The following is a 70,795-nucleotide window of genomic DNA, read 5'->3' as shown; positions in this document are numbered from 1 at the left end:
TTATTTTAAAAAAAAACTGCACGGAAAACGAGGCGGCGGCGAACCTCGAAAAGCGCGCAACTCCGGCGGGCGGCGGCGGCGGCTGGAGGCGGCGGCTAGGGTTTCGGCGGCGGGGTGGGCTGGCTCTCTCGGCCCGGGCCTCGGGCGCTATTTAAAGGCGCCCCGGGCGGAGGTTTCCCGGCCGGGTACGGCCCGGAGTCGGTTCGCGTTTTTTTTTATAAATCCGCTCGGAAGAAAAATAAAAAGAAATACTAAACGGACTCCAAAAATCACGAATAAATTTTGCCGGGTTCCTAAAATCAAGCCCGATAAAGTGAACATTTATCTGGGCCCAAACTACAACTTTGAAAAAGGCGCATTTTTCCTAAATTCAAATAAAAATACCGAAAAACTCCGAAATAAAACTTATTTGATTTTTTATTAAATCCTCAATATTTCTATATTTTGGGAAAGTCATTTTATTACCTCTCTCATATTTTTGTAATAGAAATAATTGATGATAAAATAAATAAAATCAAATGATCCTGTTTACATAATTTGAGAAAACTCAAATACGTAAATAACGAAATCCCCAACTCTCTCCGTGGGTCCTTGAGTTTCTTAGGATTTTCTAGGATCAAAACCAAAAGCAAAATAAAATATGATATGCATGATGACCTAATGTATAACATTCCAAATTGAAAATTTGGGATGTTACTAACCTACCCACCTTAAGATGAATCTCGCCCTCAAGATTCGGGTTGGCTAGAAAATAGGTGAGGGTGGTCTTTGAGCAAATCTTCCTCTCGCTCCCAGGTGGCTTCATCCTCCGTGTGGTGGCTCCACTGAACTTTGCAAAACTTGATAACCTTGCTGCGAGTAACTCGGCTGGCAAACTCGAGGATCTTGACTGGTTTCTCCTCATAGGTCAAATTGTTATCCAACTGAATTGCTTCTAATGGTACTGTGTCTCTCAAAGGTATGTCAGTCATCTCCGCGTGACACTTGTTCAACTGAGAAACGTGAAACACATCATGCACTCCGGCCAATCCTTCTGGCAAATCCAACTTGTAGGCCACTTCTCCCATACGCTCCAAAACTCGATATGGTCCTACAAATCGTGGCGCTAACTTCCCCTTAACTCCAAAGCGCTTAATCCCTCGAAGTGGGGATACTCGAAGATAAGCTCTATCTCCAACTTCGTAAACTGTCTTCTTGCATTTAGAATCTGTGTAGCTCTTCTGTCTGGACTGGGCTACCTTGAGCCTATCGCGAATCAACTTCACCTTCTGTTCAGACTCTTTAATCAGATCTGGTCCAAACAACTGGCGGTCTCCAACTTCGTCCCATGACAACGGTGTCCTGCACCTCCTTCCGTACAAAGCTTCAAAAGGTGCCATCTCCAAACTGGTCTGATAGCTATTATTGTAAGAAAACTCTACATATGGCAAATTATCGTCCCAACTAGATCCATAATCTAGCGCACAAGCTCTCAGCATATCCTCCAAAATCTGATTGTCTCTCTCAGTCTGTCCATCTGTCTGCGGGTGAGAAGCTGTACTAAACTCTAGCCTAGTACCCAAAGTCTCATGCAACTGCTTCCAGAACTTTGAGGTAAACTGGGTTCCTCTATCTGATACAATACTCCTCGGAACTCCATGTAGACAAACGATCCTGGTCATGTATATCTTTGCCAACTTAACACTGGTGTAAGTGGTCTTTACTGGGATGAAATGTGCTACCTTCGTCAATCGATCAACTACAACCCAAATCGAGTCATAGCCGGAACGAGTCCTTGGAAATCCCGTGATAAAATCCATACCTAGCTTATCCCACTTCCATTCGGGTATCGGCAATGGTTGCAACAATCCTGCTGGCTTCTGATGCTCTGCCTTTACTCTCTGACATACATCACAAACTGCTACATACTCCGCAATATCCTTCTTCATTCCGGTCCACCAGAAAATATCCTTCAAATCCAAATACATCTTGGTATTTCCTGGGTGAATCGAATACGGTGAGTCATGTGCCTCTTGCAGAATCAACTTTCTGATCTCCAGGTCATTGGGCACGTAAACACGGTCTTCAAACCATAGGTTGTCGTGCTCATCCTCACGAAATCCTTTAGCTTTTCCTTTGCTCAGTTTCTCCTTTATAGCGGCAATCCCTTTGTCAATTTTCTGAGCTTCTCTGATTCTATCCATCAAAGTTGACTGAATCTCTAGTGCTGCTACATAGCCTCTCGGAACTATTTCCACACATAGTTCATGAAGATTTTCTGCTACTCCTTGGGTATTTCTCCCGCCATTAACGTATTGACATGGCTCTTGCGGCTTAATGCATCAGCTACTACATTAGCCTTTCCGGGATGATAATGCAATTTCATATCATAATCCTTGATAAGCTCCAACCATCTCCTTTGTCTGAGATTCAACTCCTTCTGCGTGAAAATGTACTTCAAACTCTTATGATCCGTGTACACCTCACAATGATTCCCAATGAGGAAATGTCTCCATGTCTTCAATGCATGCACTACGGCTGCTAACTCCAAATCATGCGTAGCATAATTCAATTCATGGGGCTTCAGTTGTCGTGAAGCATACGAAATAACTCTTCCTTCCTGCATAAGCACAGCTCCAAGTCCTCGACGTGAAGCGTCGCAATACACCTCATAATCCTTGGTTTGATCTGGCAAAATCAGCACTGGTGAGGTAACCAAACGTTTCTTCAACTCCTGGAAACTAGCCTCACACTCCTCAGTCCATTTGAACTTAGTATCCTTCTTCAACAACTCCGTCATAGGCTTTGTGATCTTTGAGAAATTCTCAATAAATCTCCAGTAGTATCCTGCGAGTCCAAGAAAACTCCGGATCTCTCCAACTGTGGTTGGTGCTTCCCACTTGGTCATGGTTTCAACTTTAGTGGGATCTACTGCTATACCTTCTCCAGATATAACATGTCCGAGGAATCCTACTTCCTTCAACCAAAATTCACATTTGCTGAATTTGGCATATAACTGATGTTCTCTGAGCTTTCCAAGTACCAAACGCAAATGCTCCTTATGTTCCTCTTCATCCTTCGAATAAACCAAGATATCATCAATGAACACTACGACGAACTTATCCAAAAACTCCATAAACACTTTGTTCATCATGTTCATAAAATAGGCAGGCGCGTTAGTCAGACCAAATGACATAACGGTATACTCATACAGTCCATATCTTGTGGTGAATGTTGTCTTAGGTATATCCTGTTCTCGAATCTTCAACTGGTGGTATCCTGATCGCAAATCGATCTTGGAAAACACTTTAGCTCCTTGCAACCGATCAAACAGATCATTGATCATTGGTAGTGGGTACTTGTTCTTGATCGTTACTTCATTCAATCCTCGATAATCAACAACCATCCTTAACGATCCATCCTTATTCTCCACTAGAAGTACTGGTGATCCCCAAGGCGAAGAACTTGGGCGAATATATCCCTTATCCAGTAACTCCTTAATCTGCTTCTTAATTTCCACCAAATCTTTTGCTGGCATCCTATATGGTCTCTTCGATATTGGCCCAGTGCCTGGCAAAAGCTCAATCAAAAACTCAATGTCTCTATTCGGTGGCATGCCCGGCAACTCTTCGGGAAATACATCGGGAAAATCCTTTACCACTGGTACTTCCTCCTGCACAACTCCTGATAAGGAATTTACTTGTGTCCGGTTTGGCGCATGCCGGGATACATACTTGATCCTTCTTCCTTCTAGCGTTGTGAGCAAAATTGTCTTACTGGCGCAATCGATGTTTCCTCCATACATCGACAACCAATCCATACCAAGTATCACATCCAGACCTTGGGATTCCAAAATAATTAAATCCGTTGGGAAAACATGCCTTCCTATACTTAATGGCACTTGAAAACATCCTTGTCTGGCCATGTACTCCGCTCCTGGTGAGCTTACTAGCATAGGTGTTTTAAGAATCCTAGTGGGCAGGCTATACTTTTCCACAAATCCCCTTGATATGTATGAATGCGATGCACCAGTATCAAAAAGAATGAGTGCAGTAAATGACTTAACCAAAAACTTACCTATTACTGCATCGGGCTGAGCTTCAACCTCCTCCACATTAACGTGGTTCACCTGTCCCCTGTTGAAAGGGTTCGGCTTCTTTCCAGAACTTCCATTGCCGTTTTGTCCTTCAGGACAGTCATTTGCATAAAGTCCTGACTTCGAACACTTATAGCAAGTGACGTGGCTCAAATCCTTCTTGGCTGGGGTTGATGGGGTGCTGCGGTTCTGTCCATTACTTCCTCCATTCCCATTACCATTCTTGGTGCCATTGTGATTGTGCGAGCTACCTACTCCATGGGTATGCTGAAAATGTCCTCCTGGCCTAGGGGTAAAACGAGGCTTCTGCTGAGCTCCTGAATTATACTTTCCTTGTCCATACTTCCTCTTGCGGTTCTCAATTTGATGCTGCTTCCCTTCAATCATAAGAGCACGATCTACCAACTCCTGGTAGTTGTTGAAGGTGGCTACCATCAACTGCATGCTCAATTCATCATTCAGTCCTTCCAGGAATTTCTCCTGCTTAGCTGCATCCGTAGCAACGTCATCCGGGGCATAACGTGCTAGCTTACTAAACTCCTCCACATACTGGCCAACTGTCCGTCCTCCTTGGCGCAAGTTACGAAACTCACGCTTCTTCATGGCCATTGCTCCTGCTGAAACATGGGCGGTACGAAAAGCCTGCTGAAACTGGTCCCATGTGACAGTGTCGACTGGGAAGGTGGCTGTGAAATTTTCCCACCTAGATGTTGCGTGTCCTTCTAACTGATGTGCGGCAAACTTCACCTTCTCCACATCTGTGCATCCTGTTGTGGTCAACTCTCTAGCTATCTTGTGGAGCCAATCATCTGCTACTATCGGCTCGGTGCTACTGGAAAACACCGGCGGATTCAGCCTAAGAAAACGGGCTAAGTGGTCAACAGGTGGTGGTGGTGGTGGGTTGTTGTTGTTGTTCCCTTGATTCGGATTCTGAACTAGCAACTGCATCAAGGTGTTCTGCTGCTGGATCAACTGGGTGAGCTCCGGCGGAAAGGCAAATCCGGGGTCACGTCTCGGAGGCATCTGAGGGTTTAGAAAAGATGAGATATAAGAATAGAGGGGGTCTAAAGGGAAAACACTACCCATATGCACATGAGGCAAAAACACACAATTCACTTCAATCAAACAAACAAGGCATACAATCGATCTAGCTATCGCAAAAGTGCTCGGACTACTATATTTACATGGTGGACTACTACTACTGATGAGGTGGTCTACTAGAAATATTCTACGGTTGTAGACTCCATGATATCCGCTCCTGCTTCATCAACATAGTCATCGTCGCTACTATCTACTTCCGAGTCGGTGCCGTCAATGATGATGTAGTCCTCCGGGCAAATCTCCTTGGGTTCTTCGTCTTCATCTATTGGTGTTGGGCCTCCCATAAATATTCCAATCTTCATAGTTAGGTCGGCATTCTTATCCACCAATACTACAATTTCTTCTTCATAACCTTCGCGTTTAGTCTTGAGTTCTTCCTCTAGTTCCTCGATTCTAGTCTTAGTCTTCTTCAGATCTATCATGTCGGCGCACATCTGATTCTCCTGTCGTCGAATGTGCTGATTTAACTCCTGGATAAAAGCTGCAATTGATCTATCTTTCCTGGTGCTGATCATCTCCCAGTGTTCATCTCGGCGCCCACAAATCTGGTAGATAGTATCCTTGAGATCCTTGCGGTAGACTTCTCCAATGCGTCCCATGGCGATGTGAGCTGCCATGCTCTTTCCTAGACTCCAAGTTGGTGCATCAAAAGAAAACTCTATGGGCTCAGTAACTGGCATGAACGTCCTTCCTGGAACTTGAACTTGAATCATCCAGCGCTCTTCTTCAGGTAAAGTGGCGTTGTAGGTTCCCATGAAGCTTGGTATTCGTATGTTCAGGTATCTAGTGACTTCCTTCAAGTGGCGTCCAAAGGGTGTATCTTCATCCGGTTGGGTGAACTTGTTCCTTGCATCCGCCATCCTAAAGAGTAGAAAAGATGAGGAGTCAGAAGAGAAGAGAGTGAAAAGTGATCTAGGTCTTTAGCTTAGGGGTCGTGTCCTACAGTCAGCGTGTGCTCTGATACCATCTCTGTAGCGACCAGACCTCAAACAGTCTGATCTCTGTGCTCCGGTGTCATCCCTGGATCAGTAATGCTGACACCACACAGTACTCGGAGGATTTATAGCAGAGTAGCAATCACACACTTATTACATCGAGTGTCTCAAAAGGGAACTTATTACAATAAATATGGCTTAAGGCCATCTAGTAACGATAACAGCGGAAGGCTTGGAAGATAAGTGAGTCCATTAACTCCAACGGCATCACTGAGTATAGAACCACGACCTAAAACTCCTTAATCGTCGTCTGAAAAGTCTGCAACATTAACGTTGCAGCCCGAAACGGGTCAGCGCATGGAATATGCTGGCAAGGTAACACATAGAGAATAATGGAATGCAACAACTATACTATATGCATATTTGGCTGGTGGAAAGCTCTATGGTTACAGTTTTTGCGTAAAGCCAATTTTTCCCTACTTCAAAGGAATAGAATTAATTAATATCATGGTGGTTGTGAAACATTGAGAATGGTTGACAGCATCCTCAATCCCAATTAAATAACATCATTAAAACCCATCAAAAATTAATTTAGAGTAACATGTTGAGATTCACATGATAATCCAGGTACTAGATACTCAAGATGTCCATAACCGGGGACACGGCTAACCATGATTAGTTTGTTACACTCTGCAGAGGTTTGCGCACTTTTCCCCATAAGACTCGATCGCCTCCGTTGGATTTCTCGCACTACATGGTGTTTGAGAAACGGATGACCGAGACACAGTCTTTCAGAAGCGCTAGCACCTTACATGTGGGTAAACCGGTACACCTACTTTCCCCTACATCTGCTAGTCTACCCATAAGAGTTCGCACAACTTAGTCAACTATGCCAGAGCCCATATTGGCTTGTGGCTGCACACGGAAGTTTCTAGTATGAATAATCTCATGATCCCTTTGGGCCTGGGTGGCGGTCCAAAAGAAACAGGCAAGTCCTGGTAACCCCAGGTGCCTCAATCCACCCAGATGTGTGTTAGGTTGCCACCTTAAATAAACCCTTTAATTAACAATCTCACATCTGTCATGGATATCACTCATCCAATCCACGTCTACTGGCATAGCATGGCATAACGAGCAAACGTAGAAGTAACTCCCAAAGGTTTGATAATAAACAGGTAATAGGTACTACCTCATCTACTTCCCATCCCACAGTTTAATTAGATCCTAACCATGCAATGTGTGAGGATTGATCTAATGCAATAAAACTGGGTTGTAGAAAAAGTATGATCAAAGTGTTACTTGCCTTGCTGATGATCCGCGAAACCTAGATATTCGAAGTAACAGGCGGCGCACTCCGGGTATTCTATCGCAGACAAACAACAAGCATACAATAAGTACTCATCTAATGCACAGGTAAAACTCAAATAGAAGATCTAACCAGAAAGTTCAACTTAAGAACCCTGGTTGGCAAAAAGAATCAAATCGAACGAAGCAAAATAAATCAAACGGCGAAAGAAAACAACTTCGTTCTAGTAATCTGGATCTAGGGCAAATTTTACAGTAGCAAAAACTTGTTTAAGTTGATTATTCGGAAAGAGGGTTTCGAGACGAAACTCCAGGCGCTTGAATCGCCTGATTCCGATAAACGAGCGAAAAGTTATACTAAAACGAAAATCAGATCAGAAATCGCGATCAGAAAATAACCGCGGAAAATCCAACGAAAAAGAAAAACGACGAACAGAATTATTTTTAAAAAAAACTGCACGGAAAACGAGGCGGCGGCGAACCTTGAAAAGCGCGCAACTCCGGCGGGCAGCGGCGGCGGCTGGAGGCGGCGGCTAGGGTTTCGGCGGCGGGGTGGGCTGGCTCTCTCGGCCCGGGCCTCGGGCGCTATTTAAAGGCGCCCCGGGCGGAGGTTTCCCGGCCGGGTACGGCCCGGAGTCGGTTCGCGTTTTTTTTTATAAATCCGCTCGGAAGAAAAATAAAAAGAAATACTAAACGGACTCCAAAAATCACGAAATAAATTTTGCCTGGTTTCTAAAATCAAGCCCGATAAAGTGAACATTTATCTGGTCCCAAACTACAACTTTGAAAAACACGCATTTTTCCTAAATTCAAATAAAAATATCGAAAAACTCCGAAATAAAACTTATTTGATTTTTTTATTAAATCCTCAATATTTATATATTTTGGGAAAGTCAATTTATTCCCTCTCTCATATTTTTGTAATAGAAATAATTGATGATAAAATAAATAAAATCAAATGATCCTGTTTACATAATTTGAGAAAACTCAAATACGTAAATAACGAAATCCCCAACTCTCTCCGTGGGTCCTTGAGTTGCTTAGGATTTTCTAGGATCAAAACCAAAAGCAAAATAAAATATGATATGCATGATGACCTAATGTATAACATTCCAAATTGAAAAATTTGGGATGTTACAGACTTTTCAATAAATCAATATGTTATGGACCGAGGAGAGTGCCTAAGTCAAGAGAGATCAAGTGCGTGTGAAGGAGAATGAGTAAGTGTGCAAAAAGAGTATGTGTGTGAAAGAGAAAGTGACAACAACCGATAAATTAGAGAGAGTGTGTGTTTTTTCGTTTCTTAGGCGAACATCTCACGCATGCATCTCCGAGATAGAAAAGCGAGGCGAGGAGATACACGAAGATAGCTAGTGTGTGATTGTTTGCAACGGAGAGAGACACCCCTATAGCACATGTCCAATAGAGGTCTGGCAACCAAGGAACAAAGGTCGAGAGGGACACATGGAGAACATGGATGCATGGGGAGGGCGAGAGGGTGTGTTTGTGATAGAGAGATCCCCTCGAGATCGTGAGGGGACTATATGGGTGGGAGATCAAGGGAGGTGTGTGCGCGATAGAAAGATGCCCCGAGAGAAATCGAGATAGACCATGCATATATTTGTGATGGAGACTAAGATTAGCTAGTCATATACATATAGGGGGGACTGCGTGTGCCTACAATTGAGTGAGAGACCATCATACTTGGCTAGCTAGGCATGAGATTGTGTGTGAGTGCGTGTGAGATGGAGAGAGAACAAGGGAGAGAGATGGATTTTTAGATGGGCCTATCGAGTGCGAGTGAGATATGCATGTGTATGTGTGACCCAGGTAGATGGAGAGTTTGAGAGAGAGAGGGGAGAGCTCCGAGACGACAGAGTGGTGCATGAGAGAGTTACGGGCAACGAGCCAAGGAATTTGTGTGTGTACGATGAGTGCACCCAAGATATCTAGCTTGGACTAGAGAATCATACATAGTGTGCGAGAGAGACCTATAGGTGGAGTATATATGCATGCGAACTAGCAAGACCCTCCACACACACACAAAGAGAGAGAGAGAGAGAGAGAGATGGAGAGAAAGCGAGAGGGACCAACAAGGTTTGTGTGTTGGACGCGTGCGACAGAATTGAAGATTGTCGGCAAGAGAGAGAGAGTGAGAGAGAGAGCAGGAGTCCGGGAGAGGGGGAGGTCGCATTTTATGCATCAAAGACTGATATAAACCATGTTTCGATATAAACTTGCATTCAAATATTTAAATTAGAGAACATGTTGTCTGCAATCCACACATGAACGGATATATGCGTATATCAAACAAGTTCATTAATTTGACTTTCAACATGTTCATGGAGTACTATAATATTGTATAACATGCTACTCGATTGAGGTGTTCAATTTTGGATTTAGTTCACTATTTTGACCTGGTGAACGAGCTATTTCATTGAATCAAGATATTTCATTTTGGGTTTGATTCCCGTTTTTGAGTGGGTCAACTATTTGTCATATAGCAAATCGCTAGCAACGAGCATGTAAAAACACATTACTCCCGAGCATCATCTCTCCATCTAAAAAAGAAGTGGCAAGCTAATATTTCAAAATTTGATTCGAATCGACTTGGTAAGGTACACGTGGATGCTCGTTCTCCCAAATTTTGAACGAACCATTAAACATCCTGTGCTCGGTGGAATTCGCCCGAGCAAATAAATGGGAGACGCGAAATTACCGTCCTATGTGGGACACACATCAATTGGCCCATTGTACATCGAGGGTAGGTTCGTAACTTCATCCAAGCGCGCCTTCTCCTCGGCCGAAATGACATGTGCTGAATAATTCATAAACCATGGTCAGCAAAACACGCTCTCCTCGCCCGAAATAGCTCGCGTCCACTATTTCAAAACATGCTCTCTTTGCCCGAAATCGCTCGCGCCCACTATATTTCAAAACACGCCCTCCTCGCCCGAAATCGCTCGTGCCCACTATTTGGGGAGAAGCAATGTTACTCTACTATCCCCGACCCTCAGTACACAGACCCAAGCCGAGAAGCCTAAAGGCAGGGGTAGAACTGTAACTCCTCCTCACATTTCAGACAAATGCGTCTGTAAAACATGGTTCCACTCCCCTCCCAATCCCCCCATTCATACCTCGTGGGCACCAAATCACCTTCTCCCCGGAAGCTCCCTTCTCCCGAGCTGCGAAACCTCAACCCCTCCTTCCTGGCGCCCCCACCGCACCAATTTCACAGCCGCCCTCCTCTCTAATGCCGGAGACGCTGTCCACTTGCCGTCGTGCACTAGGCCGTGTGCCTCTTACTCCGTGCTGCTGGAGCTGCCTCGACGACGGCCGCGTGAACCGTACCGGAGCCGATTCACCCCCGTCGTTGTTCATGGCGCCGGAGCGGCTCCTACTTTGGATCCGTCCAGAGTCCCGGCATTGTTTCCCCGTAGCCGTCGACCGTCGTGACATCGCTGTTTCCCAGCCACCGGTCGCCACCGCAACCACGCCGGCCTCACCGACTCGGCAGCTAGACCTGCCTACTTCACCATGCCGCCAGATAGGTCGCACCCTCATCTCAAATCACTTTATTTAGGCGTCAGTTGTCTGAATTTTTATTCTGGGCCAATTGATTCCCAATGGGAAGCAGCACCCCTCGAGGCGGCGGAGCTCCTAGGCTGTCGGTTGGCCGGTGTCTAACGTAAGGATGCGGGGCCGCAAGTTCACCGCAGAAACAACGCTTAGATGGCTATCTTAGAGTTGCGTGGGTTGAAGGTACTGCCGCCGCCGGATCTGGATGACGGGGAGTCTTTGTGGATTGGCCCGGGGGCGGCGCAACCACGGCAGTGCGGTGGGGCGGGGAGCGGGGTTTTGGGTGGGGCCACGGACGGCGGAGGCAGACTTCTCTGCCATTGATCGCTGGCTCTTCGGGGAAGATTCCTAACAGTGTCAGCCGGGAGGCACAAGACGACCATCAAGCCATCCGGCGTAGATTGGACAGTACCAAAATAAAATAAAATCATGTGACCCCAATTTATTCTTCAGCCAACAGACGTGTGACCACTCTCGTACCTTGCTGTTGATCTCTTAGTGGATTTCTTCAGATCAAAGAGATGTGTCGTTCTTAACATTATGCGTTATCTGCATCTTCAGCCACACCGTCTTCCGACTCACTGCAGCTGCTCCAACAAGGGAAGCATACACCAGAAGGGAGCTATAGTCCCCACTCAACAGTTCCCTACATCGAATGCGCGTGCCCGACATGGACAGCCACAACAACTGCAGGGCCATCGACAAGTCAGCACATGATGCTCACTCCTATGGATGGCGGCCAGATAGGTTGTACCCTCATCTTACTTGTGTGCAACATTTATGGCTTTGTTATTCATCTAAGCATGGAAAATAGATTATCACATTTCACTGTATATTCATGCTGATCTCTTACGGGTCTTGTTCAGGAGTTAACGATATTCCATAGTTCAGCTAAGATACTTGTTCTTTAGGTAACGTTGTTCCATAGTCATCATCCATCAGCCAATGCTATCCCACAGGCTGGTGATTATAGTATTATACCACTTCTAGTATTACCTATGTTGTTCTTTAATACTTTTGTGTGCCATCTAGTTAATCTCGAGTACAAACGATACATATTCGGTAGCTTTCATCTGTGTTCTTCCTTTAGTTTTTGAGACCTGTTGCTGCTAGTTAACCCCAGTCCTACTATTTATGTCGTCTCCTATAGGCACTCATTACATAAATCTAACTACTAGTTGTCTTCCATGCATGTCAGATATAATTGCACACACTGATATATCCACAAGAACCTCACGGAGCAATGTAAAGGCCAATAAACTTGATGTCAATGATACCCAATATGATGGAACATGTAAAGGCAGTTCTTCAGAAGACTTACAGAAAGATGTTGAATCCTCTTCACCCCCACAAGGTCCTTGCTCTAACTTGGCCCATGATATGGGTACAACATGCATATAATGTCCTGGAGTGTATTTACTCTATTGCAATGCCATGTGCTTAGAATGCTAATCATGCATGTAAATATGTCATGCCTTCCTGTTTTTCAGTACCTATTCCATTCATGATAACATGTTTTCAAATTCAAGTACTATCATTCTACTCTATCGCAATGCCATCTGCTTAATTTGGACATCATGCTTCTGAATATCTTATGCATTGTTATTCATCAGTATGTACTTCATCTGTCTACCATACCATGTTTTTTTACATTGAAGTGATGTTCTAGTGCTCTGTTGCAATGCCATCTTAGTTTCCCAATCATACACATGTATGCTGCCTTAGTTTTTTCTGTACGTACTCCGCTAGCATACAGTTTTACATTCAACTAGTGTTTTTTACTGTGTTGTCCTATCGTATCCCTAGATCTTACACCATACTCCCTCCGTACGGATTACATGTTGCCGAAATGGATAAAAAATGATGTATCTAGAACTGAAATACGCCTAGACCCATCCATTTTTTCCGGATGGAGGGAATACATGTCAATATGTCATGCCTTTCTATTCTTCAGTACCTATTCCATCTCTCTGCTGTAGCATGTTTTATAATTGAAGCAGCATTCTTCTATACAAGGCATGCAAGGGGAAGACGACTATGTTAGAATCTGAAGGGTTACAAACCAGGTCTTTGCAAAAGATCCAAATGCCAGGAGATAATAAACCAACTCCAGTTTTTATAGATACTGCTCCAGCACAGAGAAACCCAACTCCTACTGATAATAAGCAGATTCCGGTGGCCAAAGAACTAGTTCGCTCCAGTCCAGCAAAAATATGTCAACTCCATTCTAAGAAGCGTGTGCGTATCCTTGCATCATGAAATTTTATAGCATGCTGATCATATTTTCTACATGTTTCTTACCCATCTCTCTTTTAGAAAATAAGCTTAATAGATAAAAGAATTTCTGCACTGGTATTGTCTGTGAGGAAAGATTCTTGCGGGAATTCTCTGTGCTCCAATGCAGATGTAAGTACCTGTTGTATATCACTATATTTTTACATCATCATGTATTTTGTTAATCGGCGTGAATCCAACCTTTCTCTGATCTAAATTTAGTTGTAGCAAAATGTATGATTAAAGGCCACAATGTTGATTTTTGTAAGGAAAATTGCCTGGTAGTTTTGCATCCTGAGCTGCATGAGTGTACTATCTCATATCAGTGGGTTTGATTACTTTGGTTATGCAGTGGGTTTTCAGTGTTTTTTTACTGTGTTGTCCTGTCGTATACCTAGCTCTTACGTCACACTCCCTCCGTCCAGATTACATGTCGCAGAAATGGATAAAACTGGATGTATCTAGAACCGCAATACGCCTAGACCCATCCATTTATTTCCGGATGGAGGGAATACATGTCAATATGTCATGCCTTTCTATTCTTCAGTACCTATTCCATCTCTGATGTAGCATGTTTTATAATTGAAGCACCATTCTTCTATATAAGGCATGCAAGGGGAAGACGGCTATGTTAGAATCTGAAGGGTTACAAACCAGGTCTTTGCAAAAGATCCAAACGCCAGGAGATAACAAAGCAACTCCATTTTTCATAGATACTGCTCCAGCATAGAGAAACCCAACTCCCACTGATAATAAGCAGATTCCAGTGGCCAAAGAACTAGTCCGCTCCAGTCCAACAAACGAATGTCAACTCCATTCTAAGAAGCGTGTGCGTATCCTTGCATCATGAAATTTTATATCATTCTGATCATATTTTCTACATGTTTCTTACCCATCTCTCTTTTAGAAAATCAGGTTAAATGATAGAAGACTTCCTTCATTGGGATTGTATTCGAGGAAAATATCTTGCGGGAATTCTCTGTACTCCAATGTTGATGTAAGTACCTGTTGTATATAACTATATTTTTACATCAGCATGTATTTTGTCAATCGGCATGAATCCAACCTTTATCTGATCTAAAATTAGTTGTAGCAAAATGTTAAAGGCGCCAATGTTGATTTTTGTAAAGAAAACTGTCTGGTAGTTTTGTATACTGAGCTGCATGAGTGTACTATGTCATAACATGCACATTACTGAATTGTAGTGCTTCTCTGGTTGCCCATTCATTCATTGTGTCAATGTTGCTTTCGTATTACCTTACCTGGCTAATGATAGTTGTGTCATATTGTGTTAATTTGGTGTCGGCTAGTTGTCCAAATGTTCATTGTGCCAATGTTGCTTTCCTATTATCTGACTTGGCCAATCATAGCAATGCTAGTGTCTTAATTTGGTGCAGGCTGCTGAAGATAAGAAGACAAACTCTGAAAACAGCAAGGCAACCCCATTGTTTCTTTCCAATAAATCTAGGCCAGGTAATATGGCAATAACTCATAATTAATATGTTTGGTTCCCCTCCTAATTTATGTTATGATGCAGTGGTCGAGACACTCTCCACTATCAATAATACAAGCATGCCAAAATCACCATCTGAATCTGTTCAGTATCCTCTGTCTCGAATGCAATGGAAAAATGTATGTTTGTGAACCAATTAATGGCTGAAGGAATGATGGAAATGGTGGAGGAATCAGAGGTGCAGAGTCGTGCGACACAACAACTGATCAATGTTTTCAGAGATAGTGTAGCAAAGCAGCAAGAACTTGCCCACATGCTTATGGGCGTCATTCGTTCTGAGGTTGCAGATTGTGACGTTGTAGATCGTTAGGTTCTGTTCATTTATTTGCACTGCCATCTATCTTTGATTGGCCAGCGGATGTAATTTCCTGTAATATATGTTGGATGTGCAATGTTTTTCCCTGTATGCCGTACCTTTGCTTGATCGGTTTTGGTCCCATACATAATTGCTCGTCGTAATGGGCTCAAATTATCTAATTTGGCCTAAAGACATGTACGAACTTTAGCGGGCCCATTAAGTTAATGGGCCGTTACCAGGCCGGAAGTTAATGGTCGGCCCTCTTAACTCCTGGGTCGTTAATAGGCCGACATCGAAGCGGGCAACAGGTGGACCCAATTGATTTCATGGGCCGTTAACAGGACGTTACTAAGTTCGGGCTACATATGGCCCAACTATACTGTGGGCCTTTAGCAGGCCGAAAGAGACAACGGGCTTGCACTGGACCATGAAGAGCATGGGCCGCTAAGAGGCCAAAAGTCAGGTCGTACTGTAAATGGCCCAACTGTGTTGTGGGCCTTTAGCAGGCCGAAAGAGAAACCGGACTGGTATTGGACCATGAAGGGCATGGGTCGTTAAAAGGCCAAAACTCAGGTCCGACTACAAATGGCCCAACAGATATATGGGTTGTCAACTGGCTGAAAGACACACCGGGCCGGAAATTGGCCCAACACTTAAATGGGTCGCTAAAAGGCCGAAACTCAGGTCCGACTACAAATGGTCCAACTGATTTATGGGCCGTCACCAGGCTGAAAGACACACCAGGCCGGAAATTAGCCCAACATTTAAATGGGTCGCTAAAAGGCCGAAAGATGTACATCGTGAAAATTGGCCCATCCACTGAATGGGTCGTTAACAGGCCGAAATCTCATCGAGCTGATATTGAGCCCAAATATATAGCGGGCTGTTAACGGGCTCGAACTGACGATGGGCTGCAATGGTGTCAAATCTTTAACGGGCCGTTGATGGGCCGAATTGGCACATCTCGTATGGGCCGTGGGCTTAAATGGACCTGACACAAGTAGGCCTTATATGGGCCGGCCTGCTAATTTTTACTGGACCGATCTTTTTCACCGGAATGGGCCACTATTGGGTCGTGCCATGTGTCGACCTATCATAGGCGCCTCTCTGTCCAATGAGTGGATGACATCTGTCCCAACGGTGAGGCAACACGTGTTTCCTCCGGCCAATGATGATTCTACACGTGGAAAATCCCCATTGGTCCGGACTGTTAACGGGTTATCGGATCCAAAACCGGACCCGATAGCTTAACGACATTCCGTTACGGTGGATGCCACGTGTCGGTCACCCTTGACGAAAGCACTTCTGTGACGCGCGATTTATTGTCATGGAAGTGGACACTTCCATGATGATAATTTTGGTATGTCATGGAACACTTCTACGACAGCACAGGTATGGCTATCTTGATTCTATCATAAAATCGTCATGGATGTACATGCATGACAAAAAATGCGACCTAATGTGATAAACACGTATCATCACGGAAGTGTATTTTTCTTGTAGTGCCCGTAGCAGCCACGTAAAACTTGCAACAAAAAAAAATAGAGGACGTCTAACTTGTTTTTGCAGGGCATGTTGTGATGTGATATGGTCAAGACGTGATTATATAAATTATTGTATGAGATAATCATGTTTTGTAACACAATTATCGGCAACTGGCAAGATCCATATGGTTGTCGCTTTATTGTATGAAATGCAACCGCCATGTAATTGCTTTACTTTATCACTAAGCGGTAGCGATAGTCGTAGAAGCAATAGTTGGCGAGACGACAACGATGCTGCGATGGAGATCAAGGTGTCAAGCCGGTGACGATGGTGATCATGACGATGCTTTGGAGATGGAGATCAAAGGCACAAGATGATGATGGCCATATCATATCACTTATATTGATTGCATGTGATGTTTATCCTTTATGCATATTTTTTTGCTTAGTACGGTGGTAGCATTATAAGATGATCTCTCACCAAATTTCAAGGTACAAGTGTTCTCCCTGAGTACGCACCGTTGCTATAGTTCTTCATGCCGAGACACCATGTGATGATCGGGTGTGATAAGCTCTACATTCACATACAACGGGTGCAAGCCAGTTTTGTACACGCAGAATACTCAGGTTAAACTTGACGAGCCTAGCATATGCAGATATGGCCTCGGAACACTGAGACCGAAAGGTCGAGCGTGAATCATATAATAGATATGATCAACATAGTGATGTTCATCATTGAAAACTACTCCATCTCACGTGATGATCGGACATGGTTTAGTTGATATGGATCACGTGATTATTTAGATGACTAGAGGGATGTCTATCTAAGTGGGAGTTCTTTAGTAATATGATTAATTGAACTTTAATTTATCATGAACTTAGTCCTGATAGTATTTGCATATCTATGTTGTAGATCAATTGCTCGCGTATAGCTTCCCCGTTTTATTTATGATATGTTCCTAGAGAAAACTATGTTGAAAGATGTTAGTAGCAATGATGCGGACTAGCTCCGTAATCTGAGGATTATCCTCATTGCTGCACAGAAGAATTATGTCCTTAATGCACCGCTAGGTGACAGATCTAATGCAGGAGTAGATGCAGATGTTATGAACATTTGACAAGCTCGATATGATGACTACTTGATAGTTTAGTGCACCATGCTTTAAGGCTTAGAACCGGGACTTTAAAAAAAATTGAATGCCATGGAGCATATGAGATGTTCCAAGAGCTGAAAATGATATTTCAGACGCATGCCCGTTTTAAGAGGTACGAGACCTCTGACAAGTATTATGCCTACAAGATGGAGGAGAATATCTCAACCAGTGAGCATGTGCTCAGAATGTCTGAGTACTACAATCGCTTGAATCAAGTGGGAGTTAATCTTCCAGATAAGATAGTGATTGACAGAGTTCTCTAGTCACTATCACCAAGTTACTGGAACTTCGTGATGAACTATAATATGCAAGGGATGACAAAAACGATTCCTCGAGCTCATCGTAATGCTGAAATCAGCGAAGGTAGAAATCAATAAAAGCATCAAGTGTTGATGGTTGACAAGACCACTAGTTTCAAGTAAAAGGGCAAGGGAAAGAAAGGGAACTTCAAGAAGAATGGCAAGAAAGTTGCTACTCTCATGAAGAAGCCCAAAGCTAGACCCAATCCTGAAACTGAGTGCTTCTACTGCAAAGGAAATGGTCACTAGAAGAGGAACTGCCCTAAATACTTGGCGGATAAGAAGGATGGCAAAGTGAACAAAAGTATATATGATATGCATGTTATTGATGTGTACTTTACTAGTGTTCATAGTAGCCCCTGGGTATTTGATACTGGTTCAGTTGCTATGATTAGTAACTTGAAACAGGAGTTACAAAATGAACAAAGACTAGTTGAGGGCAAGGTGACGATGTGTGTTGGAAGTGATTCCAAGGTTGATAAGATCACCATCGCACACTCCCTTTACCTTCGGGATTAGTGTTGAACCTAAAATAAATGTTATTTGGTGTTTGCGTTGAGCATAATATGATTGGATCATGTTTATTGCAATATGGTTATTCATTTAAGTCAAAGAATAATTGTTATTCTGTTTACATGAATAATACCTTCTCAGGTCATACACCCAAAGGTGAATGGTTTACTGAATCTCAATCGTAGTGATACACATATTCATAATATTGACGCCAAAAGATGCAAGGTTAATAATGATAATGCAACTTATTTGTGGCACTGCCGTTTAGGTCATATTGGTGTAAAGCGCATGAAGAAACTCCATGCTGATGGGTTTTTGGAATCACTTGATGCTTGCGAACCATGCCTCATGGGAAAGATGACTAAGACTCTGTTCTCCGGAACAATGGAGCGAGCAACTGGCTTATTGGAAATAATACATACTGATGTATGCGATCCGATGAGTGTTGAGGCTCGCAGTAGGTATCGTTATTTTCTGACCTTGACATATGATTTGAGCTTATATGGGTATATCTACTTAATGAAACACAAGTCTGAAACATTTGAAAAGTTCAAAGAATTTCAGAGTGAAGTAGAGAATCATCATAACAATAAAATAGAGTTTCTACAATCTGATCGCGGAGGCGAATATTTGAGTTACGAGTTTGGCCTTCAATTAAAACAATGTGGAATAGTTTCACAAACTCATGCCACCTAGAACACCATAGCATAATGGTGTGTCCGAACATCGTAACCGTACTTCATTGGATATGGTGCCATTTATGATGTCTCTTACCGATTTACCACTATCGTTTTGGGGTTAAGCATTAGAGACAGCTGCATTCATGTTAAATAGGGCACCATCTAAATCTGTTGAGACAACACCATATGAACTGTGGTTTAGCAAGAAACCTAAGCTGTCGTTTCTTAAAGTTTGGGGTTGTGATGCTGTGATGGCCTGGCTTATTAGGGATGATGGACTACTCATATCAATAAGGAATTCCTTCTTTTCCGGGAGCCCATTCGGACAGAACTCCAAAGTTAAGCGTGCTCAGCTTGGAGTAGTGTCAGGATGGGTGACCGAGCGGGAAGTTGCTCCCGGGTGCGCACGAGTGAGGACAAAGTGCGTAGAAAAGACTAGTATTGATCTGTGGGGCCAGTCTAGATCCCGCCAGGAGTAACGACCACCGGCGGGTGTGTCCGGGGCGTTACAAGTTGGTATCAGAGCCGACCCTCGCGGTTACACGGATGGTTGCAGACAGGTGCGTGGTCATGTTATTCATGAAGTTTGTGACCCGTCATGGCACATGGCATGTCACATGTACTGGACTGGAAGCACAGACGTATGTGCCAAGAGGGAACGTTCCTGTGGCCCGACGAGGACGTTGGTTCCTCTGAGTGGGGGTGTATATGATGGCCTGGCTTATTAGGGATGATAGACTACTCATATCAATAAGGAATTCCTGCTTTTTCGGGAGCCCATTCGGACAGAACTCCAAAGTTAAGCGTGCTCAGCTTGGAGTAGTGTCAGGATGGGTGACCGACCAGGAAGTTGCTCTCGGGTGCGCACGAGTGAGGACAAAGTGCACAGAAAAGACTAGTATTGATCTGTGGGGCCAGTCTAGATCCCGCCAGGAGTAACGACCACCGGCGGGTGTGTCCGGGGCTTTACAGATACTTATGTGAAAAAGTTTCAACCTGATAAGCTCAAACTCAAATCGGAGAAGTGCATCTTCATAGGATACCCAAAAGAAACTGTTGGGTACACCTTCTATCACAGATCCGAAGGCAAGATCTTTGTTGCTAAGGGTGGATCCTTTCTAGAGAAGGAGTTTCTCTCGAAAGAAGTGAGTGGGAGGAAAGTAGAACTTGATGAGGTAATTGTACCTTCTCTCGAATTGGAAAGTAGCTCATCACTGAGATAAGTTCCAATGATGCCTACACCAATTAGTGAGGAAGTTAATGATGATGATCATGAAACCTAAGATCAAGTTACTACCGAACCTCGTAGGTCAACCAAAGTACATTCTGCACCAAAGTTGTATGGTAATCCTGTTCTCGAAGTCATGTTACTAGACCATGACGAACCTATGAACTATGAGGAAGCGATGATGAGCTCAGATTTCGCGAAATGGCTTAAGGCCATGAAATCTGAGATGGGATCCATGTATGAGAACAAAGTATGGACTTTGATTGACTTGCCCAATGATCGGTGGGCCATTCAGAATAAATGAATCTTCAAGAGGAAGACGGATGATGATAGTAGTGTTATTATCTACAAAGCTTGAATTACCACAAAAGGTTTTCGACAAGTTCAAGGTGTTGACTACGATGAGATTTTCTCACTCGTATCGATGCTTAAAAGTCTGTCCGAACCATGTTAACAGTTGCCGCATTTTATGAAATCTGGCAAATGGATATCAAAACTACATTCCTTAATGGATTTATTAAAGAAGAGTTGTATATGATGCAACCAAAAGGTTTTTTCAATCCTAAAGATGCTGACAAAGTGTGCAAGCTCCAGTGATCCATTTATGGACTGGTGCAAGTATCTCAGAGTTGGAATATACGCTTTGATAAGTTGATCAAAGCATATAGTTTTATACAGACTTGCGGTGAAACCTATATTTACAAGAAAGTGAGTGGGGGCACTACAGCCTTTCTGATAAGTATATGTGAATGACATATTATTGATTGGAAATGATGTAGAATTTCCTAGAAAGCATAAAGGAGAATTTGAAAAGAGTTTTTCAAAGAAAGAATTACCTGTAAAGCTACTTACATATTGGGCATCAAGATCTATAAAGATAGATCAAGACGCTTGATAAGACTTTTGATGACTACATACCTTGATAAGATTTTGAAGGAGTTCAAAATGGATCAGTCAAAGAAGGAGTTCTTGCCTGAGTTGTAAGGTGTGAAATTGAGTAAAGACTCAAAACCCGGCCACAACAGAAAATTTAAAGAGAATGAAAAGTCATTCCCTATGCCTCAGTCGTAGGTTCTAGAAAGTATGCTATGCTGTCTACCAGACCTATTGTATACCTTAGCATGATTTTGACAAGGGAGTACAATAGTGATCTAGGAGTAGATCACCAGACAGCGGTCAAAAATATCCTTAGAGGACTAAGGAAATATTTCTCAGTTATGGAGGTGATAAAAGAGTTCATCGTAAAGAGTTACGTCGATGCAAGCTTTTTACACCGATCTAGATGACTCTAAGTCTCGATCTAGATACATATTGAAAGTGGGAGCAATTAGCTAGAGTAGCTTCGTGCAGAGTATTGTAGACATAGAAATTTGCAAGATACATACGGATCTGATTGTTGCAGACCCGTAGACTAAAGTTCTCTCATAAGAAAAACATGATCACTCTTTGGGTGTTAATCACATAGAGATGCGAACTAGATTATTGACTCTAGTAAACCCTTTGGGTATTAGCCGCATGAAGATGTGAACTAATCACATAAAGATGTGAACTATTGATGTGAGATGACATGATGATGTGAACTAGATTATTGACTCTAGTGCAAGTGGGAGACTGAAGGAAATATGCCCTAGATGCAATAATAAAGTTGTTATTTATATTTCCTTATATCATGATAAATGTTTATTATTCATGCTAGAATTGTATTAACTGGAAACTTAGTACATGTGTGAATACATAGACAAACAGAGTGTCCCTAGTATGCCTCTACTTGACTAGCTCGTTAATCAAAGATGGTTAAGTTTCCTAGCCATGGACATGTATTTTCATTTGATGAACGGGATCACATCATTAGATAATGATGTGATGGACAAGACCCATCCGTTAGCTTAGCACTATGATCGTTTAGTTTGTTGCTATTGCTTTCTTCATGACTTATACATGTTCCTATGACTATAAGATTATGCAACTCCCGAATACTGGAGGAACACTTAGTGTGCTATCAAACGTCACAACGTAACCGGGTGATTATAAAGATGCTCTACAGGTGTCTCCGATGGTGTTTGCTGAGTTGGCAAAGATCGAGATTAGGATTTGTCACTCCGATAGTCGGAGAGGTATCTCTGGGCCCTCTCGGTAATGCACATCACTATAAGCCTTGCAAGCAATGTGACTAATAATTTAGTTGCGAGATGTTGCATTACGGAACGATTAAAGAGACTTGCCGGTAACGAGATTGAACTAGGTATGATGATACCGATGATCGAATCTCGGGCAAGTAACATACCGATGACAAAGGGAACAACGTATGTTGTTATGTGGTTTGACCGACAAAAATCTTCGTAGAATATGTAGGAGCCAATATGGGCATCCAGGTTCCGCTATTGGTTATTGACCAAAGAGATGTCTCGCTCATGTCTATATAGTTCTCGAACCCGTAGGGTCCGCACGCTTAACGTTCGTTGATGATATAGTACTATATGAGTTATGTATGTTGGTGACCGAATGTTGTTCGGAGTCCTGGATGAAATCACGGACATGACGAGGAGCTCCGGAATGGTCCGGAGGTAAAGATTGATATATATGATGATATGGTTCGACCAAGGGGTGAAGCCCACGATGCTTTAGGTCGGTGCAAAAGGAGTTTTGTAGAGGCCAGGGGGCCAAATGCCGAAGACCCTAGTGTCTGGCCGTCGGCCAGACCCCGAGGCCCATGTCGTCTGGGCCAGACGCCAAGGACTGTGGCGTCTAGTCCTGGAAGTCCGAGTAGGACTCTCCCTTGCGGGCAAAACCGATTTTGAGGAGGCCTTTACTCCAAATTTTGACCCAGGGCTCAACATATAAATAGAGGGGCAGGGCTAGCACCTAGAACACATCAAGAAACACCAAGCCGTGTGCCGGCAACCTTGTCCCCTCTAATTTATCATCTGTCATAGTTTTCGTAGTGCTTAGGCGAAGCCATGCGAAGATTGTTCTTCACCAACACCGTCACCACGCCGTCGTGCTGCCGGGACTCATCTACTACTTCGCCCCTCTTGCTGGATTAAGAAGGCGAGGACGTCATCAAGTAGAAGGTGTGCTGAACATGGAGGTGCCGTACGTTCGGTACTTGATCGGGATGGATCGTGAAGGTGCACGACTGCATCAACCGCGTTGATAGACGCTTCCGCTTTCGGTCTATGAGGATACATAGACACACTCTCTCCCTCTCATTGCTATGCATCTCCTAGATAGATCTTGCGTGATCATAGAATTTTTTTTGAAATACTGCGTTCCCCAACACCCTTCACCAGAGATCCACGGCGAGAGGGGTCGCCCGCGACCCAGTCGCCCACGACCCGCAGCGCCAGACGTGGCGCCAAGGCGTTGCTGCGAGGCAGCCGCCGCCGCCGCCACCCGCCGACCTGCACCACCACCATGCCGCCCGTCGCCCGATGCCACGCTGCCGTCGCTGGCCCACTCCGGAGTGCCGCCGCACCGCTACGCCCGGCATCCAGCGCAACATCCCCACCGGCGAGATCCGGCCCGCGCCGCACCTCCCGCGCAAGGAGATGAAATGGCCCCGCCGCCGCCGGCGACGACCGGGCTTCGCCCGCTCGTGCCCCTTGACGGTGGCGTTGGAGGAGAGAGAGAAGGAGGGGAGTGGCGGCGGCGGCGCTAGGGTTGCCTCCCGGACGCGCGCGGGAGCGTCGCGGGAAGGGAGGGGCCTATAGCTTTGATCTGGTCTCTCCTCTCGGCTTTTCTTCTTTACACATCGCATGTATATACGTTTTGCCGTTCTGATTTACATCTTCAGAGACCTTCATGACAAATCTGTCAGACATAGCAAAATATCAGTTGCTCAAAAAATAAATTTACATCACCATCATTTGCTGGAGCATATTATTTGGATCCAAATATCTTAAATAGCAGTTTTTTTTATACCAAGCAGCAAACCAGCGACTAAAAAACGCCAAAGTGACCTAAATCTCAGCTTTGCCCCGTTGTCTCTGCGAAGAGCGATAGAGCTTCAGAGCAGAGCAGGATCATCGCCCCGCCGAGTTCGTATTATATACCGCCGCCGCCTTCTGTATTTTCGGGTAATTTCCCTTTTCTTCGCCGGCCTGGATTCCCCCCTTCTATTCCCCTTTACCTTGTTCTGTATGCGAGCCTACCTGTTGCCGCGGAAAGAGTAAGAGTTCCGCATCTAGAGTTCAAATTTCTATTCCTATTTCTGTTTCACGGTTGCCTATTGACGGTGTAGACACTCGCTATGCTCCATGGCCTAGCATGTTTTTACGAACTGGATAGATGTGCCCTAGCGAATCCGGTCCAGTGATGGCATCCATGCTCTTTAGTAAGCAAGTATGTTTTTCTTCTGAATTGCAATTAGCAAGGTACATCGCAAACTTTCAAATCTAGTTTTCTTAGTCCAGAAAATAAATAAAATCGAACCACATCTGATTTGAAGATCCGAGCGACACTTGGGCATTTTGATTCATTTCGCCTGAGATTGTACCTGATTAATCAATTCGCCGAACCAAGTTAACGGCGGCCTGTGTCAAACTAATTCCTGGAAAACTTCATTGTTTTTTTTTTTGGTCTTACCGAAGCACCGAAGTAAAAAACAGCAGAGCAGAGCAGAGAATGCTATGATATACAAGCTGAACAATGCACTTGTCTTAAGAACAGAGTGTTAGTATAATTTTCTCCTTTTGCGCTACATTTTTTTCTTTTAATGAAACGAAAGGAGAGTTGTCATTTGGTTTCAAAGAAACGCCGTAGATTATGTGCCGGGGAACACACTTTGTATGTTTGTGACTATAAGCATTATTGAAACATCATATGTGTGTGTGTCTGTCGTTAATTCTTATGTCTGTTTCTCTTCAGAGTTTTACTTCATTGAGTAAAGAAGGATGTCACAGGAAAGGACGTTGGAGGAAGTTGTGTCTCCCTTTCTTATGCAGTTAAAGAAAGCAAGAGTTCATTCCTTGACACTGGATGGGGATAATTTACCTTCAGAGATCAAACTTCTGTTTGAAAATATCGAGAGAGAAGCACGTGACATGGAGGATATACTAAAGTGTGTGTCGAGATGGGAAAGTGAGATTATCAATGACTTTGGAGGAATAGTTCGACATTTAGATGACATCATAGAAGAAGATACCCAGAAGCAATTTGTACATTCTAAGCTTCAGATTGTGAACACTGAAATGTCCAACTTAAAAGACCGCATGAAATTTCCTCTCCATGTTCCTTTGATCAAGCCAGCAGCTCCTGCGTTTTTATGATCATCTTTACCATCTAGATTGCTGTCCGGAAATGCTTCAGAGCAATGGAAAAAATTGGAGATTGAGAGGAAAATCCTTGAGAGCTCCACGATATCTAGCTTGCAGCTCAGCTATTATAATCTTGATCTTCAGCTGAAGCTGTGCTTGTTATGCTTCTCTATATTCCCAGAAAATTCCATTATTAGCAAGAGGGCTATGATCCATTGGTGGATTGGTGAAGGGTTAGTAGAAGCCACAAGAAGTCAGACAACTGAAGATATTGGGAAGGAGTGCTTTGAGAAGTTGATCACTGCAGAGATGATTGAACCTGTATGTCATAAACGTAACTGTAGTGTGAACCAATGCAAGTTGCATCCTTGGATTCGGCGTATGTTGGTTACCGTTGCAAGGCAAGAACGATTTTTTGAATTTGATTCCGATGGCAATGCAACATGGGGCTTTTCAGGTACTCGCCGTGCTTGTCTAGTAGGAGAACATATTCAGGCAACAGAAACGGCACCACTCAGAAATCAGTCCAATCCAGATTACCTTCTTGCAATATTCAATGTGAGCGAGCAATACCTCCAGTTCGACAAGAATTGGTTCTTGGATTTGAGGAAGGTCGAAGTTCTCCAACTAGGTCGGTGGCATAACTTGTACCGATACCATATTGAGGTTGACAGCACTGAATATTTGGAAGGGTTGCAGTCATGCAAACAATTGAAATATCTTTGTCTGCGGGGTATCTCCCGTATCACAGAGCTTCCTGCTTCAATCGGCGCACTCTCAAATCTCAGGATCTTGGATCTTCATGCTTGTCATAACCTTGAGAGGCTTACTGAGAGCATCACGTCTCTTCAGATGCTGACCCACCTGGACGTTTCAGAATGCTACCTTTTGGAGGGCATGCCAAGGGGCATTGGTTTGCTTACTGAACTCCAAGTGCTGAAAGGGTTTGTCATTGGTGGATCTACAGGCAAGTACAATTGTCAGGTAGCGGAGCTGATCAGGCTGGGCAAGCTGAAGAAGCTAAGCATATATATTGGAAGCAAAGTTCTAGTGACAGAAGACGAACTGCATGTAGTTGAGAACATCAAAGCCCTTCGTGTGCTGACAATTACATGGGCTGTGTTGCTGTCAAAGAAAGGAGCGGGCCAACAAGATTCTGCAGCAACAGCGTTGTTAAATTCGTTATCCCTTCCTCCCCATCTCGAAAAGCTAGACTTGCGTTGCTTCCCTGGTGAGAACATACCGGTTTGGTTGAGTCCGAGTAGGCTGTTGAGACTGCGGAGGCTCTACTTCACAGGAGGAATGCTGAGCACTTTTGGAGAGAAGAGCATGTCCGAGCAGTGGAACATTGAGATATTGCGTTTAAAGTTCTTGAATGACTTGGTACTACTCCCTCCATCACAGTTTAAAGGGCATACCTCACATCTCTCTGGGCCCAAGGTCGCTAGCGATTGGCAGGAATAAATGATGCGCTGGAGCTGCGGTAGTTAAGGATATGTGCCTAATTAATCGCTAAACAAACGCATAGTAATCTCCCCGTCCAATAAAAGGCCTCGCACAGCCATGCATGCAAACAAAACCGATTCACACCTCCACCTAAAGTTTCAGTTCACACCATGCATGCGCACCAGGAAGGCAAGCGGAAGGAGTAATTTCAGCGGGCTAATTAATGACCTGCGCCCTATTTCCCTCTAATTGTGAAAAAAATTGGTTTTGGAGATACGCCCTTTAAAGTGTGATGGAGAGAGTAGAATGGACCCAGGTGAATGAGATGTTTCCAAACCTGACCTTCCTGGAGGTATTCAGATGTAGCAACATAGAATCTTTTCCTTGTGACAAGGATGGAGTGTGGATGAACTACGACACCCAGGAAACCAGAGAGTAGAACAAAGCACCAAATCAAGTGAGTTCTCATTATTACATATGTAATAAGTCAATTTCCGCCCTCAATGTTGAAACAAAAATACAAAGGAAAAAAAAGAGTGGAAAAAGGAGATGCACAAAGCCAGGTTATCCATTTGTTGTCTTAATTATTTGATTGCATATGTTGTACAGCTTATCAGCTACAGAATGTTGATAAATTTGAGCTTCATCAAACAAATATGTGGCCTATGGTTATGAACTTATGATGTAGGAACACAATAGTAATTCATCCATTTTTACTGATTTGTCATTCTTCTTTTCAGGCTTTTTCATGTGAGCGCATTGTCAGGAGAGAGTGATATATTGGAAAGCAAGTTTGATCAGAGTCTCTACCAAAGTTGTGCAAGTTATGGTCAGTCTCTCTCACACATGTTATTTCACGGCGTCATGCAGAAGTTTGTTACGGCCTTCAAGTGAAAATTTACCAGCCTTTTTAACTTTCTGCACAATGTATGTTTGTCTTGAATTTTTGTCACAATATATTTGTGAAAGCCATAAAGGTCTGACACCTGCACATTTTGTTTATGAGGAAACCAGAAGCACTGAACATTCAATTCTACGTGGGGTTCAAACTTATTTTGCAGGGAGAAATGGTACATGCCTGTAGATCTTCTTCTCACAGCCATTCATAAGAATTTATGCCATAACTTTCATGTGACAAATCCATAAAATTCATATACAGTTGCTATGTAGTTTTCTTTTGGTCCATGACAGGCATATTGCCTACTTTACATTTCCACTACTCAAGCTTAAGTTCCTGGCTAGAAGTTGATGGTGCTAACGTTAGACTTTTTGCGAAGATGTCTGCCATTGCCTTGGCCATTGACGGTAGCCCACCACAGGTCTGAAGAATTTCCTCTTTCAGGTTGTTAATAGCTGCGAGATCGACCAGCTGTCTTTCCTTGTTCAGAGCATCCATAAAGATCGCCCAGGCGCTCTCTCTGTCGGCCAGCGGCTCCACACGGTACACACTACCCTTCCCCACCATCATCTCTGCTGCCTGCTCCTGCCGGCTGGTAACGACAACTCCACCTCTCTCTTTGGGCAACCCGAGCATAAGGCCATTTTGCAATTGTTCGCCCCTCGACAAGGCATTTTCATGGCCTGCGATGTCGGCGTACCAGTCGTCGACGTTCCAGACATCGTCGAATACTATGAGGTACCGCTTCCCCTTGAGCTGCTCATGGACAGCTACCTCCAGGTCTCCCAGGCTATCAATGGCCAGTATGAACTCCTCTTCGAGTCCGAGGGCCATAAGTATGCTCTGCAAGACTTCATTGCGCACGTCCTTGCCAATGCAAGAGGTGCGCGACAGGCACACCCAGATCCTGGGGAAGAAGCGGCGCCTGGCCATCGGGCTGTTGAACACGAGCTGCGCGAGCGCAGTCTTCCCGATGCCGCCCATGCCGACGATGCCGGCGCCTGTAAGTCGTCCGGGGCTGCTGTCCCCGAACGCCCTGGACTCTAGCTCCGCGAGCTGTTGGTCGAATCCGTAGATCCTGCTCTCCTCAACCCAGGAAGTAGTCCAGCGGCTGAACCCGGCGGTGGTGGTGCTCTCCTGCTGCAATGCTGCAGCATCGCCGTTGGGGTCGTCGTTCTGGACACATTGCAGGACTCTGCGCTTCACGGCGATCACCCGCTGTTTGACCTTGTTGGAAAGCCACGCTTCGGAGGGGGAGAAGAAGCAGCTCCGCGTGTTTGGCCGGTTGGTGAGCACGCGGCACTGCGAGAGCAGGCTATTGAGTTCGTACATGCACTCTCGGAGCTCATCGGCGTTGGTGGAAGAAATGGCTGCCTTCTCCAACCCGGCCCTCATGTCGTAGAAGTGGGAGCTGAAAGGGAGCTCCGCGGCTCCCTCCTCCGCCATGCTATCAACGAACTTTCTAAGCAGAAACTGCGCACCACGGCCATCGACCCCTTCGGCTTTTCCGGTCAGAAATTGCTCGTAAGAAGGTAGTTTGATGGAGGATTTTTCAGTTGTTGCTTGATGGATTCACAGGATAATCAAGGGATAAAGAGGGGGGAGCTAACTGAACCATGAGGGGCGCAGAGACCAAGACAGTGACGGCCCTTAACTTATAGTGCCAACTTGTTTCTTCTTCCAAGACGCGTACATGTCCCATTTGAAATCATTAAGAAAACCAATGACGCCTGAGGTTGACCCCATGGAAGACCAGGAGCCAAGTCTCCCCACGAGCATAAGGATACGATGATCCTGGAGAAGTGCCAGCCGCCGGAGTGGAAGGCAGAGATGGAGGGGAACGGCATGAGCACACAATCCATGGGAGGCCTGCTCACTGTGTGGAACGAGTGGGAAATCCGCGTGCTTGTGCTCACCAGCCTCGCGCTGCAGGTGTTCCTCCTCTTCTCCGCCGGCATCCGGAAGCGCAACGTCTCCGCCTTGCTCAGCGTGCTGCTCTGGCTCGCCTACCTGCTCGCGGACTCCATTGCCATCTACGCGCTCGGGTACCTCTCCCAGACGCGCGTGCCCAGAGGCGCCTGCGACGATGCACAGTTGCTCTTCCACCGCAACCACCGCATCCAGGTCTTCTGGGCGCCATTCCTGCTCCTTCACCTTGGTGGCCAGGACACCATCACCGCTTTCTCCATTGAAGATAACGAGCTCTGGAAGCGTCACCTGCTCAGCCTGCTGTCGCAGGTATGGTTAATTTCTCCAATCTTTTGCACTTCAGACAGAGTTAGTACTGCTCACTTCACAAACTTGAAACAACCAAGCCTTGCCTTGTCTTGTGTTATAACAGGTTGCCCTTGCTGTCTACGTCTTCTCCAAGTCGCGCCCTGGTGCCGATATCCTATACCCGGCCGTGTTCATGTTCCTGAGCGGCATTCTTAAGTACGGCGAGAGGACATGGGCGCTCAAGTGCGCCAGCATGGACAACCTGCGGAGCGGCATGGTCACCATTCCGGACCCGGGCCCCAACTACGCCAAGTTCATGGAGGAGTATCGCTTCACACGTGAGGCGGGGCTCCGGGCGGAGATCATCATCGAGTCAGAGCGACGTGCTGGGGTCACCGCCCCGGCAATCACAGAGGAGACCGTGCCTTACGCCACAGTCATCACCGAGGCGCGGCGCTTCTTCGTGACCTTCAAGCGCCTGTTCGTGAACCTCATCCTCAGTTTCCAAGACCGTACCATGAGCCAGGCCACGTTTCTGCGGCTGATGCCGGAGCAGGCGTACAAGATCATCGAGATCGAGCTGTCCCTCATGTATGACACCCTGCATTCCAAGGCGGCGGTGATGCACACCTGCTATGGCCGCCTGTTCCGCTGTGTCACGCTCGTCTCCACGACGACAGCGTGCGTCTTCTTCAATGTGCTACACAAGGGTCGACGCGGGTCGTATGACGGCATCGATGTCCTCATCACCAATCTGTTATTCGGAGGAGCGCTTTGCTTGGAGGTTTCTGCCATTGGTATGATGCTTGTATCATACTGGACATACGCAGCTCTGAAAGGTTCCATCTGCCATTCGCTGAGCCATCTAATCCTCCGGTGCATAAAGTATTTCCGGCCAGAAAGCCGGGCGAAGTGGTCCAATTTGATGGCGCAGCACAACCTCATCAGCTTTTGCCTCCATGACAAACCAACGCTGATCACCAAGATCCTGACGCTGCTCGGACTCAAAGGGCACTGGGACAGTTGGCTATACATCTGGCACATAGACGTGTCGTCCGAGCTGAAGATCTCGGTGTTTAGGGAGCTGAAAGACAAGGCGCTCAGCATCGTCGACACCGAGAGTTACCGCAAGTTCAGCAACCACAGGGGCCAGTGGGCGCTCCAGTGCAAGGGCTACTACAAGGAGCTCGGCTGGAGCGTCGAGGCGGAGTTCGACGAGAGCATTCTCCTCTGGCACATCGCCACGGACCTCTGCTTCTACTCGGACGACGACAACGACGACGCCAAGCTCACCGAGTATGTCAGCATCAGCAGGGCGGTGTCGAACTACATGCTTTTCCTGCTCGTGGCCCGGCCGTTCATGCTGACTGCAGGCATCGGGCAGATCCGGTTCGGCGACACGTGTGCGGAGGCCAAGAACTTCTTCGGGCGGGAGGCCGCACGCCCGGATGAGCGTGCCGCGGCAAGGATGGTGCTGGAGGTGAACGCGGAGATTGCGCCGAGGGACGTGAAGGGGGACAGGAGCAAGTCGGTGCTGTTCGACGCGTGCCGGCTGGCCAAGTCGCTGCTGGAGCTGCCGCCCGGCAAGAAGTGGCGGCTCATTCGCGTGGTGTGGGTGGAGATGCTCTGCTACGCCGCGAGCAAGTGCCGGAGCAACTTCCACGCCAAGCAGCTGAGCAACGGCGGCGAGCTGCTCACCGTCGTCTGGTTCTTGATGACGCACCTGGGGATGGGCGAGCAGTACCGGATAGAGGCTGGGCATGCAAGAGCTAAACTAATTGTATAGAAGAACTGAGATTGAGAAGATCACCAAAGGGTGGTGTACTCTGTAGACTGTAGTCTGTGCTATCTTCAAAAATTCTTAGGTGATATGTGCGCTTTCAAATAACTTGAATTGATCTTGTCAGTTTGGTGAATTGGAATGTATTGGCAATACGGATGTACTCCCTCGGTTCCACTGAAACCAGTATAGTACGAGGTGGGAATATCACATGATACCACACTTCACATGACAACATGGCACCACTCCTCAAACTTCAAATTTGCAAGTCTCCACAAAATTCTAGATATGTTTATACAATACCTTAAATTTTCAGACCCAAATTCGAAATATACAATGAGAAACAAAGGGGGCAAATCTAGCATGAACACCATTCACAATTGAATTTGTCTTCTTTGTTTCTCCGTGTGCATTTCGAATTTGGGACTGTAAATTTTAGAGATTGTAGACTCATATGTTGTTAACATTCAGAATTTTTTCTCATTTTTTGTTTAGATACTTGCAAATTTGAATTTTTTAGCGGTTGTATCATGGTATCGCGATCATGCAGAGCATGCATAGCACATGAACGAAGTCGAGTCAACGAACCAAGCGCCATACGGCTAGATCTACGCAGAACGAGTATGTAAGTGGGCCCCGACGACTAAGTTAAGCCAGCAAATCATGAAACACACGATCTAGCGGGCTGACCGGCGGTGTGCCCCTCCACTCCACCACCACCCGCCACCGTGACCTGACGCACCTCACTATATACCGGTACTGCGCTGGGCTGACATCTCCCTATCCCCTCCAAGGCGTTCGAACTTGTGTGTACCTGCCGGCGAGCGCCATGTCCCAAGTGCCGAACGCCGAGCGCGACGGCTTCACCTGCGGCACGCTGTTCACGTGCCTCTGCCTCCCAGGACTCTCCAAGAAGAAGCCGGAGGAAACCGGCGAGAGTCGGCAGCCAGCGGCGCCGGAACAGGACCGGCGCACGGAGCAGGAACCCCCGCAGGTGCTGCTAACCCGCGCGGCGTCCCTGGAGAAGCTCGAGTGCTCCTCGCTCTACTCCGGCAGCAACATCGTCTTCGACTTCCTGGTGGAGCCGGGGGGAAGGGACGACCGTGGCGCCGTCCATGGATACTGCCCGTCGCCGTGCTTCGACCTGCCGGTGGAGCTGATACGGGCCGGCGAACGATGCGGCGTCGTCGCCAACGACGCGCCGGTCACGTCCGCCTTCGTGTTCGACGGCCACCGAGATGGCGCAGCTCTGAAGAGGATGGCGTCGTGCCTGGCGTCCAGCGTACCGACGGGCGGCGAGGCGCGGCCGACGCATCTCGTGAGGTTCCTGTCCGCGTCGGGTTGTGCCGTGCCGGTGCGGCCTCCCGTGACGTCTTTCGGTGGCCCGGCAAAGGGGGGCGGCGGTTGACGAGTCGTGCCCGCGGTGGCATACAACGTGAAGCCGAAAACGATGCGAGAGGAAAACCGTCGTTTGCATGAAGTTGGTGTCGCATTTGGTTTTCACAATTTTGACAAAAGAAATTCAATTCCCCAGGCCATCTTTTTTAGCACAGTGCAAACGCAAACACGCATATATATATATATATATATATATATATATATATATATATATATATATATATATATATATATATATACGCGCGCATACACTCATCCTATGATGCACACATGCACATTCTATCTCTATGAGCTGAGAGACTGACCCGGCATATCATGTTAATATTTTATGAAGGCACCGTAGACGTCTCGTAGTCGACGGGAACTTCTCCTCGCACTGAACATGCATCATCGAAAATTTTAAAATAAATTCAGAATAAATGTGAGTAGCAGGACTTGAACCCTAGTGGGCTGAGGATACCAGTGTCCTCCTAACCATCCAACCACAGATTGGTTCACCCCTAGGGCATCTTTAAGGACATTGCTCAAATCGCATCCCTATTCATCTAGTATAAATGCTGTTCTGCGTATTGTTGAAGTAGCTAAAAGTGCCAAATTGATCGATGACACAATCCTGATTCTAATTCCTAAAGTATTGAACCCTTCAGCTTTATCTCAATTCCGTCCTCTCAGCCTATGCAATGTACTCTATAAGATCGCTTCTAAGCCTTTCGTGTATTGTTTAATGGTACAAGGTTGGACAATTCTAAGCCTTCATGAGGAATCCGTCAGGGAGATCCTCTTTCACCTTATCTCTTTTTGTTAGTAGCAGAGGGCCTCTCGTGCCTATTGAAAGCTAATGATAGTCATCGTACCTTTGTGAATTAAAGTTTAAAGTGGCTCAAACTACTCCGGCGGTAAACCACTTACTTTTTTGCAGATGATAACATGTTTATTAAACCGAGCAGATGGGGGGGGGGAGTTTTACACCTTTTGGATGTTTATTGTAAGGCATCAGGTCAGAGAATCAATTGAAAATATCATCTAGATTCTTTAGCAAAGGGTGTCCTCAGTTCGTTAGAGAGGAGGTAAATTGGTGCTAAATCTGCAAAATGAATCTTTAAGTGAAAAGTATCTTGGCATGCCCTCTGAAGTGTGAAGATAAAAAATGGCACGTTAAAGTATCTAAATGACATAATATGGAACAAGGTCCAATATTGGATGGAAAAAACTCTTGCTAGCAGATGGCAAAGATCTTTTGGTGAAGCCTGTTGTCCAAGTTATTCTAGTGTATTCCATGGCCTGTTTTAAATTATCAAGGGGCTTGTGTGAACATATCAAGTGTATCATAAAAAAAATTGGTGGGCAGCAAAAGAGGAGAAAGAGAAGATGCTTGGGTGTCCTGGGAGGTGAGACACGCCCAAACTTTATGGGAGGTGTTGGTTTTCATGGTCATATCATTCCCACGCGACACCCCTCCTCTTTGTGGGGTGTTGTCGGGTGGCGACCAGACAACCAATGCTAAAGGCTTCGCCTTGCTTGGTCAGATGACGATGGATGCCGAGGACCTACGTCGCTTGCTCGAGCTAGCATCATCTTTGAAAGCGAGTTAGTTTTGTTGCGTTCTTGTTGTTGTTCTTGTTGTTGCGTGTGTGTTGTTGTGGCTATTTCATCTTCTCTCCGAAAAAGTTGACTTAGTTGTGTGCTCATCTTAAGCTTTGTAACACTTTCTTTATGGAATGAAATGCAACACTAATCGGTGTAGCTTGGCTCTTTGTCGGCGTGTGCTAGAGTGTCAGCGTCTGGTGGTGGTGCTTGGAGTCGGAAGGGTGATGCGAGCGGTGGCTACTGGTGGCGTAGAGGCGGCCAGTTGCGCTGGTGGAGCTGGGATGTCACGGTTCGGTGGATCTGCGATCTGGCGGCGGCGTGCGGCTCAGGCGTGCATGCGGTGCCGTGGTGGATGGAGGCTCGCTCGGGTCTTTGTTGGGCGGTGGCCCTCGACGAGTGCGTCAGTGCGGCCGGCGCTAGGTAGGGCTGGCAGTGGTGGTTGGGCTTGTGCCGGCCGCACGGATTAGCCGCGGCCCTGGTGGTCGCGCGGGCCTAGCGTGGTGGGGATGCAGGGAAAAGAATTATATGAGATCAGGTCTCATGGGCTAGCATGTGAGACCCATTTTGATGGATGACACGTGGCATTTACAAATCATAAAGCATCTACCCCACCCCCATTTGAAATCAGGGGGAGAGATTAGATGCTTTATGGTTTGTGAATGCCACGTGTCATCCATCAGGATGGATCTCACCTGCTAGTCTGTGAGACCTGGTCTCATATAATTTTTTTCCGGGCTGCAGGATCCCCGGGTGGTTGCAGGGCAGCACGCTGCTCTCTGGCAACAGTGGTTCGAGTCACCGGTGGGCGGCGTTTGTCGTCGGGCGACACGAATCTGTTTGGCAGTGATGGATGGCATCCGGCAGAGTGCAGGGATCAAGGGTTGACCAAGTCCGCACTGGCTTATCTCATGTTAGTGCTCTCCTTCCTGTTGCTTTATTATGGTGTTGGTCCGAGTAGGCACCCTTGTTGCTGATATGATGACGCTGATGGCCGTGGGTGTGGCGGCATGCGAGTTTGACTCGGTCAGGTCAAGGCCCGTGCCAGGGCTTGCCCGACGCTGGCCGTCGGCAGCTACCAGGACGTTGATACCGCCTTTTATTGATCCGGTATTGGAACAGAAAAGAGTATCCCGCACCTATTTCCCCAGAGGTGACTCTGGGTTATCGAATCCACAAGAGGAAGATTCCCTTGACGCGATGGTCTCTATCAAGATTTTGTCAAAGTGTCAAATCCAGCTTTTGACTGGATCAGCAAGCAAATAGTGATTCAAACACTTATAATAAACAGAGGTAAGGGTGTGAGGTCTTATGCTTACAACCTTGTATTTGCTCGGGGATCAAATAGGATATTAATTTGTGCGCTAGAAGTCACTCATCGAGATGTGCTTGTTACGGATTGAAGTGGGGTATGTGTCCAAATAACATCTTGACCGGCATGAGTCCTGCATCAAGAATCAGTTGTCCTACCGCAGGCCCTATCCGACGCGCGGGGTTGCCTCAATAATTAAGATAATGAAATCAGACAAGAGCTTTGGGCGTTTAATGACTACACCTCATTTTCACTAAGGATATGATCCATGTTACCCTACTGAATCTTACTATCACCGGTGTTTGGTATAACACTTCACGGTCTCCTTGCTCCTAGCCTCACCGGTGCTCGATCTTCATGATCCTGGGTACATGCGGGGATGAAGATTGCGGACAAGACAAGAGACATCTTCATGGAACAATTTTATTTCATACAAACGGGATGTTATGTCAAAGTATTTCATTGATTCCTACAACAAATAACTTGGGTTGCAAGGCTTATGCCTCAACCCATACCTTACCGAACTACTCACACATGAAGATCGGATCGCGAGAAGAAAACATTCAAGAACACATCTTGAGATTGATTGGTTGCAATATGTCTTACATGAATGCCTTGTGCGATGCACGATTACAAGTATGAACTAGATAGGAGAGCACTATGGTGGTGGTGGAGATGGCAATGGCTAGGGTTTGCGGATGATGAAGAAGAGGTCCTGGCTGCTATGGTCATTACTCTGGTGCTCGTTCTGTTGACATTTCGATGGGGTCCTTTAATAAAAGTTGTTCGAGTGGACGAGCTGCCTTGGAATCTAAGTAAATAGGCGCTCATAACATCGTCTTCTGTTCTATTTGCGCATGGACACCTCCTGTTTATTCCTTCTTCCTTCATTCTTGAAAGTGCGTTATATCGACTAGAGGGGGGTGAATAGGCGATTTTTATGAAATTCTTCACTGAGGAATTTGCCGGTGAGGAAATTCCTTAGCGAAGAACTACTAGCAGCGGAATAAGTACTCAAAAGTAAACACAACAGAATACAAGCCTAGTCATCATAATGAAATGAAGACATGCACAGAGTACAGGAAGCGTAATCACAGGATAACACATGATGAAGACAAACAGACTAAAGAAATTGAACTGAGGAAATTGAGAAAGTCTTCAGTCAGAGTCTTCAAACACAGATATGAACAAACATACAACACAGTTATGAGGAAATGAAAGAGTTGAGAAAATAGAACCAGTAAGCTCGGTGAAGACAATGATTTGGTAGACCAGTTCCAACTGTTGTCTCAGTTGTACGTCTGGTTGCAGCGGCTGAGTATTCAAACTCGAGGACACACAATCCCGGACACCCAGTCAAGGACACTTAGTCCAAGACACCCATTCCTCACCATATTCTCCTTGAACTAAGGTCACACAGACCTCGTCCAATCACTCGTGGTAAGTCTTCAGGCGACTTCCAAACCTTCACAAACTTGGTCACCCGGCGATCCACAATTCCTCTTGGATGCTCTAGACCATGACGCCTAACCGTCTGGAAGAAGCACAGTCTTCAAAGGTAACAAGCGTCGGATCCACTCAGGATCAATCTCTTCAGTGATGCTCAATCACTTGGGGTTTGTAGGTGTTTGGGTTTTGGGTTTTTGGTTTTTCCTCGCTTGATGATTTTCGCTCAAAGTCCTCGGAGGATGGGTTGCTCTAAATTGACAAGTGTCGGTTTCTTTCGGAGCAGCCTCTCCCAGCTAGTGGTTGTAGGGGGCGGCTATTTATAGCCTAGGGAGCAGCCTGACATGATAAGACATAAATGCCCTTCAATGATATGCCCGTTAGGTGGATAGATATTTTGGAACAGCTGACGCATAGCACAGCAACGGTCGGAATTTTGAGTACCAAAATCCTCAGGGCTATCATGTTCTTCACTGTGAGGCAAGCCGCACTGGCGAATTCCTAACTCCTCGGTCAGGACAAATTCCTCAGAGACCAGAAGAACTTCGTCTCTATCACTGAAGAAATTGACTGATCTGTATGAGATTTCCAATGGCTTCACTCGAAGGGATTGGTAGGTGTAGGATTTTGAGTTGAGCATCACATGGAAATTTTTCCTTAGTATTTCCTCGACCCCCTTTAACAGTACGGTGTTTCCTATGACTCAAGAAAGAGAAAAACAAAACTATGAAAACGAAAGTCTTCAAGCTTCATATTCCACGCATGAATATCAAGTCTTCACGGACACACCAATTTCTTCACTTTCAAAGTCTTCATGAAAGTCTTCAGAAATACCAAAATCTTCAGTCGAAGATATTCATTTTTAGGGGTCGACTTTTCCTATAAATATCAAACTCCTCATAGACTTATAGACCTATGTACACTCACACACGCATTAGTCCCTTAACCTATAAGTCTTTAATACACCAAAATCACTAAGGGGCACTAGATGCACTTACAATCTCCCCCTTTTTGGTGATTGATGACAATATAGGTTAAGTTTTCAACGGGGATAAACATATGAAGTATAAATACTGATTTGAGGAATTTGATTGCAAGATATAGAAGAACTCCCCCTGAAGATGTGCATAGTGAGGAATTTGCTTTTGAAGCAATGCACACTTGAAGAGTTGAATCATGGAGATCTCCCCCTATATCTTGTAATTCATGCACGCATTTAACATATAATATGAAGAATTTGAAATGCATGATGAAATATGGTGCCTGATGAAATTCAGCATGCGTGCAATAATATTAACGAGGAATAAGCATGCAAAAAAGAGTATCAGAGCATAGTGCATCAAAAGTATCAGAGCACCATCGGGTTTAAGATTACAACTCGATCCAATAAAGTTTCAGAAGAACGAGAGTTGTAACTTAGCAAAAAAATGTTGTATATGGGCGATAAAATAGACCCGCTTGAAGACTAACTCAAATTTCCCCCCCTTTGTCATCAAATGACCAAAAGGATCGAAACTGAGGATTAACGCCCCTGAAGATAATCAAGTTGATGAAGGAGCGTCCGCGTTGTTGGGGTCGTTGGTTGATGTAGGGCCTGCCGCAGTGTCGTCTAAATCTTCATGTTCATCAGTGTCGCGCGATGAAGAATATGAGCTGGCCACCAGAGAAGGAACCTTGACCTTCTTAAATTTCTTCGGTGGAGGTGCAGACCAGTCAAAATCTTCATTAAAACCCATGTTCTTCAGATCTTCTTCACCATACAGATGTGACAGGATTGCCCAGGTGCGACCGAAGACTTGATGGAGGTAGTAGTGGTTTTTCTTCACTGCATTGTGTGTGGCAGTCATGTTGTGAAGAAGTGAACTAAACTGACGCTTAACCCATTTGTGATTTCGATCCACCTTCTGGTGAAGACTAAGCAGAAGTTCACGGTCTGTCATCACGCGCGGAGCAGTGGCTTGAGGAGTGGACTTGGGAGCATTGGCAGAGTCATGTGTGGCAGAGTCATCATTGGTGGAATAAGATGCAGCTTTGCGAAACTGACCATCCAATGGACGAATGCCTTCATCAATTACAGCTGGTGCCTTGCCATTTCCATCAACTGAGGAATATGTCTGCTTGAGGACTTCAATTGGGGGCAAGTAGCTGAGATGATTCTGGAAATCAGCTTTGTAGTTGAGTGAAGATCTTGTCCTGAGGAATCTCATGATCCAAGGTGCGTAAGGCTTCAGCTCAAACGGAGACAGTGCAACATTAGCCATAGTCCTCATGAAGAAATCATGATAGTTGACAGGAATGCCATGAACGATGTTGAATACCAGATTCTTCATGATGCCAACAATTTCCTCATCAGATGAGTCGTGGCCTTTGATAGGACTGATTGTCCTCGTAAGAATACGATAGACAATTCTAGGAACGTACAACAATTCCTTCACGAGGAATTTTGTTCATGGTGCCTGACCTGGTTTCAAAGGCTTCATCAGCACTTGCATGTAATGATGTGTGAGCTTAGGTTCACTGTAGATGCAGCGAGCTTCTTCAAGGGGAGGACTGAGTGGTAGAGCACGAAGCAATTCAGAGGCTGGTGCAGTGTAGTGAGTGTTTTCAGACATCCAGTCCAGCACCCATAAATTCACATCTTCAGCATTTCCGGTGATGTGCAGCGTTGCATAGAATTGAAGAATCAGTTCTTCATTCCAATCGCAGATGTCAGAGCAAAAATTGAGCAGTCCAGCATCGTGAAGAACACTGAGGACTGGTGCGAAGCACAACAGAGATTCCATATCCACATGAGGAATATGCTCATGGTAGAAAATCTTCTCCTTGTTGAACAGCACCGAGGAATAGAAATTGGCTTGACTAGCAGTCCAGAAACGCCTCTTCCTAATACGAGCAGAGTCATATGGGTTATAATCTTCGAAGAATACGTGCTCGCCAAAGAAATCATCAGCCTTGAACTTTTGCTTGCGTGAGAATGGATCCTTTGACTTTGGCAGAGGAGTGTCAGTGAGTTGCATCACGACCTCAGGAATCTCAATCGCAGGTTCTTCAGGCTGAGGAATTTTTGGTTCTTCCTCAGTGGCAGTCTGCGTAGTTGGTTGTTCAGGAACAACAGTTTCTTCAGCGCTAGTGGCTGGAATTTCCTCATGGACAAATGTAGTGGGATGAGTTTCTTCAGAGCCCATGTGAACAGTTTGTGTGGGGGACTGAGGAATTTGCTGTAGAGGGGTGAACATTGGAGAGTTTGGATGCTGACTTTCCCAGAATTCATCACTGATTACGGGTGTGGAGCAGCCAATGTCCACATCTTCATCTTCCATTTCTTCAACGTCAGCCTCTTCAGCTGTGAACTGAGGCATAGGCAAGGAGATGATAGGTGTTGAAGGGATCGCATCCACTTCAATTTCTTCATCCAATGGTTCAGACGAAGCAGCAAAAGGAGTTTCTTCATCAGATCTGCTGGGAATCACATATTCTTCATCAAAAGGAATAAGGTCCTTTGATGGCCTGGTTGAGATAGGAACAACATCAATCGGATGTGCAAATGAGCTTGTCATAGGTTTCATTTTCTTCGGAGCTGAAGAATCTGAAGCAGCTGATGCTTTCCTTTTCTTCACTGCAGCACGCTCTGCAGCCTTGGTCTTCTTCACATCTGATGCAGATGGAAGGATTGGAGTTGAAGTTGGTGCAGGAGCAGCTGAGGAATCTGGTTGATTTTCTTCAAGCACAACTGATGCAGTTGCCCTGAGTTCTTCAGTTTCTTCAGGCACACCACTAATGGGTGCCCTGACAATTTCTTCAGTGGCTGGAATGCAGTCATCAGCCCTGGAACTCACATTTTCTTCAGCAGCCTGATTGTCATCAGCGGTGCTGGCATGTTCTTCAGTCGGCTGAGAAGATGATTCAGCCTGAGGAATTTCCTGTTGCGTTGGGGCAGCAACATTTGAAGTGAACTGTTCAGTTATCTTTACAAATCTAACTTTGACTCCTTGCCAATCAGCATAGTAGGCTTGGAAGTCATCGCTGAGGGTTTTGATTTCAGATTGGATTTTTACAAGTTTATCAGTGGTCATAGTGACAACGTTGTTCTTCAGGTATTTCTCCTTTCTGTACTGGGCCTTCTTGATCTGCCTGGCCTGATCATATTTCCATTTCTCCTCTTGGATGAAATGAGTGAGCATGTGATTTTGACCAGGCGTCAGCTTGAAGTCAGGCATAGGAGTATTTGGGTCCTTGTGCCAGAGATCAATGTAGTCGAGGATTAGCTTGGGATCCAAAAGCAGTGGCACAGGTGTGCCTTTGGCTCTAGCGGCCCTAACTTGTATGTCTCTGATGATTTCTGCAAGTTCATCATCATCGGCTTCATCTTCTTCAGATGGCACTTGAAAAGCAACTTGCTTCTTTTGAGGACTTGGCCGAGGACCTCGTCCAACAGTTGCCTTGGTCTTCATCAGAGTGGGGCCAGATGAAGAATTTGGTGCAGCTGAGGAGCTTGCTGAGACACCAGAGGCAATGGAGATGCATGTAGTCCTTTGGCACGAGACTAGATGCGCAGGTGTTGAGAACTTTGTCGGAACAGCTGAGGACTTTGGAGGAGGTGCTGAGGATTTTGAAGGAGCAGCTTGAGGGATTGGTCGTGAGGACCTTGAAGAGTCTGGCCGTGAGGGCGCAGCTGAGGAATTTGGCCGTGAGGGCACTGTTGGTGAAGCACGTGGCTTACGAGCAGGCTTCTTAGACATGAATTTCCTCGGCTTGACAGAGGCCTCAACAAAGGCAGCAGCAGCCACAACAGAGTCTTCATTGAATTTCCTCACTGCTTCTCTGGCTTGCTTGACCAACTTGCCTTGGTGCTTGGCCCATTCATCAGGATAGTCCTCACCGCGCTTGAGGCTGGTGGGATCTGCTACTTGGCCAGGTGCCAATGGAGCTCTTGGGCATGGAGGATTGAGTGCAAATTTCTTCATGTACTTAGGAGTGACATATCTGTACTCCCTCCATTCTCTTGCCCATCTCCTCTCTATCCTCTGTTTGCGCACTTTGCGCTCATTCTTGGTTTCCTCAGTAGGTGTGCAGTACCCAGCATATATGTCATCAGGTATCTCAAACGCTGTATTTACCTCAGGCCTCTTTCCTCCCTTCTGTGCCCTTTTACCATCAGCCATTTTCTTCAGTTGAGGAATTTGAACAATCAAATTCTCTGAAGAAGTATGCAACTTTTCATCGAGGAACGCTGCAAATGAGTTAAGTTGATGAGAACCTAGTGATTCAGCAGCTGACATGTGTACCTGTGAACAGAGTATGGTTTCGAGGAATTTGGAGAGGTCATATGCGTTCTCAGAAGGTTTTTCAAAAAGAACAAGTTTGAGGAATTTGACCAGATGAGTCTTGAAGATTTTCACTAAGCGTTCTTTGTCTTAGGTTCCAGAGTTGTATAGATCGAAGATCCACACAATTGAGGAATCTTGAAGAAAAATGATGCTTAGAAAAACGAATCAAGAACAGATGATATGTGAGGTGTTTAGTGTGTGAAGATTTGAAGAATAAAACACCTTTGAAGATTTAATAGAGAAACTTCGAATCAAAGAGGGCAGTAAAAGTAACTTTTAATTACCCTGAATGAAGAACACAACGAACAGTGAGGTGAAATAGTGGAGTTCGTCGGTGTAGATCTTCCACGCCCTAACTTGGCGGAGGAAGACGTCTACGGCGGCGGCAGAGGTGAAGATTTCCGCGGTCGGCGCGAGTACGACGACGACGAGGTCGAGGCAGTGAAGCTCTTCCTCACCGGCGACGATGGAGTAGCAGCGGCGCTAGGGTTTGGGAAGCTCGAGTGGGAGAGAGAGATCGAGCGGAGTAAAGGAAGTGAGAAAGGGATGAGGGGGTATTTATAGTAGCAGTGAAAAACTGTTCGCCCGAAGATTTGGGACGAACGTGCCCCTGACCCTTCTCATTCGCACGACATGTGTCACCCACGTACTGTGTAGTGGAGATCGTGTAAGATCGTGGGAAAATTAAAAATTTATCGTGGGATGCGGAACGATTTGAGCGGCAAAACCAAAAATTTGGATAAGATTAGTTTTAAAGTTCCGTTCGCAATTTCTTCAGCTGACAAGGACACAGTGAAGATTTTGAACGAGTTTCAAATAGAATGCACAAGAAGAATTTGTGAACAGATTGGGTTGAGTATAGCATAGAGGGGAAGGGTCTGATCACATTCACTTAGCAGAAAACCAACTTGAAGAAATAGCAATAAGTGAATGTTGTAGAGGACATAAACTCATATATATATATAGCCAATGAAGAAAAACAACGGAACCAGTGAAGACTATGCAAATTTGAAGAATATGAATAATTTGAGGAATTTCAACTTTTGGTGGTGGCGTGACCCACCGTATAAAAATGATGATTTCAGACACCGCGTACAATTATCGTAGGGTTCTGAGAATCAAATTCTTCATTAATTTCTTCACACTAAGAGTGTTATTCTTCATTGATTGAAGTAAAACGTTTCTTCATGTGTTGCACATCTAAGTCATCAATTTTGCATAAGTGTTAGGATGAGTGTCCTTTTCAAAGAACATTCGAAGATTCTAGGATATTTAGCTCACACCGCAACTTGCTAAATCTCTTCTCATCCAAGGGCTTTGTGAAGATATCGGCTAGCTGTTCTTCAGTCTTCACATGCTCAATAGAAATGTCGCCCTTCAACACATGATCATGAAGAAAATGATGACGAATTTGAATGTGCTTTGTCTTCGAGTGCTGGACTGGGTTGTGAGCAATCTTGATGGCACTCTCATTATCACATAAGAGAAGCACATTCTTCATGTTGACGACGTAGTCCTTGAGAGTTTGCTTCATCCGTAGCAATTGGGCACAGCAAGAACTAGCGGCAATGTACTCAGCTTCAGCAGTAGATAGTGATACGCAATTCTGTTTCTTCGAGGACCAACAGACCAAAGATCGTCCGAGGAAATGACATGTACCAGATGTTGACTTGCGATCCACACGATCACCAGCATAGTCAGAGTCAGAATATCCAACAAGATCAAAAGTCGAGCCCTTGGGGTACCATAATCCAAGTGTTGATGTGTGAGCTAGATATCGAAGAATATGCTTCACAGCCTTATGGTGTGATTCCTTCGGTGCAGCTTGAAATCAGGCACACATGCAAACACTAAGCATTATATTTGGCCTAGATGCACATAAGTATAATAAGGAACCTATCATGGAGCGGTATACCTTATGACGAAGTCAATACCATTTTCATCAGTGCACAGATGGCCATTTGTGGGCATAGGAATTTTGACGCCTTTGCAATCTTGCATGCCGAACTTCCTCAGTACATCCTTGAGGTATTTCTCCTGAGATATGAATATGCCATTGCGTTGTTGACGAATTTGAAGACCTAAGAAAAATTTCAACTCTCCCATACTAGACATTTGATATTCTTCACTCATCATATAGGTAAATTCATCACTATAACGTTGGTCAGTACAGCCAAAGATAATATCATCAACATATACTTGGCACACACAATTCACCATCATAACATTTAGTGAAAAGAGTAGGGTCGAGTGAACCGGGTTTGAAGCCTTTCTTCATGAAGAGTTCCTTCAAAGTATCATACCAAGCCCGTGGGGCCTGCTTGAGGCCATAGAGGGCCTTGTTGAGTCTGAAGACTTTGTCAGGATTCTTTGGATCTTCAAAACCTGGGGGTTGAGCAACATATACTTCTTCCTCAAGCTTACCATTGAGGAATGCACTTTTCACATCCATTTGATATAGAGTGATATCATGATGGTTAGCATAAGCAAGTAATATGTGAATAGCCTCAAGTCTAGCAACAGATGCAAAAATTTCATCGAAATCAATTCCTTCAACCTGTGTGTAGCCTTTAACTACAAGCCGTGCCTTATTCCTCACAACAAGGTCATTTTCATCTTGCTTGTTGCGGTAGATCCACTTTGTGCCGATGATATTGTGCTTGCGAGGATCTGGACGTTTGACCAGTTCCCAGACATTGTTGAGCTCGAACTGATGAATTCTTCTTGCATGGCCTGAATTCACTCAGGCTCCAGAAATACTTCATCTACCTTAGTGGGCTCTGTAATAGAGACAAAAGCATACTGCCCACAAAAGTTAGACAAATGTGAAGCTTTTGAGCGTGTGAGAGGACCTGGCGCTTTGATGTCATTGATGATCTTTTCAACTTGCACTTCTTTTGCAATGCGAGGATGAGCTGGTTGTCGTTGAAGAGTTTGATCAGCGTTTTCTTCAGCATCATTTTCTTCAGGTGCATTAGCTCAATGTTCTTCATGTTCTGGAATGAATTCTTCAGCAGATTCTTAAGTAGGAATGACATCCTCAGTAGCCTTGAACTTGATAGTTTCCTCAGGTGCTAGTTCATCTATCACAGTAGGTAGGTGCTCTCTTTGCGAGCCATTAGTTTCATCGAACCGCACATCTACAGTTTCAACAACTTTGTGAAGAACGTTGTTGAAGACTCTGTAGGTGTGCGAGTCCTTTCCGTAACCAAGCATAAAACCTTCATGTGCTTTCGGTGCAAATTTTGAGTTGTGATGAGAATCTCTAATCCAACATTTAGCACCGAAGACTTTGAAATAACTTACATTGGGTTTCTTATCAGTGAGGAGTTCATAGGCAGTCTTTTTGAAGAATTTGTGAAGATATACTCTATTGATGATGTGGCATGCAGTATCAATTGCCTTAGTCCAGAAATGACGAGGCGTTTTGTATTCATCAAGCATAGTGCGAGCCATCTCAGCAAGAGTCCTGTTCTTGCGCTCCACGATGCCGTTCTGCTGAGGAGTGTAAGGAGCAGATAACTCATGAGTAATACCAAGTTCATCAAGATAGTCATCGAGACCAAAATTCTTGAACTCAGTGCCATTGTCACTTCTGATGTGCTTGATCTTCACACCAAAGTTGGTTGAAGCCCTCGAGAAAAATCGTTTGAAGACTTCCTGCACTTCATGTTTGTAAGTAACAAGGTGTACCCATGTGTAACGAGAATAATCATCAACAATAACAAAGCCATATTGAGATGCTTCATTTGAGATAGCAGAATAATGATTAGGACCAAAGAGATCCATGTGAAGCAATTCAAATGGGCGAGTGGTGGTCATGATAGTCTTCGCTGGATGCTTGGCCTTGGTCATCTTCCCAGCTTCACAGGCTCCGCATAGGTGATCCTTGAGGAATTTGACATTCTCGATGCCAATGACATGCTTCTTCCTCGCAAGCATGTGCAAATTTCTCATGCCTGCATGACCAAGTCGTCGATGCCAGAGCCAGCCTTCTGAAGCTTTTGCAAGTAAGCACACGGCTGGTTGTGGTCCTGTAGAGAAATCAACAATATACAGGTCTCCTCTCCTAAAGCCTTCGAAGACTTTGAAATTGTCAGCTTCCATAACCACAACACAACGGTACTTGCCGAAGACAACAACCATATCAAGATCACAAAGCATTGAGACAGACATAAGGTTGTATCCTAAGGACTCAACAAGCATGACTTTGTCCATGTGTCGATCCTTTGTAATCGCAACCTTACCTAGACCCAATACCTGACTTTTGCCTTTGTCAGCAAAATGATATGCTTTAGATGCGACGGTGATAATGGAGCATCCATCAATAGATTCTTGTCACCAGTCATGTGGTTTGTACATCCACTATCGAGGACCCACTCGGTGGCTTTGGGTTGATCATCCTGCAGATGAATTAGTGCAGCTTACAAACTCATATACTTCATCAGTGAAGAATATGACATCAATTCATCAGATCAATTTCATCAAGTAAAAGAACTGATAAAGCAATATGAGGACGTGAGAAATGAAAGTTCATTTCTTCATGATTAGCCTACGTCCTTTTAGGCATGCTCAGGTCTCCAGCAAATTCTCCAGACGATTACGTGCGTCTGGAGACCTAACCCTGCAGAAGAGATTAGTTCTTTTTCTTCACCACCCACATCTAAAGGGGTGGCAAAGAGTTCATCATTCTGCGAGCTCCATACGAGAAGGATGGCATAGAAGCCAGTCCATTTCGTTTCACATAAGAGGGGTTAGAGTAAGCATAAGGGTAAGCAGAGAAATTCTTCGAGGACTTATGGACATAATGATTTGAAGAATAATGCACATATCCATAATCCTTAGATCTTCCCTGCGAAACAGACGGGTTAGCACGATAATGTTCATATGAGGACTTTGATCCATATGAAGAATTTGGTCCATATGAAGAATTTGATCTGGGGTTCCTATTCTTCACAGGTGGCGTCATGATGACATTCACCTGAAGATTTTCAAGGCATCTTTTGAGAACCCAGATTTTCTTCACAGGGGAGCCGTTCCTGCAGTTAGTGCCAACATATCTAGCAAATACTTCACCATTCTGATTTTTGAATAGCTTATAGTTGGAGTCAATTGACTCATCATCAGAATGAGGAGATTCACATGCAAATCCAGATAAGTTAGATGGATCAACTGGAGGTCCCTTTGCAGCAACCCATGTAGTTTTGGGGTACTGCTCAGGCTTCCAATATGTACCATCAGCATTGAGTTTCCTCTCAAAGGCGATACCCTCTTTCCTAGGGTTCGTGTTGAGGATTTGCTTTTTAAGCACATCACAAAGAGCCTGATGCCCTTTGAGGCTTTTGTACATGCCTGTTGTGTACAATTCCTTCAGCCCTGCATCGTCAGTGATACTAGCAATGTCCTCAGATGAGGAATTAGTGATAGCAGAGGCATGTGAAGAATTTGAAACATTAGCAGCATTTAAACATTCAGGTGAAGAATTAGCAGATTTACGTTCAATGCACTTCAAGCATGAAGGAACAAATTCTTCCTGAGATGCGTTGATTTGTTGAGCAAGTAATGAATCGCGCTCCTTCTGAAGATCTTCATAACTCACTCTTAGCTTCTCAAGGTCTTACTTTCTTTGAAGAAATTCATAAGAAAGCTTATCATGATCCGATAAGAGAGTGTTATGATGACTTTGAAGATTGTCAAGCTTGGACTAAAGTCTCTGAAGATTTTCATTCAAAGTTTCAGTGCGATCCATTTCTTCACCCAACATATCATCACTTTTGTCTAGCATGTTTTGAACATTTTCTAAAGCCTTTTGTTGTTTAGTGGCAATATAAACAAGCTTTGTATAGCTAGGTTCAAAATCATCATCAGATTCATCTTCACTAGACTCGGATGAGGAACGTTTGGTTACCTTGGCACCTTTTGCCATGAGGCATGGTGCAGAAGATGATGGTTCAGGTTCGAAAGTCATTGTTTTGAGTGATTCCTTGAAATCCTCAAACCAGGGATCATGACAAGTTTGATGACCTTCATAGACGTCAGAGATTCGGTCCCAGATAAGCTTCGCATTGCAAAGATGCATAATGCGCCTGAATTCATCTCTGGATAGGCAGGAACAAATGATATCCTTCGCCATGATGTCAAGTTGAGTGTACTTGCAAATATCATCAGTGTCCGCCATCTTGCATAGATTGGTAAGACCAATCTCAGTGACGGTCCACAGCTCGTTGTTCATTGCCATGAGGCGCTTCCTCATCATGGCCTTCCACTTGGGATAATCATGACCATCAAAGATGGGGCATGTCACTTTCTTCATACCTGCGGTCGACATAACTAAAACTCCAGGCGGTTAAACCAAAATCACACAGAACAAGGGAGTACCTCGCTCTGATACCAATTGAAAGTGCGTTATATCGACTAGAGGGGGGTGAATAGGCGATTTTTATGAAATTCTTCACTGAGGAATTTGCCGGTGAGGAAATTCCTTAGCGAAGAACTACTAGCAGCGGAATAAGTACTCAAAAGTAAACACAACAGAATACAAGCCTAGTCATCATGATGAAATGAAGACAGGCACAGAGTACAGAAAGCGTAATCACATGATAACACAGGATGAAGACAAACAGACTGAAGAAATTGAACTGAGGAAATTGAGAAAGTCTCCAGTCAAAGTCTTCAAACACAGATATGAACAAACATACATCACAGTTATGAGGAAATGAAAGAGTTGAAAAAATAGAACCAGTAAACTCGGTGAAGACAATGATTTGGTAGACCAGTTCCAACTGTTGTCTCAGTTATACGTCTGGTTGGAGCGGCTGAGTATTCAAACTCGAGGACACACAGTCCCGGACACCCAGTCAAGGACACTTAGTCCAAGACACCCATTCCTCACCGTATTCTCCTTGAACTAAGGTCACACAGACCTCGTCCAATCACTCGTGGTAAGTCTTCAGGCGACTTCCAAACCTTCACAAACTTGGTCACCCGGTGATCCACAATTCCTCTTGGATGCTCTAGACCATGACGCCTAACCGTCTGGAAGAAGCACAGTCTTCAAAGGTAACAAGCGTCGGATCCACTCAGGATCAATCTCTTCAGTGATGCTCAATCACTTGGGGTTTGTAGGTGTTTGGGTTTTGGGTTTTTCCTCACTTGATGATTTTTGCTCAAAGTCCTCGGAGGATGGGTTGCTCTAAATTGACAAGTGTTGGTTTCTTTCAGAGCAGCCTCTCCCAGCTAGTGGTTGTAGGGGGCGGCTATTTATAGCCTAGGGAACAGCCTGACATGATAAGACATAAATGCCCTTCAATGATATGACCGTTAGGTGGATAGATATTTTGGAACAGCTGGCGCATAGCACAACAACGGTCGAAATTTTGAGTACCAAAATCCTCAGGGCTATCATGTTCCTCACTGTGAGGCAAGCCGCACTGGCGAATTCCTAACTCCTCGGTCAGGACAAATTCCTCAGAGACCAGAAGAACTTCGTCTCTGTCACTGAAGAAATTGACTGATCTGTATGAGATTTCCAATGGCTTCACTCGAAGGGATTGGTAGGTGTAGGATTTTGAGTTGAGCATCACATGGAAATTTTTCCTTAGTATTTTCTCGACCCCCTTTAACAGTACGGTGTTTTCTATGACTCAAGAAAGAGAAAAACAAAACTATGAAAACGAAAGTCTTCAAGCTTCATATTCCACGCATGAATATCAAGTCTTCACAGACACACCAATTTCTTCACTTTCAAAGTCTTCATGAAAGTCTTCAGAAATACCAAAATCTTCAGTCGAAGATATTCATTTTTAGGGGTCGACTTTTCCTGTAAATATCAAACTCCTTATAGACTTATAGACCTGTGTACACTCACACACGTATTAGTCCCTTAACCTATAAGTCTTCAATACACCAAAATCACTAAGGGGCACTAGATGCACTTACAATTCTTCTTCCCTTCCATTTCCGCACATGATTTCTTTCCTTTTTAGCCTGTTTCCTACAGAAACACATCAAAGAAAGGATTTGTGGAATCATTTGCATTCATTAGTCCTTAGTGGCAATATCGAAGCGAATATCTCTTTTAAATGAAACATCTTGGTATAAACAAAGGTGAAATGAGTGTAAAAATATCACTCATCAGCCGTGTTCCCCACGGTCCACGAGGATTGTCGGGTGGCGAAGGCGTGGATGCCCCCTACCGTGGAGGCACTCACCCAGGCCAGGTGGCTGATGTCGGGCTAGGAGTGAAAGGAGGTACCTTCCGTTCATCCTACCATGGTTGTGCGTGGTGATGTCGACGGTTGGCAGTTACTCGGGACATGGATGCCAGGGCGACGCCCCCGGATGGCGTTCCGCATGGGGCTTTCCAGCAGGCTCCATGGCGACAGTGGTGGCTACGCTCCTTGGTCGTCTGGACGACAAGGGGTGTAGCAGTGAGTGGTCGGGGCATGCAATATGTCTTTGGCGGTGGCGGTGCCGCCCAGACCCGGATCTGGAGGCCGGTTCTTGACGCGACTGGTCTAGGTGCCTCCTGGTGCCACGGGTGAGCTGCTGAGCGAAAGCTACGTGCTTTGGTGCTGACACAGCGACATATGCATGTCTTGTTATCTCTTCAAGACATCGGCATGGTTCTCCTCTCCATGGCGTGTCTCCAGGTGAAAACCGTTGCTCTTTTGGGCTCGGCGGTGGCGGTGCTTGCGTTCCTCTCTTGAGAGCGTTGTCGTGGAGGCTAGGTGTTCTAGGTCGTGTCGTAGCATTGTAATCTGGTCATTGTGTGCTTAGTTGTTTGGCAACATAGTTGTGTGTGGTTATCGCTGGCCAGTTATTTTGAGATCTGCCGTGTCAGAGGGCTATCTCACTGCATTGTATTGTTTCACTGTGTAACTTGGGTGTTGTTGCTTTATATATAAAGCGCGACGAAAGCCTGTTTTCGAGAGGCATTGTTGTCGGTCATTTGCATGTTACCAATGATGGAAATTAAGGATAATGTATGTCTAATTGATAGTACTATAATTGCTAAGCTTGTGCATACCCTATGAATGCGTGGTGGATGAGGGGGAGGGAGGGAGAGGTGTGGTATTTTTGCCTTAAATCCACATCAGTACGCGGGCATTTAGCTAGTTTTGCTAACATTGGGTACATAATCCAATTTCCCCACATATCAAATATGAATCGCAATATACAGATTACAGAAGAACAAGAATCCAACACGCAATACATGGATACGATCAACGTGTCTGAAATGCACAAACTCAAGAGTAACTCGGCTCAATTCAAAGTTGTATGGCCCGGGATTCTCCTCGATCAGGCCCGTCGCGACGACGGAGAGGGACTCGAGAAAGCAGGCGGCGCCGGGAAACTAAAGTCGAGGTCCGGCAGCATGCTCTTGCCCCGGCCCCGGCTGCTGTCGAAGACGAACGCCGCCGTGACGGGCGACTCCATGTCGACGCTGCTGCTCCGGAGCAGCTCCAGCGGCAGGTCGAAGTAGGCCGACACCTCCTGGTCGTCCTCCTCCGCGTCCACGCGGCCGCCGAACACCATGCCGGAGGACGACGAGCTGTGGCCGAACCTCTCCATGGAAGCCGCCTTGGACACCGCGCCGCTCCGGGTAGGCTCGTCAGGTCCGGCCGTGCTCGCCGGGGCGTCCGGCTCGCTCAGGCTCATGGACTGCTGCTGCTGCATGATCGGCCGCCGCCTGGACAGGCCGGGCAGGTGCATGCAGAAGGCGCCGCACCAGAAGCTCTCGCTGCCGAACCTGTCCTGCCGCGCCGACTTCCCGTAGTTGATGGACGCGTTGCTCGACATGTCGGTGACCGACGAGCCCGCGCGGGATCGCCGGCCGAATGGCGCGGCCCTGGCCGCGCCGAGATCGTCCGCGGGAATCTTCTCATCATCATCGTCGTCATCGTCTGCCACACGAGCTCCTCTCTTGAAGGACGCATGAGAGGCCTGGAATGGAGCGTCTTTTTGGAAAGAACCCATGGCACCTGAGGTGAACTCTTGCAGGAGCTGCATGCTTCTTCATGAGCGCAAAACTAAGCAAATTGACTTCGGGGAATGGTGGAGGGCACGTCGGGATCTTGCGTTGTTGTCTTCATGTCATGCTGTGCTGTTGGGCCTGTTGACCTGCCAGTGCCACCACTTCAGATCTGCTGTTGTTTCTCTGCCAAACTGTGGTCAGCTGTTGTCTTGGACGACAGAGTTATGCGCATGAGCTAGTATTTCAAAACATCCTACGTGCTTGCTACTAAGCGGCATTATTGTTACCCACCTAAATATTGAATCTTAAAAAGACTTTTATAACTACCAACCGTTCGGATTTTAGCAATAGGCAAGAACGACCCTTACTTTACTCTAATTATATATATATATATATATATATTAGAATGACTAATTTTCTTTTCACGCGCACTCCTCCATCTAATTACATGAATATATGCACTAAAAACAAAAGGCTGATGTCATCTTAGATTCTTTCTTTTTTAAAACTTTAAGATGTTTTGTAGCTCAAACCGTTGCTACGATTGAAAAACCGTCTTCACAAAAAAAATCGTCTCGACGAGATCTTCAAAACTAGATCCCATGTTAATATATTCTGATGACTTTTTGTTTGGACCAGAAGTTACCACATCTGGGCTACGTAAGTTATCATGTGTGTCATACATAAGTTAGGGATAATTAGATTTATACCCCTAGTTGTGTCCCACTCGTCTGTTTTACCCCTAATTCCCAAAAGTCACCGGTTCTGTCCAAGTCACTTTGCTCCTCTTATGCTTTTGCCCTTTGACCGTTTGACTGTCAGTTTGAAAACTTCATAGCTAATTCATATTGAATCAGAAAAATGCAAATAAGATACCAAAATGTTCCGAAAAACATGACCTATATGTTAGTGTCATTTGCATTCATGAAAAAAGTGTTGGAAAGTGCACATCCGAGTATTAGCTCTTTTGATACCATCATGAATAGTGAACTCTAAAAAAATTCAAAAAAATTCAGAAAAAAATATGGTGACGAAGAACAACAAATGTTCTAAGTGCTTGCCAAGTTTCATTAGGGAACGGCATTCGTGGAAGTCGTGGCAAAAAAATAATCTATTTTGGAGTGATGATTTTTTTTTGCCGCGGCACCCACGAATGTTATTCCTTGATGAAACTTGGCAGGCACTTAAAACATTTGTCATTCTTTGCCACCAATTTTTAAAAAAAAATTGAATTTTTTTAGATTTTACTATTCATGGTGCTAGCATAAGAGCTAAAACTCGGATGGGCACTTTCCAGCACTTTTTTCATGAATGCAAATGACACTGTCATATAGGTGATGTTTTTCTGAATATTTTGGTATCTTATTTGCATTTTTATGATTTAGTATGAATTAGTTATGAAGTTTTCAAACTGATGGTCAAACGGTCAAAGAGCAAAAGCATAATAGGAGCAAAGTGACTTGGACAGAACCAGTGACTTTTGGGAATTAGGGGTAAAACAGATGAGTGAGACACAACTAGGGGCATAAATCTAATTATCCCCATAAGTTATCGTGTCATTTACACAAAAGTTTCCGGGGTATATTTTCAACAAACTTTTATCCCAGGGTCAAAAAGTGATTATAATGTTTGCAGTGAGTTATAAGCTTCATTGTGTATATTATCATGTCGCACAAAAGTTATCGGGGTATGTTTTTCAACAATTTTCATTCCCTAAGTCAAAAAATTACCGGGATATTTTTATATGAGTTATCAGCTCTCATGTGCATGTATTATCATGTTGTTTACACATGAGTTATTAGGAGGTATTTTTTAACAACATTTTTCGCTGGTCAAAATGTTACCACATCTGGATTAACTAAGTTATCAGCCCTGTTATATGTATATTACCATGTTATTTACACACAACATATCAGGGTATGTTTTCAACAAACTTTTATCCCGGGGTCAAAAGTTACCATGGGGTTTGTAGTGAGTTATCAACTTTATTGTGTGTATAATACCGTGTTATTTGCACACAAAGTATCGGGAATATGTTTTTCGACAAATCCTCCCCCCCTCCCCCGCGCAGTTCACCTAAGTATCAGGTATGCAGTGCTTCTATTACCATGATATTCACGCAAACATTATCGAGGTTATATTTTTCAAAAAAATTCCTCAGGGTCCAAGTTATCATGGTGTTTGTATCTAAATTATCATGTATATGATGCGTTATTACCATGATGTTTATACAAAAGTTATCGGGGTACATTTTTTACAACTTTTTTAGGTCAAAGTTGCAGTGGTGTTTGTGCCTAAGTTATCAGGGTTGCCATGCAAAAATTACTGTGTTGTTTACACATAAATTACCGAGGAGATGTTTCAATTATTTTTTCACCCCGGTGGAAGTTACCATGATATTTATACGTAAGTTATCGGGTCCCGGTGCACAAATTACCATGCCATTTGCACAAAAGTTATCGGGGTATGTTTCAACCCAAAAAATCTCTCATGTGAAGTGCCATGATATTTACAAGGCGGCTACATGGGCAAAATATACAACCCGTTGGTATATGGAATACTACAAGACAACTTGAGAAATCAAAAAGACACAAGAAGAAAAATGCTTTTTTGGCTCATATGAAAGGTTAGTTGGTTGGTACACTGCTGCTACATCGCAGGGACTGTGGATTCAAGTCCCACTTTAGATGATTACTTTTTCTTTTATCAACACATGAAAAATAAATCCCGATCTGGACATGGGCATGCCGCATGTGGGTTAAGAGTTTTTAACAATTTTTTGCATCCGGGTCAAAAGTTTATGTCATTTTTCTGAGTTCAAAGTGTATTATCAGACATCAATCAATAAGGCTAAGTTGCTTGGTTGTCGGGCCAAACGTTCGATGGATTGGCCATTATCATTTGTTTTTCCCTACTCACATTAAAAAAGTTACCTACTATCGATTTACTAATCCCCAGATTAAACTAGCTCAAGTGGTTGTCTCCTGGATCACTCAAGCAGCAGGTCACGTGCTCGAATCCCTCGTGCTTCAACTTTTCTCCACGCCTTACAGAGAAACGGCAGCTCAGCCTCCGTCTCTTTCCGTCGGATCAGATCGAGCGCCTGATCAAAACGAACGACGCGGGATTCATTCGGTAATGATGCTAAAAGGGAGAAAATCGCGGGACTAACAGCGGAGGGTTTGTTTGGAGCGGAAAAAAGGCAGTTACTGATCTATTTAGCAAGGGAGAAAATCGCGGGAGTTCCGTTCGGATCTATTCCCAAGATACGAACATTTGGAAAATACAATTGTCGATCTTAAAAATGTCAGTAGATACTGTTAACTGCTCCGGTAAAGTGAGTAGAAATCATCTACTCCTTCCGTCCAAAAATACTTGTTATCAAAATTGACAAAAATTGGTGTATTTCTGCGAGAAGAAAGTTTCCAGGATTCAAATACGCTCTTCAAGAAAAGCTTTGCCGGTGCAGCCTTTTCACCATAGAAAATCACAACATATACATTTATTTAAAGGAGAGCATATCTACATGTACAGCATACCGTAGCAGTTTAACGTACTTACATTACGGTCTCATGGACGCCAGAAACCAATAGTAGACCAGAAGTAAGCATAAGAAACAGGTAAGCGAGAGAGCCGCCATACAAACCCACAGAAATGTTGAGCAATGGGTGGCTTGCAGCCCTTGTGGCTTCACAGGGAGATATGGCACAGAGACTGGAACGTAAAGAAAACCGCAGAATAATCATCTTTCAGTTTCCTAGAAAAAGCCAATACTTCAAGACCTTTTCCTTTTTCGTGTAGTGTACAACCTCAGGGCTTTACAATGTTGTCATACCATTGCAGAAACTATTTTACTATATGAGACTAAGAAAGGGGTGCTCATTCAGCAGCGTTGTAACTCGGCTTTACAAGAAAAAGGCGGCATCTTCTCCAGAAACAAAGGTGAGCAGATGCTACTGTAGAGAGTTGTAGAAAAGGATCAGCACAACTGATATTCCAATAATGACAGGAAAAGCTGTCAACAGATACAGAGCACCATATCCCTGCAGAGAAGAATAAAATTATATATGGCTGAAAGTGATGATAAAGCAAAATCAAGCCATACACAATTAAATGAAATGTGTTCAACTGTTTTACATCCACAACAAATTTATGGAATATGTTGAAGACAACATCTTACCACTGCTGAAGGAACTTCATCTTCTTCATCCTCATCCTCTCCTTCATCTATATCAGCAGCAGAATCCCAGTCGATGTTAAGTCTTTTAGCAGCTGCCACAGGATCAATGCCAGTATCTGTGGCCTTTGCATAGACAGATCTGCCAAAGAAGCCCTTGCCCTTTTGACTTTCTATCTGCACAGATAATTAAAATGAAAGTCAGGTTAAAACACGGTTCTGTTCAGATTTTGTACAGAAATACATGCAAAATAAGTAAAAAGCATAACTGTGGAACTGGCCCCGTAATACTCAGAAAACAGTGAAAGCCGACCAAACTACATAACTACATAAACTGAATAAAACAAGTGCTATCGGTCAAATCAACGAGGATTTTAATACACAAAAACTACAGCCATGGTAATCACAGGAAAAAAATTGTGGTAACCATTGCTAGGAAGTAGAAATTGTATTATCAGTATTACCTTTACATCAACATCGGGCCATTCTGCCATCTCCTTGGCAAGCAACCTAAGAGTGTCACGATTCTCTGGAATTCGTCCTTCATTAACCTATATATAAGCAGGCAAGGCATATCAGTGTCTGATCTATTTGCAGGGTAATATAAACGTTATCCTTCATCTTAGATGGCATTAAAATGCAATTCATATTCATATTCAACTTTGGCACAAGTCACGGCAAAGCCGACTGATTCTCCATTTTGGAAGAGGCTAATGAGGACAAAGGCAGCTTCCTTTAACAGGAGTAACTTCATAGTTGGGAATGGAAATAGTACTAGATTTTGGGAAGACACTTGGCTGGGAGACACGCCACTAGGCTTACAGTATCCCTCTCTGTATAACATTAAACAACGGAAAGAAGTATTCGTTAGTACAGTGCTAAGTTCCGTTCCGCTCAATATTCAGTTCAGGCGAGTGCTGGTGGGGGGTCGATGGGAATGGGATAGATGGTTGCATCTCGTGCGCAGGTTGATGGAGATTAACTTCTCTGATGCGCCAGACACCTTGCATTGGAGGTTATCCATGACAGGTGTATTCTCGGTTAAGTCCATGTATACAGACTTGATAAACACCGGTCCTATCCCAAGGTCACTTCATATCTGGAAAGTCAAGGTGCCGTTAAAAATAAAGGTCTTTATGTGGTTCGTGCATAAGGGGTACTTTTGACGAAGGATAACCTGGCAAAGCGTAGTTGGGAGGGAAGTAAATGGTGTTGTTTTTGTGACCATGATGAATCAATAGAACATCTTTTTCTCAAATGCCCACTAGCCAAGTTATTATGCCATACCGTCCATGCATCCTTTAATGTTTCTCATCCCAGCACTCTATCTAGCCTATTTGGGACATGGTTAAATGGGGTAGAGCCTAAGATAGGTGCACATATTCGAGTAGGAGTGTGTGAATTACTTTGGGTCATATGGAACTGTCGAAATGATGTCGCCATTATAACAGACAAACAGTCACAAATTTTTTGCAGGTCAAATTCAGGGTGTCTGCTTGGATCTGTACGTGGTCGTTACTTAGCCATGCAGACCACAGGGAGCTTATGGATATTAGGTGCAACCACTGGGAGACGGTCGCATGGGATACTTACAACCAAATTGGATGGCGGTCCAACAATAGGATAGGTGTTTAGTCATCTTACCCTATTTTTGCCGGTTGTGGTAGCTTTTTTTAAGCGTTGTTCCAGGATTATTTGAGACTTTGTTCGGTACTCGGATCTTTGACTAATAAAATGGCTGTGTGCACCATGTGATGCAGAGGCCGGGGGAAATCCTCCTTTTGAAAGAAAAAAAATGCGTTATGAAGGTAGCTGGTTATCGGTTGTGGATGTTAGTACATTACATCAAGGCAGTGGCAATTGGGTTGCCGCCGTCGGGTCAGCTAGAAAATCAGCGTGGTTGTATTGCAGCAGCAGATGGTCATGTGTTTGCCAAGGTTTTGTGGTAGCAAGTAAACAGAAAGGAGGAGAGTCCTTTATGTAAGTATAGGATTTGGACGATGTTAATTGTATAAGGAAAGGTCTAATAAGTCTAATTGTATTAAGAGATATCAAGGTCCTAGGCATCCATTATATAAGGATGTCATGTATATATGTTTGGGAGACTCGAGTTATTCTCTCATCTCAACCCATGTCTAACCCAATCCCTCGTAGTCATGCCAGCTGGCTATCTTCAGCACGGCAGTTATCCGTTGTGAATCAAGGTTCGCGGCATTTGATATCAGAGCCATCTACCATGGGTTTTGATTTTGCTGCCAAGAAAATGTCACAAAGGATACACAGTGTCATGATTCATCATATTCCCTACCCTATCATGATAACTGTGCTTCATCGAGTCTCTGCTCCTGTCTCTGCTCCTTATGGAAGAGTACAAACCATTGATCAAGGAAAGTCGCCAATCATGGCCTTCGTCAAATATGGTTTATAGCACGACGCAACACGAGCTTACTCTACAAGGTTACAACATTTGTCATGGCTGCTGTCAACTTGGTATCAAGTTACTCTGTGTCGTTGAGCACATTAGGTGTAACAAAGTTGGCAGGGGCAACACCACAAGCAGTAGCAGCAACCGCTCAACAAGAAGCAGCTGTTGTGCAGACGCCTCCCCTGCCATCGGTACTGGAGGAGTTGTAAGTGCCATCACTTAAAGAGCACGCTGTGTCACTTAAAGAGCAAGCTGCAGCGATGAGCACAGAGGTAAAGCAGACTATTTGACCCATGATGGCCATGATATTCAGTCCCCCCCAGCAGCAGGAGAACATTCAACCAGATGTGCATGTGTTGCAACTTGCACGCATGTCATTGTCCCAAAGTCATGGTCCACACGCATGTCTTGGAGAAGGATAACATGTTCAAATGAGTTAGGAGATGAAGTTCCATGTGGCACAACTAGGATCCATCAAGTCCATGTCATGGTTTTCGAGTCAATGAGTCGTTCTGGGGTAGCGACTCGGAAAAAGTCGAGCCTGCAGTTGCAACTAGTCGCGACTCGAGTCATGAGTCAACACTAAGTTGAGTCAACATTTTTTTGTGACTCATCAACTAGTCGACGACTAGTCACGCGACTCGAAAACCATGGTCCATGTCCAGAATAAAGATGAAACTGCCTGCGCAGGTTTCAGTGCATGCATGAAACTGGGGGCAGCGGTGGTCACGCAGCTGAGAACAGTCAAACAAACAGTTGGTATAGAGCAGGACAATTTTCCCCATGAATCTGATCGTGCTGATACCAATGCATAAGATTGTGAGCATAGACCAGCCAGTGGCATATCAGCAGGTGTACTTCAGCATGGATTTGCATGGGAGCAAGGAGATGGATTGGGCCACAAAGAGTTTGGCTCACGGTGCACAGATGAAAGTAGAGAAGTTGAGTCGGTTCTCAAGTCTGATTGGAAAAACAAAAGGCCATCAACAAAAAGTTAACCGGATTGTGCTATTTCCCTGTTGTTGTTTGGCTTGTTTACTTGCAACCCGTCTGCATCGGGGAGACTGAATTGGAAAGGTTAAGTTGCATACAAGGAGTCCAAACATAGGAGGGAGAATTCAACTTCTATATGAACACAAGACTATATACAGGAGCTGTAAGAAAAGGTTATGTGTTAAACTGCAATACAAGACCAGTCGTGCGGATTTCTTGCTCAATTTATTTGCCTAGCATACCTCAATCTTTTAAGTGCCATGAGTTTACTTCGATGTGCGCAGCAGGATGGAAGTGATAAAAGCAGTAGCTATGGTACAGCAGAAGGCACTACCAGCAAGGCAATTCACGCAAAACTCTAATTTGCAGATATGCTTTTACTTGACGCACCTGATGAAACCACCAACGTTTCAACAGTGGGCATCACCCAGGTTCATACAGGCAATCCAAGAAGTACAGAACAATAGCAAGAACGTGCCAGTAGCCGCAACCTTGAGGACAAGCCACTTGTCTGGGACGGGTGTAGTGTTGTTTACATTAGTGTGTTGCATCAAGGCAGTGGCAATTTGGTTGCGGCTGATCAGCAAGAAGATCAGGGTGATCATATCGCAGAAGGAGATGGTCATGTGTTTGTCAAGGACATGCGGCAGAAAGTAAACAGAAAAGAGGAGTTATTTAGCAAAAAAATAGGATTAGGAAAGAGTTCAATTGTACAAGGAAAGGTCAAATAAGAATAATCATATTGAAAGAGGTAAGGTCCAAGACATTCACTATAAAAGGGTTTCATGTATCTATGTATGGAGACAAAGAACAGTCAAGTTATTCTCTCATCTCAACCTATGTCTAGCCAATCCCCCTAGCCTTGTCATCGGGTATCTTCAGAACGGTAGTTATCCTGTTGCGAATCAAGGTTCGCAACATTAACAGTGTTAATTATGCATGCCGACACTGTTAGATTAGAACTTTTACTAATGAGGCCTCTTGTTGAGACCCATCATAAAGAACTATTATAACAAGCTGTTCAACGTCCAGAAAGATGTTATATTGCCATGTCTGAATTTTAAGGGTGAGAACAGAAACCATATGCCAGTATTTATCAAGCAGCTTACTTGTGGATCCATGCACAATATAAATTAGACATGAATTATCAACTTTTGAAAGTTAGTAATTCCCAAATAAGAATTAATAAGGGGATAAGTATCAAATTGTAAATATGGTCAAAGAGACAGGGCATTTGGTTGCAAATAACTAATCATAGTATCATAGCAGGTAGAGAGTGGAATAAACATAAGATATTTACTAGGGAACACAATTTCTTATGTTACAACTGGAAAGGGCATGCCTAGGCCTACAGTTGTGCACTATCATTTGAATATTAAATCAATAGCAGTGTTGAGGTAGCATAACATTTTTAGGTGGCATTTTAAATGTAGCATAGCTAGACAACAAAATATATGAATATCTGTCGGGTCATTACAGATGGACGAAATGTTGGTCAGCGAGCAAAAATTCAAAAAAGAAGAAAAAAATAATGTTAAATTTTACACTTCTGCGAGGTGCACATCCCAGGGAAGAGTAATTTACCTCAACCAAAGCATCAGCTAAATCATCCCTGGTAAGTTCGTCAGGATCCTCTATGCCTAGCAATCTCTTCCTTTCTACATCTCTAGGGTCCTCAATCATGATAGTCAACTTAACCTGCGATGCAACATCAAACAAAACATAATACTCTTAAGTTCTCGTCGGTAAATACGAACGTGCAAACTCCCAAGGTTCAGCAACGACCAACGAGAGCTGCGATCTCAAAAACAGCATGCAAACTCCAAGCCTAGTGGACACCCCTTGAAACAAAATGTAGCTTTTCTACTGAGAGGAAACAATCGACGCATTTAATTCCACTACCAGTATCCACAGAAAATTAAGAAACGGAGAAAAATGCATACCTCGCCGAAGGTCATGTCCCTGTTCTTCTGAAGAAGCTCCAGCACCTAACATCACATCCAACCAACATACCAAGTAAATAAGAACTCATCCCGATAATGCAACCCAGGAGAAAAAGAAGAGGCTAGACACGCCGGACGGACCCTTTTGATCTCGCGTATGTTCTCCAAGTCCTCGAGGCTGGCGTCCGCCGGCGGCTCGGCGGAAACCGCGACCGCGCCTGCCTCTGCATCGAAGTTGATCGGCAGCTCGGAGTCGCCCTCTCCGAACTCCCCTTCGGAGGTGATGGGGGCGTCGGAGACTCCAGGTTCTTCCTGCCCGAGCGACGCGGCTATGCCGCCGCGGCGACGGTGCCGACGGGACGGCCAGGCGTTGGCAGCGCAGGGGAGGAGGAGGCTGTGGTGGTGGTGGGGGAGGGAGAGGAGAGAGCTCGGTGACGCCGGGATGGCGAGGAGATGGGGAGAGGCGAGGCGGTGGCGAGCTGGCGTGAGCAGGGGCGGGGCGGAGGGTGGCGATAGCAGCGCCATTTGGCTCCGGCCAGCGGCGGTGGCGGCTTATCTCTTTCGGGTCGGGGCATCTCGCCTCGCGGCCGCACGGTTTGGGACATGACGCGCGGTGTTGATTTTCTGGCGGGCCCCGAGCAGCAGGACTGTAGTTAGCGGGCCGGCTTAATGTAGTTCTGAATAAGAAGATCTGGGCTGTCTGGGCCTAAAATGGCATTCGGGTCTCGGTCCGAACAACTTGGCAATAAAATCACTAGTTATTTCTTCTTAGCTTAAAAGAAAACTAGTTATTTCTTCTTAGCTTAAAAGAAAACTAGTTATTTCTTCTCAATCCCCTCAAAAAAGTTATTTCTTCTCAAAAATAAATATATTCACTAGTTATTAAATGTGCAAATAAATATAGTCATCAAAGGGCCCCTCTTAAAAACAAGTTTTATTTATTTATTTTTGAATTGTTTAGATTGCTTACCACATGTGTCATGTGCTTTAGAAACAAGTTATTAAAGGAGTACTACTCCTAAAAAACGTTAAAGGCTTACGTCCAAATTTCTCTTGTGGTGATAACTGGCATGGTGCATGTGTATCACTTATTGCCATCACAAAAGTTTTGATGGGTTCTTCACTAGTTTGAGACGTAAGGAAAGGGTTGTATTTTTTGTGAGATCCATTTCTTTAAACAAAAATACCTTGTGAACCATGCATCCAAATTACAAAACCATTTGCACCATTTTGTTCCCCTTGACGAGAGCTTTGAAATTAGACCTCACATTACACATGTCATGACGGCATGCTTGTCATGGCTGACATAGCTGATGCTTGGTGTATTGATCTCCTGTATCAGTACGGTAAATTTCCATCAGACACTTTAGCCTAACTTGACAGCCGCATATGTGGCGGTGACGCCAATTTGTGGTTGTCTTCACTCCTTTGTGCTCTTCGTCCTTTTTGTGGATAATATAGTGATGAAGCAGTGGTTCGATATCTTGCCTTGCGATATTAGGTTCTCGTCTGTTGTGACAAGAGATGCTCATACGACTATTCAAAACTGGTGTTGTTTTGGTCTTCGATAATTTCAAAAACATCAAGGAACAAGGACATGGAGAAGTCAGCGGTAGTGAAGCGAATGGAGAAGGATGAAGGAGAGCTCTTGAGGTTGACAACAAGCTTGGCGAGGTAACACTTGTAAAAAAATGAGTTGAATATGTGTATAGGGATACTGTTAGACTTGGAGTACACATAGGTATGACTGTTTGAGTAATCTGATACGGTTATATAAAGGAACCACGTGAGAATAGACGAAGTTGATAGCTACCCAGAGATCAAGAAAGTGACGGTCTACGTGTCCATAGCAGGGGTCTATGGACCTATCGTGACGCAATGGTCGAGATGCCTCTGATGGCCTCGGCGGATTTGTCATTGACCTGTGCATGCTTCTTTATTTGAGAAGTTCATGTAAGCATGGCTTAGGGATGTAGATATGATGGTAAACCTCGTTAATAAATATCGTCTCTTCATCTATTTTCTACAATTAATGATCTTTTGGTATATTTTTTTAATAACTCTAAGTACCCAGTGGGTAATAATCCCAACAATCTTTAAAGGAGATTCTTATCGGGATGCCGCTCAGCAGCAAATCAAGGTGGAAGAAGACCATCCTAGTGTTATGGGGCAATATGAAAACCAAATGGTTGAAAATTAAATACGGACAAAGCTAATATGTTTTAAACGGTACAATCGCATATGCTCTCATACAGTCACTCATATGATTGCACACACACACTTTACTCCTATGAGTACCTCTAAGATACTGGCACAACATCTTGAGATTGGCGAAAAAAGTCATCATAGACTCCTCATAATCAATGAAAATGTGTCCTTTCTAAAACGAACATTGCCGGAAAGAGTGAAATAAATCCATAAAAATACGAGCACGGGTACAAAATCTAGGACTTAAATCTAGTGGCATAAGTCTACCACACAAGGGAATCAAACCATCTGAACTATGCTCAGTCCGCGACAGAGCTAATTCTATTCGCCAAAGAAATTTACAAGTTGGTTTTGGACCTGCACACGCGGGGGAGGTTCGTGTACATCTGGCGCTCTTTTTTTTGCTTCTTCCCTTCGTGAAACCGGAAAACTGCTCGCAGGCGATGCCTGCCAAACATACGCAGACGAGGCTATCAAGTACTATAGCTTGCACTCTCACTCCCACTCTCACTCTGTGAGGCCGTGTCGCGTGGCGCGTGCAGAGCATGCGTCCCAGCTCCTTTCCTCCCTTTCTCCTGTCCTTTCAGAAACTACCTGTCCAGTTCCTTGCGAACTCCAACCTCTTCCTAATCATTTCGTGGAACTCGACGTCTCATGAAGGTAGCACGTCGTACGTCGCCCTGGTCCCCGATGCCAAGCGTGTAATCGTACAAGTACATCGTCGGCACGCACTGGCAGTAGCAGCGTACGTATCACGACGTGCAGCACAAATGCAGGAACGACATTTCAGCAAGCAAGCAAAGCAAGGATGGAATGCCATGCATCACGCAAAAGAACTGAAATAATCCAGCACGGTTGAGTTTCAGAGGACTACCTGGTGAATGAGATTGTTGTACTCCTACTGTGCATGCAATATGTACACTAGCAGGCACGACCAGAAAACAGTCTAATTCCAACAAAAGGCGGCCTGCGCGCGCCATAAGTAGGCAACAGTGCAGCAAGCGGGCTTTCGGAAGGAAAAAAGAGCGTATTATTGGGTGTTGCATATCATTGTACATCACCATCATTGCACCATATAGCTTGCCATCCATCATGGAAGCAAACTCATGCCCATCTCTGCATGCATGCATGCATCAGTTCTTGCACTACGAGCTAGCTAGCTACCACGACTAGATCGATCGAGACACGTACGAAGCTAGAATGTGAAAAAAGAAAGTTTACATGATCTAATTAAGCCGAAGCAGACTCCAAAACCTGGCGCTAAAAGAGCTTGAACACAGCTTGGTTGGAACAAAACAAAAAGTGGGAACAAGAAAACATAGAGTCCGTACGCTTGTCGTCGTAAGGATGATCGATCGCCCGTCGACGCATGCATGCGTTGCTACTCCAAGAACGTCTCCATGAGGTCTGAGTAGACGCTGCCCTCGTGCTGCGCTCGGTACTCCATCCCTTGCTGCTGCTGCTGCTGCGACGGCGCCGGCCCCGTCGAGGCTGACACCGACGGGGACGGCGAGTTGGACGAGCTCATCCTCGCCGGCAACGTGAAGCTCCTCTTGAACTTGGCGCTCTGGGTGCTCTCCATCCTCCTCGCCTTGTTCGAGTGGCTCTCCAGGCTCAGGTACTCCTCCACGTTCTCCGCGCCGCCGTGCCCTGTCTGCGCGTCCTGCGCTGGCTTCCCGTCGTCTGCGCCGCCTCCTCCTCCGCCGGGGCCGCCGTACAAAAGCTTCGAGTCATCTGAGCGCCCGGTGAGCGCGGTGAAGAATGACAGCCCGTTGGGCCACTTGAGGTCGCCGTCGGGCGCCTCCCCGGGCCCCATCTGCTGCTGGTGCTGGTGCTGGTGTTCGTCCATGTGCGGCGGCTTGCCATGCTGCGACGGCGCGAGGTGGTACATGTGGCTCTCGTCCTTGCCGCCCGGGTAATGCGGCATGGACGAGCGCGCGGACGGGTGGAACGCGGCCGGCCCCGGCGGGAAGAGGGGCGACGCGGCGGCGTGGGGGAGCTGCGGCTGGCCCGGCCAGTTGAAGAGCTGCGGGGGCGGGCGCGCCGGCGGCGGCTGCTTGAGCGGGAAGGAGGGCGCGGAGGAGGCGCCCCGGGAGGAGGAGAAGAGCTGCGACAGGAAGAAGCCCGACTGGTAGCCCAGTGACTCGAACATGTGTCGCATCCGCAGCACGAAGTGCAGGTCCTCCGGTATCTGCATGCGCGCGCACAGTGGCACACAATCGCTTAGTGAGCGTTGGCTGGCACGTCAACGTCGGCGTGCTTGCTTGACGGCCAAAACGACAAAATGATGCATGTAGTAAAGGGCAAAAGGTTTGAAATTTGCGAGGGTGTGCTGCACTTACGATCTTGCAGGAGCCCAGCTGCAGCAGGCCATGGCCGGCTTGAATCACGGCGATGGTCTGCAAATCAAACGTAATAGTAAGTTTATGAAAACTAATTAATCTTACACAGCTAAGAAGAGGAAGTGAATTAAAGATGAACGGTGGAGACGAGGGTGGGGCATTGCCTGGATGCCTGAGGCGAACTGGTCAGTCCATTCCGTAGGAAGCTGCAAAAGGAAAAGCCGAGAGGGATTTGAGTAAGTGCAGTGGAATAAAGGCTTGCCGTGACTGCGATCGCGGCGTTTGTTCTTGCTGATAGCCTAGCATCCAATTCTTCTCTTCTTTTTGGGAGCAGATTTTTGTTCTTTGGTGGAGCAGATTTGATTTGATTCAAAGCTTGAGATGTCTCTCCATCGATCTCTTTATATTTTTTTCTCCATGGAGTGAGTAAAAACTTGAAGGAAACCTACCACTGCGTGAGCAGTAATGTGGTGTACTGCTAAGCAGGGGTCTCCCCCAAAGCGGGGAGGGACTGCGGAAAGAAAGAGAAAGAAGGGAAGGGGGTGGGGTGGGGGCAGGGTTGATGATGGTACATACGGCATCAAAAGAGCTCTGCCAGTAGTTGGCGATGTTGGGCTCGCATTCAGAAGGTTCCTTGAAGACCCATTTGTGACACTTATCAGACGCCACCTTTCCCATCAGCCTGCAACCCAACGGCGTCCAAATCAAATCAAAACCGACTTGGCAAATCATGCTCAAAAGCTCAGTAGAACAAAAGTGAGAGAGACCACCAATAACGCGCGCACACACACACACAAACACAACCCCCGGAGAACTCTCTCCTCTCCCCAGTCTATCATTCTCTACAAGCATTTTAACTACTTCATTGAATCAGTGAAAAAGAGCACAAATTCACACTGCTTAATTAGTGAAACATTTCAATGGCTGAGGAGAGAATCAAAGTTCTGTCATGCTTTTGAAACCTATGTTTTTACTACTAGTAGCAACTTCCACAAGTCCCAAACTCACACTACTGTGTTGTGTAGGGTTTGCGTGTGCGTGTAGCGTGAGGGCGTTGTTAATCGGAGATGAACCTCGCAATTAACCCACTGACGCGCGGGGGTTTGTTTATGCGGAACGAGGCACCGCCCCACTCCAGCTCACGTGCCGCACGTGACGGCGCCCGTCCTTGGTCCTCGCCTCGCCCAAAAGACACGCACGACTGACTGACTTGAATGGGGAACACCCGTTATTCAATCCTACGCGCCCGTTTTACCCACCCTCCCGCTCCCGTCCCGGCATAATCACAGTCTCCTCCCACGCGCGGTCAGACCAAACCCAACCACAAACCCAGAGCCCAGAGATTAATTAGGCGTGATGGTACCGCCGTGTCAGTGCCGCGCGAATTAACAAGCCCCAAAAGCTGGCCCTGGGCGGGGTAGATACAGAACAAAGTGAAAAGATGAAAGCGCACGCACCCATCCCATCCCCTCCTCCCCCTTTCCTCCTCCTGCCCTTCTTTGTCTCTCACCACCCTCCTCGCTCGGGCTGGGGGTTGGACTTGCGCGCGTCGTCGCTGGCGGAGGAACTGTGGGGCATCAATGGCGCACAGCCTCGAGCGGGTCCTAATCGGAGAACAGGGGACGTGACGGGAACTTGCACGAAAACACGCGGGGCTTAATTGGAGGTGGTGGTATGGATATGAATGGTGGCTAGGGGAGGGGACTGCTAGGTGTGGGTAGAGGCTGCGAGCGACGACCGGGCCGGACCGTGGGGGAAAACTGCACACGACTGCACCTACCCAGTACCCACCCTTCTCCGTAGTTGTAGAGCTGGATGGACATCTTGCTGAAGGCCTTGCGCACCGGGTCCTCGCCCTCCATCTCCTCCAGGCACTCCGCCATCCGCGGCCGGCAGAACCCGTCCTCCCACATCAGCATCCTGCATACACACGCGCGCGCACCACAACATCAACGCCGGCCCGATCGGTCCTCACACATATGCTGTACCAATCAACAAGTCTAACAGCAGTAAGAAGAGAGTGCACTCACAGGCTGCCGTTGTCGTCGCCGACCTTGCACCCGTTGCCGCCGCGGCACCGCCTGGCAGCAGGAGGAATCAATCAACACACAGGATTAGGCGTCAATCAATCAAATCAATGGCCAGCCGCTGCGCTGCATGATGGACTGACGGCGGCGGGGAGGCTAACAATAATAACAAGCAGGAGCGGCGAGCGAGGGAGGTGGTCGTGGGGGGAGAGGGGAGGCACATACGGGCGAGGGCGGATGGTCCAGAAGACGGAGTAAGTCCAGTCCGAGTTGAGGCAGACGTTGCGGAGCGCCTCGTGCAGCGCCATCATCCCCGCGGCCTCTTTGCTCCGCGCATGATCCCCTCCGCCTCCCCCTCCTGCCGCGCCCGAGCCCACCATTTTCCCCCCTCCTCCCCCTCCCTTACCCGTAAGGCGGGCGTCGTAAAAACCCTTGTGGTGGAGCTCGGAGCTCGGGGGGCTAGGCTAGGGGGTGGTAGGGCGCGCCTTCTAGCAAGCTACCCGGCCGAGGCTCTTTTTGATCGCTTCTTGGGTTTTTTCTCCCCGTGGGAGAGAGAGAGGGACTGCGGGCGGGCGGGCTGGTAGCTTCGCCCAGCGTGCTACTCCTCTACCTCTCTCTGTCTCTCTCACACACGCAGAGAGGGGCTGGGTCTGTCTCGCAGTCCTTGGCCTGTCTCTCTCTAATTGCTGTTTTTAACTTGGGCAGGGGGCGAGGGTAAACCGAAAGGCGCTCTGCTCTGAGGCTGAGGGGGTAGCCAGGCAAGGCCAGGCCAGCCGCTGCGGTCGCACACGGCACCCTATGTTTTCTTCCTTCCCTGCGTTGGCGGCCCAGAAGATGGCAGCCAAAAGTAAAAGCGGCTCTGCCGGGTCCCCCATGCCCTTCTATGCCCGGCTTTATTTTCCCCTCTCCCCCGTACTACCGTTCCATGGAGGCATGGACCTCGGTTTGGCAAACTTGGACGACCGAGGAAGCTTTGTTTCTTCCCCGGCATCATCGCGAAATTTGGAATTTGCACTTCTTTTGTTTCAATTGTTATTAGAAATGTATTGCAAAAAATTGTAGGGAAATGCTAGCTTTTTTTTCAATTGAAGAAGGCAGGGAAAGTGCTACGTAGCTCTTTTTAATTGAAGAAGCAGGGAAAGTGCTAACTCGGAGAAATTCTATGAAACTCTTTAACATTTTTTAACATGTCTTGAAACAAGGAGTAAATAGTATAGAACTACTAGTTTACAGGTTAGGGTTCCAAAAAACTACCACTTTTAATTTTTCTCAGAAAACTATCAAACGAGCGGTCGACTGTTTTAAAAAACACAAAACACCAGAGACTAGCATTTTAACCGTTTTTCTGACGTGTTGGCCCCACCAGTCAGGCCACCTGGCCACGCGCGCTCACGGCGCAGCCGTTGACGGCCGTTAGCCCGACCGGTCCGATCGGAACCAGGGTAAATACTCCTCCGTCGGTCGGGCGCACCCTGCTCGCTCACTCCCCTACTCCAATACGAGCTCGCCGCCGCTCGCCGTCTTCGAGGTCGGTCGCTGTCGACCTCCTTGCCACCATGCCTTCCTGGAAAAACGAGGAAACGGGCTCCGAGAAGGAGTGTGA

At 45.5% G+C, this 70,795-nt stretch overlaps 6 protein-coding genes and 1 pseudogene across 7 annotated transcripts; 3 read left to right on the top strand and 4 right to left on the bottom strand.

Annotated features, from left to right (window-relative positions):
- The first annotated feature begins 24,262 nt into the window (after window positions 1–24,262).
- Window positions 24,263–28,820, top strand: LOC125545042 (disease resistance RPP13-like protein 4; annotated as a pseudogene). The gene is made up of 4 exons (XR_015619373.1): window positions 24,263–24,514; window positions 25,305–27,076; window positions 27,438–27,596; window positions 27,880–28,820. The product of XR_015619373.1 is annotated as a disease resistance RPP13-like protein 4 (transcript).
- On the bottom strand, window positions 28,346–29,783 carry LOC125546964 (putative disease resistance protein At5g45440). The gene is made up of 2 exons (XM_048711040.2): window positions 29,702–29,783; window positions 28,346–29,599 (listed from the first exon to the last, which is right to left on the bottom strand). Exons 1-2 carry the CDS (start codon window positions 29,781–29,783, stop codon window positions 28,356–28,358), a joined length of 1,326 nt encoding a protein of 441 aa, XP_048566997.1. The 3' UTR covers window positions 28,346–28,355.
- LOC125545040 (uncharacterized) lies at window positions 28,837–32,189 on the top strand. The gene is made up of 2 exons (XM_048708887.2): window positions 28,837–30,275; window positions 30,379–32,189. The coding sequence occupies exons 1-2, from the start codon at window positions 29,826–29,828 to the stop codon at window positions 32,038–32,040; spliced, it is 2,112 nt and encodes a 703-aa protein (XP_048564844.1). The 5' UTR covers window positions 28,837–29,825; the 3' UTR covers window positions 32,041–32,189.
- A 123-nt stretch (window positions 32,190–32,312) lies between these two features.
- Window positions 32,313–33,580, top strand: LOC125545041 (uncharacterized). The gene has a single exon (XM_048708889.2). It carries the CDS (start codon window positions 32,864–32,866, stop codon window positions 33,440–33,442), a length of 579 nt encoding a protein of 192 aa, XP_048564846.1. The 5' UTR covers window positions 32,313–32,863; the 3' UTR covers window positions 33,443–33,580.
- An 18,676-nt stretch (window positions 33,581–52,256) lies between these two features.
- LOC125548723 (uncharacterized) lies at window positions 52,257–53,200 on the bottom strand. The gene has a single exon (XM_048712272.2). It carries the CDS (start codon window positions 53,110–53,112, stop codon window positions 52,402–52,404), a length of 711 nt encoding a protein of 236 aa, XP_048568229.1. The 5' UTR covers window positions 53,113–53,200; the 3' UTR covers window positions 52,257–52,401.
- Window positions 53,201–56,848: 3,648 nt separating this feature from the next.
- Window positions 56,849–63,212, bottom strand: CEST (death domain associated protein). The gene is made up of 6 exons (XM_048708886.2): window positions 62,757–63,212; window positions 62,616–62,660; window positions 62,257–62,370; window positions 57,719–57,805; window positions 57,258–57,431; window positions 56,849–57,120 (listed from the first exon to the last, which is right to left on the bottom strand). Exons 1-6 carry the CDS (start codon window positions 63,138–63,140, stop codon window positions 57,031–57,033), a joined length of 894 nt encoding a protein of 297 aa, XP_048564843.1. The 5' UTR covers window positions 63,141–63,212; the 3' UTR covers window positions 56,849–57,030.
- Window positions 63,213–65,830: 2,618 nt separating this feature from the next.
- On the bottom strand, window positions 65,831–69,944 carry LOC125545038 (protein RICE SALT SENSITIVE 3). The gene is made up of 7 exons (XM_048708885.2): window positions 69,418–69,944; window positions 69,196–69,246; window positions 68,957–69,085; window positions 67,742–67,847; window positions 67,330–67,371; window positions 67,166–67,222; window positions 65,831–67,014 (listed from the first exon to the last, which is right to left on the bottom strand). The coding sequence occupies exons 1-7, from the start codon at window positions 69,570–69,572 to the stop codon at window positions 66,205–66,207; spliced, it is 1,350 nt and encodes a 449-aa protein (XP_048564842.1). The 5' UTR covers window positions 69,573–69,944; the 3' UTR covers window positions 65,831–66,204.
- Window positions 69,945–70,795: the final 851 nt, after the last annotated feature.

This window comes from Triticum urartu, chromosome 3A, assembly GCF_056163025.1.
Source record: "Triticum urartu cultivar PI428250 chromosome 3A, HENAU_Tu73, whole genome shotgun sequence".
Lineage (NCBI taxonomy): Eukaryota > Viridiplantae > Streptophyta > Magnoliopsida > Poales > Poaceae > Triticum > Triticum urartu.
The sequence above is the reverse complement of the archived record's forward strand: the minus strand, read 5'-3'. Positions and strand labels throughout refer to the sequence as shown.

Coding starts and splice junctions, on each gene's coding strand:
- LOC125546964 (XM_048711040.2), bottom strand. CDS start 29,783: ATGGGGTCAACCTCAGGCGTCATTGGTTTTCTTAATGATTTCAAATGG. Junction 29,600..29,701: donor TTGGAAGAAGAAACAAGTTG/GCACTATAAGTT, acceptor GAATCCATCAAG/CAACAACTGAAAAATCCTCC.
- LOC125545040 (XM_048708887.2), top strand. CDS start 29,826: ATGATCCTGGAGAAGTGCCAGCCGCCGGAGTGGAAGGCAGAGATGGAG. Junction 30,276..30,378: donor TGCTCAGCCTGCTGTCGCAG/GTATGGTTAATT, acceptor GTGTTATAACAG/GTTGCCCTTGCTGTCTACGT.
- LOC125545041 (XM_048708889.2), top strand. CDS start 32,864: ATGTCCCAAGTGCCGAACGCCGAGCGCGACGGCTTCACCTGCGGCACG.
- LOC125548723 (XM_048712272.2), bottom strand. CDS start 53,112: ATGCAGCTCCTGCAAGAGTTCACCTCAGGTGCCATGGGTTCTTTCCAA.
- CEST (XM_048708886.2), bottom strand. CDS start 63,140: ATGGCGCTGCTATCGCCACCCTCCGCCCCGCCCCTGCTCACGCCAGCT. Junction 57,432..57,718: donor GGCCCGATGTTGATGTAAAG/GTAATACTGATA, acceptor TTATCTGTGCAG/ATAGAAAGTCAAAAGGGCAA. Junction 57,121..57,257: donor ATGAAGTTCCTTCAGCAGTG/GTAAGATGTTGT, acceptor TCTTCTCTGCAG/GGATATGGTGCTCTGTATCT.
- LOC125545038 (XM_048708885.2), bottom strand. CDS start 69,572: ATGGTGGGCTCGGGCGCGGCAGGAGGGGGAGGCGGAGGGGATCATGCG. Junction 69,247..69,417: donor TGGACCATCCGCCCTCGCCC/GTATGTGCCTCC, acceptor TCCTGCTGCCAG/GCGGTGCCGCGGCGGCAACG. Junction 67,372..67,741: donor GGCAGAGCTCTTTTGATGCC/GTATGTACCATC, acceptor TTCCTTTTGCAG/CTTCCTACGGAATGGACTGA.